This window comes from Chaetodon trifascialis, chromosome 4 (genome assembly GCF_039877785.1).
Source record: "Chaetodon trifascialis isolate fChaTrf1 chromosome 4, fChaTrf1.hap1, whole genome shotgun sequence".
Taxonomy (NCBI): Eukaryota; Metazoa; Chordata; class Actinopteri; order Chaetodontiformes; family Chaetodontidae; genus Chaetodon; species Chaetodon trifascialis.
The window spans coordinates 24760758-24832409 of NC_092059.1; the positions used below are offsets into that span (position 1 = coordinate 24760758).

At 42.2% G+C, this 71652-nt stretch overlaps 3 protein-coding genes across 4 annotated transcripts in view; 1 reads left to right on the plus strand and 2 right to left on the minus strand.

Annotated features, from left to right (window-relative positions):
* Nucleotides 1-6753: 6753 nt before the first annotated feature.
* Nucleotides 6754-54138, plus strand: exoc2 (exocyst complex component 2). Of its 2 annotated transcripts, none has more exons than XM_070961054.1 (28): nt 6754-6821; nt 17440-17597; nt 19482-19658; nt 21597-21723; nt 23580-23693; nt 25026-25150; nt 30869-30949; nt 32746-32891; nt 34043-34124; nt 34238-34340; nt 36076-36194; nt 41470-41583; nt 41977-42101; nt 42548-42616; nt 42744-42901; nt 43033-43154; nt 44270-44331; nt 44459-44539; nt 44824-44883; nt 46250-46311; nt 46401-46470; nt 48181-48297; nt 49837-49978; nt 51403-51458; nt 51602-51724; nt 51927-51988; nt 53438-53497; nt 53608-54138. In XM_070961054.1, exons 2-28 carry the CDS (start codon nt 17480-17482, stop codon nt 53699-53701), a joined length of 2769 nt encoding a protein of 922 aa, XP_070817155.1. In that variant the 5' UTR covers nt 6754-6821; nt 17440-17479; the 3' UTR covers nt 53702-54138. The 2 variants fall into 2 exon arrangements, with proteins under 2 accessions (XP_070817155.1, XP_070817156.1); XM_070961055.1 differs by having other exon boundaries at nt 46404-46470.
* Nucleotides 54139-60007: 5869 nt separating this feature from the next.
* irf4b (interferon regulatory factor 4b) lies at nt 60008-66842 on the minus strand. Its single transcript, XM_070960789.1, has 9 exons — nt 66748-66842; nt 66337-66536; nt 65486-65672; nt 65043-65119; nt 64633-64771; nt 64438-64539; nt 63394-63771; nt 61789-61901; nt 60008-60622 (listed from the first exon to the last, which is right to left on the minus strand). The coding sequence occupies exons 2-9, from the start codon at nt 66532-66534 to the stop codon at nt 60461-60463; spliced, it is 1356 nt and encodes a 451-aa protein (XP_070816890.1). The 5' UTR covers nt 66535-66536; nt 66748-66842; the 3' UTR covers nt 60008-60460.
* A 2701-nt stretch (nt 66843-69543) lies between these two features.
* The window catches only part of LOC139330513 (dual specificity protein phosphatase 22-B-like), a 7094-nt gene continuing 4985 nt past the window's right edge, over nt 69544-71652 (minus strand). The window contains exons 5-7 of the mRNA XM_070961454.1: nt 71210-71284; nt 70459-70630; nt 69544-69702 (exon numbers count right to left, since the gene is read on the minus strand). Coding sequence (XP_070817555.1) covers nt 69544-69702; nt 70459-70630; nt 71210-71284 — 406 coding nt within the window. The remainder of the gene's footprint in view (nt 69703-70458; nt 70631-71209; nt 71285-71652) is intronic.

A 71652-nucleotide genomic window follows, 5' to 3' on the forward strand; every position in this document is an offset into this window, starting at 1 on the left:
TTGTGCAGATTATTTCTGCAGTAAATGGAAATACAGGATAGAGTTCTTCTAAGTTAACTCTGGTCCATCATTTAAATTTCCATCATCTTTAACCTTTTGAACAAACCTTTCTGTGTTTGTCTTTTCATCTCTCATCCACTGTACATCTGCTGCTCTCCGCCTCAGAAAACAAGGCCAAGTTGAGAAATGACATTCTTGGGCGCCCCCTTCTGGGCTGTAGCCATAATTGTTCTTTTCCTGCTAGTACTTGCACGGAAAGAGGGAAAATCCTGAGGACGCTGCAAGGCTGCCAGCCAAGGCCTGAATCCTCACTGTCATTGATTTAACAAAGGAAATGAAGACATATTAAATCATTTGTGAGCCAATATGCTGCACATTAAGTCCAGTTAATATTCACTGAGGGCAATTGAGTTCCTCCTGAGTGTGTTAAATCCTTACGAGCTGATCCATGGGATAGAAAACCCATGTGTAGCATTAGAGGGCTCACTCAAGTTAAGACCCTCTCTTCCTTTCACACAGTGGAAAATAAGATAAAATGTTATTTTCACTTTGTGTCATGTGGTGTTTTTAATGCTTGATGTCTCCTTTAATCCCCTAATTTTTAAATAGGTCTCCTATTTTCCAATTATACTCTACTATATGGTTTACTTCAAGTTTCAAGTATAACATTTTCTTAAAATCCATCATGCATTCCTCTCTCCTGTCAGCATTTAATTTCCATTTAACTTGAAAATGTACATGTAAAATGTAATATTTGAAAACTTAAGCTTAATTTTTGTTTTACTGTATAGTAAAAATATGTCAAAATGTAAAATGGATTTTCTCATCAGGGAAATATGCTTATTTTCTTTCAGATAAGTCTTAATGCAAAACACAATAAAAAGATAAAAATAACAACAACAAAAAAAAAGTATGGAAGCATTTAACAAAGACAAGAAAGACACAGTCAGGTGCCTAAAACTAACAGGACATCTGCTGGTTCGCATGGACTTAAAAAGCCACTCATCTTTTCAAAAAACAAAAATGCATTCTGATAGAATAATCTATGATTTTAAATTCAATTTAGTGATGCAGCAACAGTGGCAATGTCTCAAGAAAGGATGTAGTCTTACTAATGAAAATATGACAGCATAAGCCCAATAATAAAAAAAAAATCTAAACATCTGACCACTGACAACAGAAAGCAGAGCCTGAACGTATAACATACGTGTATGATTTTATTATGTTCTCCTCTTGATTGCGATTGGCACAGGCCCATGCAGCGCACAAATAACCCCCGCTGTAACCAAGTCCACCTGCTTATAAACACAAACAGCTCTGAACACACTCCGACCTGTCACATCTCATCAAAGACAGAGCACACACTGCAGCATGCATCGATGGCTTCAGCTGGCCCCTGTGGATGAAAGCTGTTTCCTCTCAAATTCTTGTTACTCATTCAAGGGGCGATGAACATGTAAGAGTAAAACATGAGGCGGTGTTACACAGCAACTTTTTGGAAGACAGTGAGTGTCAGAGGAAGTCATTCTGGCTTACATCTTTAACACCCTTGTGGATTTTTTATTTCATTTCTTCTTTTGCTTTCTAGTCATTTTACTTTTTCCCAGAGAGAGTTTCTCCACAGGTCTCAGGGCCAATCCCGTCTGTGCCTCCTGAGACACAGGAGCCTGTTGTCTGGCCTGGGGGGCCGAAGGAGTGGTGTTATGAGAAGGCAAGGAACATGTTATGGTAACCTGGGTGGTAAAAGTCCAAACATATTTGGGAAAATGCCCCTTTATACCCTCTCACACCCACTCTTTTTCTTCAGATTCTTACACCTAACTGTGGGAATTTTCCAATCTTCCCTGTGTCTGAATACTAAAAGGATAACTTCACACAAATTACACAAAGAAAAGCACTCAATTTCTTCTTGTGGTAGGTGGCCATTTGAATAGTTTTTGTATAATTTGGTGGATGGTCAAAACATTGAAGGTTTGTCTTCTCAGAAAGAATGTCCCTGTCACTGGGTGGATCGTCCACAGCAGGGCCATAGCAACAATTTTAAAACAAGGGAGGTCATAACACTGAGTCCAAATTTCCCCAACTGCAACCCCACCCACCCATCCAATGACATTTTTGACTAGTCATCAAAAACATCAACAATAACTTCAGTAATATATGTTCACCACATTTTTCATATTTCTTAAACTGCTGAATTAAATTTCTCTAAATTTATTCTCTACACACGATGGCCGTTTCAGATCACTCAGGTATGCACAATGTCAGGAATAACACAATCTCCTTATTTTTACAACAGTACAACAGGTGGTGTAGAAGAAGCATTAGCATTCATTTGAAGTTGTGTTTGTGTTCACTTGATAAAGTCAATCTCCATCAATGTCTGAGGGAAATATCTGGCTCTTCAGCAGCTAAATGGCATCGTGGTGGGCAGGCAGTACAGTATATACAGTTTTTCTGGAGGTTTTTTTTGCTGAAAACAGATGCCTCCTGTGGCTGAAAATGGGGCTGATGAGAGCAGTGTGGGTGAACCAGAACAGTAAAGTTTCAGCCCCTAAAACCAAAACAATGCGCTGAAAGACACTAAAACGCGCTGCAGAGTTAAGAGGGATGGTTGATTAGTCTCCATGGGTTTGCTACCACAACTGACTCCTTTCACATGACAGTAAGTTAACTGAAATTGACGTGTGAAAATGTGAAAACACTGGAACAGCTTTAAAGATGAGGCAAAAGTTCACAAATACTGGATATGCAACGTCCTCTGAGGTTGTTAAAGCTCCCAAAGTCCCAAAGATAATACCATTGACATCTAGCTTGTGTCCTCATTGGTCCTTGCTGCAGTCCTGGTCCACAGACCACGCTATAAATAGTTTTCATTGGAACTACTTTCTGAAGAATTGCTTCCTGTGAAAGCTGCTGACAGTATGTTCTGTGGATTATCCAGTAACAAGGACATTGTTTCTGGGAAGACTTGTTGGGGTTTAATTTTGAACCACACTGGTGGCACAGCTCTATGAATGGCAATGTTGGGCTGATGGTTGGTTCACCACTTTGGTCTATACTATGTATGCATCTCAATATCTATGACTTTGCCGATCCCCTGACTTTTCCTCTTGCACCACAATCAGGTCACAGTTTGAGTTTGTCCATTGCTATTGTTTAGTACCAAATACCTGCAAAGCTGATGACATTCTCATTGGCCTCAGCAGTTGGGAATGTTTTTTTAGAGCAAATTACCAAATGTTAGTACGCTAACTCTCTAAACTAAGACAGCGAACATGGTAAGCATTACCTGCTAATCATCAGTATGTTAGCATTGTTATTGTATGTTAACATGCTGACATTAGCATTTAGCTCTTTCCACCCCTGTGCCTAAGTACAGTCTCACAGAGCTGCTATCGTAGCTGTAGACTCTTGTTTTTATTTAACCATATTTTTTTTTTATGTTACAGCATCTGCATGGCAACATACATCAAGAGGCAAGTTAGAAAATAGGTCACTGTAATTTTGGTGACCTAACCCTCAAGGGTCTTGGGGGAGATCATCTGAGGTGTATGTATGTATGATTATTTTTGGCCACCTTCTTGTAAAATCAGTCCTGTTCTTTCCCCTTTATCTCTTCATCCATTTAATGGTCGTGTTATCCAGCCACTATGTCAAGCAATGTGTCAGCACTCAGACTGAAAGGCTCTCTGTTCCCCTTAACTCTCCCTCCTCCATTGTGTTCATCTGGATGCTTTTCCAAGCTAAGCCTGGCACAGGCCTGGATTTCCGGATCCCAAAATGTGAGCCCAGTGAACTGGACTGCTCCGGGAAAGGGGAGCAGCAGGAGATGGAGCGCCACTCAGAAGCAAAACAAACCCAAATATCAAGGGTTTATTTGAGATCTCCCTGTCTTATATTAACAGCAGTGCTACAGGCTAGCGATTAGCCACACATGGGTCAGAGGTTGCTCACTTAATTTCCCTTGGAATCCATATTTTGTGTATTTTGTGAGATGCAAAACACAGTCTGGATTGGATTCGTGCCAACAAGTTAATGATATATTAGCACCCATTTAACGGTTACAAAGACCGACTAAAGAGCAGCTATGGGGCAGGTGTGCTTTAGTTTCTTCTAATGAGGAAACAGAGATTTTTTTTTTTTACTTTACTTCCAGTTTTCTTGATAAATTGCAGCTTTTTGATGACACAAGGAGCCACAAATGTAGATGTAATGCTATCTGAAGTCCTTCACAAAGAGCTGAGACCTGCCCAGGTTATTGTAATGCTAACATTGAGCATGTGATCTCACTGCAATGATCTTTGACATTGAGGGATTCATACTTGTTTGATGTCATACAGTTGAAATGCCCTGTGCAGGAAGGAAGTGCTCACCCACTGGTCGCCTGTTCCATCTTCAGGAGCTCTATGGGAGGGAGGGAGGATTTCAGTGCAATATTTACAGTGACCTTTTCCTCTCACTGGCCAGGGGCCCATGGGAAAAAACTGGAGAAGACAAACAATGAACAATAGGGTTCAGGGATGAGCAATGGTGCCAGCGCAGCATGTGCCATTACGGGATGTGGATTACAGAGGGTTGGGGGGTCACAGCAAGGATCAAGGAACCAACACTGTCCCTCTGGAGCATACCTGGGACACCTGCTCTGAAAGCCTGTGCTATTTAAAAACACAATATGTATGGCATGTTCCTCTCCCAAAGGAGAATGTTGTCAGCAGCAGGTAGGCCTCTAGCTGCTTAAAGTAAAAGACGTAGATGAGAAGATCGATACCATTCTCATATCTGTCTGTATGAAGTTCAAGCAGCAGCCAGTTAACTTAGCTGAGCATAAAGACTTTAAACAAGTCACAGCAACTCATCTAGCATCACTCCAAGTGCAACTTGTCTTTTTCACACTTTACAATCTCACTAAAATTCAGCAAATATATGAAAAGTGAATGTATTGATTATTGCTTTCCAGATGCTTATATTTGGATTCTGCAACTTTTGGACAGAGCAAATCCTTATGCTCAGCTATCTCATCATCTCCTGACTCCACAGATGTATTTAAAAAGCAGATATGAGAGTGGTAAATTTTAGAATATTTTTCCGTGCATAACATTAATATCTCAACACATGACACATATAACACACCAAAAAAACTTGTTCATTTGTTGATTCACTAGCTGGTATGTGTGATATGCTACTAATGTTCTTGTTCAGTGGCAGAGGCTGGTACCACTGAGACTAAGATCAAAATCTTGCAGGATCATTGCTGCAAGTTGGTGGTTATATAGACAAACAGCCCCTGTGTTGCATCAGCATCTGTGCAAACTCCCAAGTCACAGTTTGATCCCTCAATTATCAGATTACCCTCTCTAATTGGACAATATGGTTTCCCCCGGGATTGGGCCTTGCCTTATCACAGAAATTCTTTCTGCCCTGCACAATTTGGTGAGATAAATGTAATGGTATCAGTGTTCTAGTGTGTGCCTGGGTGGTCTCTGTTGCATTTCTAATGATGCTGCGCCTTTCCCAGAACAAGTGGAAATACCTCAGTGATGCACCGTGAAAAGAGAGATGAGGAAAGAAGCAAAGCTCCCATTGGGCCTCAGAATTCTCACACTAAGGACATCCAACACTTCAGAGGAGCATACAAGCTAATAATGTTGTTTTCTGTATTAGGTTTTGACATTCATTTTAGCAAAAACAAATGATTCATAAATCAAACTGCTCATTAGATGCTGTTATAACACATAAATATATCACATTGCTCCTTGAAAAGGACCTTAAAGACCGAGGTGCAGAACTAACAAACCATCAAAAGGACAGTATGATGTCAAAGGCATTTTTTTTTTTTTTTTTTTTAAATGGAGAAATTCAGTCAGATCATGGATTAGTTTGTTCAGGTAGTTAATAATGCTGTATACAGCAGGATGTCTGCAAGCTTGCAGTGATAGAGGAAGTATTCAGATCTTTACCAATACCACTAGGTAAAACCACACTGTCAAAAATAAAAGTCCAACATTTAAAATTGAGATTACAAATATGAGCAGAAGGATTATCATACAGTGTCCTGTTATAATATATATCATACTGTTGGATTATTATTACTGTTATTGATGCATTAACATATACACAGCTGTTTGAGGTCATGCTTATTTTAACTGCTTTATAAAGTGTTGGACAGTTTAATCTATAACAACACATGATATCTTAAAAGAGGATCATATTTTTTTGTATGTACAATCTTAAACTGCAATAACTCCAACTCATCACATAGATGTAGTGGAGTAAAAAGTACAATATTTACCACAGAAAGGTAGTTCAGTAGAAGTGTAAAGCAATATAAAAATGGAAATATTACTATAATATTACTAAACCTTTAGTTGAGTAAATGTATTTCAATACGTTACACTGCTGCTGGGCTGTACACAGGACACAGTAAAGGGTAGAATATGTCAGAAAAAAGGCAGTTTCTATATGTTACAATTTCTTCTTCTTGGATTTTATTTGAGGCCATAGAAATTCATGAGTCAAAGCCGAATATGCAAAAATTATGAAGTGATACTACTGTAATACTGTCAGTATTTTTCAGGAGTACAATGTGTCGAAATAAGATGACAATGTAGCATATTGGCGAATTACATCGATATCAGAACTTCAACCATGCAATTAATCAGTTACAATTAGCCACAAACCAAATCAGCAACTCTAATCACTTGTGGTTATTTAATTTTCATTTATTTTCATTTAATTTTATTTGATTTTATTCTGAAAGAAACAAAAGCGGAAGTAGTTACAGGATACAGGAAACGGTCGCTGCAGTCCTGCTGCTGTAATCTGTAAGTTACCATTTCTCTAATATATTTATTGTCATATGTTTATAGTCGAGTCAAGGTAGTGGCGTCAGGACAGGCGATAATGTAAGCAGTTTGTAAGATTACGACGAACACAAATGACACCTTCTGCTCACCCTTTCCGGCATAACGAAGGGCTTGCTAGCGAGCGCTAGTTAGCCTATGCTAACGTTAGATGTCAATTTTGTCAACAAAGCTGGCATCCTTCTCTGTTAAATCACTGATGGGTTGTTTGGTGTGCTGTGTGCGACGCAGGAACGATGGTTAGTCATTATAGAAACAGCTGCCATATAGCTAATGCCATCTTGCACTGTCGTTACGGAAACACGACTAGCTGAACGAAATTCAACCTCAAAACATCTGTCACTTTAAAGGTGAAGGTGCGCTGGTTTTTGCAGAAGAACATATTTCAAGACTTGGTGATGGCTGTCAGTGTCTTCGGTACGTTAATGCCACATCAGGCGGTACTCGTCTACATCTGTAGTCTCTGCTGTTAATAGCCTCATAACATTAGCATGCGTATATCCGTCTCCGTCTTTCCTCCTTTTCTCCGTCGTTTGCTTGTCTCTATATAGCGAGTCACAGGTTTCATTCATACTGTCAGTGTAGTATTAATAACAAAGAGTATAAAACTCGTCTGTGATGCTCATAGCACTGAAAAATTACAATCGACTTAGTAGCAATGTGTCTTGTTAAAAGCTATGTCCCGATTACTTACAGACCTTTAACTGTAATTTAAAGGAAGGTACTCCTGCAACTATTCCACATCTAAAGCAAAGCAAAGCCCCCACACTCTTCCTATCCTCTACCAAGCGCTGGATACATCTCTCCCATCAAGCAAAGGAACTACAGAGGTGTGATTGAGACAACTTGAAACAGAGTCTGCACTAGTTACTCATTGCCAGGTGGTATGATATTTCCCCCAGCCTCTATAAACACTGTGCAATCCATTCCAATGAAAATAGAGTAATTAACGCTCCTTTGACAGAAATAATGATGAAGGGCTTTATAAAAACAAAGAAAATGTATTGGACCTTGTTTATACTTGGGAAACATTTCCTGTGCTGTACACAGATGGGAATGAGCAAAAAATAATCCCACCAAATGATCTCATATGACTCAGGAAGGCATCCCTCCACCGACTGGAAAACACTCTGACGAATAAATATTAGACTACTGTAAGTTAGGTTTTCAAAACACGCACTGTTAAACAATATTCACTGCCTGTTGATAACGAAGCATTGGTTGATATTTAAGTTTCAGTCATTTCATTAAGCAAATTGATTACAAGCTATTTGTTCAGTTGCCATCACTTTGTTGCCTTGTTTTGCTGACTCTTCAGGAGCCATCTTGTCTTATCGATATAGATGGACATTAATATCACTATAGTTCTTGCGTTTAAAGCTGCCTTTAAGTCTGATTTCAGCTAATTGCCACATCTGGAAGGTTTCCAGCAGTTTTCTGTTGAGTCGTTGCTTCTCTTCTGTTATTGAAACATGCAATAAGGCTGCAACTAATGATCATTTTCGTTGATTGATCTGTGGATTATTTTCTGGATTGCTTGATAGATCCTTTTGTCAGAAAATTGTGAAAAATGTCCATATATTGAAGATATCCAGTTTTCTGTCATGTATGGCAAATAAGCAACAGATCTTTGAGAAGCTAGAACCAATTCATGTTTGGCATTTCTGCTTGAATCACTTAATTTAACTTTTCCTTCCATTGTGTCGTTAAAACCTGCAGATGAGATTGTAGCATAAACTGAAGCGAGGGCTTGCATTCATGCATACCAGAGGAGGAGGCTCACTTTAAAGAGCATCATCTTTGGGTATTTGGGTGGATGACAGACTGTCTTTCAGAGTGCATTGAAAACCTTGTGAAGCAACTGGAAATTAGGCCTGCTTTAACTTAGCACTTGGGAAAACACTTGCACAGGCTACGTTCTTCAGTGTTCTAGACCATGAGAACATCATTTATGAATGCTGCGTCCTCCTCTCCTCCTCCTCCTCCTCCTCGCTGCCTCGATTCTGTGTATCACAGTTCTCTTGGTTTTATATCCAACTCATTGTTCTGTACACAATCCATGACTGTGTACTTTATGATTTTGTTTCCTGGTTTCCATTAGACCTAAGGACTATTAGTATATTTTTATTTACAAAGCCATACTGGGTAAAGGCCCTTCATATCGTAGTGATCTCCTATCACTCACCAACAGCTGTTATGGCTTTCGCTCCTCTGGATGGCTGCTCTGCCAGGTGCCCAGAGTTTGCTCAGAGCTTGCATCTGCATCCTGGTCATGGAATAACACACTACAGCTGAAGGATCTTGTCTCCCTGGGAGAGTTCAGATAAAAAAAGTATGTAACGGAGTGCCATTTCCTAAAATGGATTTAGTTTTATGTATCTGTTGTCTTTTTTTTTTTTCATCTTTTTTTTGACTGTCCTTATCTGTTCTTAACAAATTTTATTTTAGAATTTTTCTATCTTTGTAATGGTCTGCTATCTTGGCCAGGTCTCCCTCGTAAAAGAGATTTTAATCTCAAAGGACTTCCTGCTTAAATAAGGATGAAATCAGCTTCAAGTCTGGTGTTTGGTCCTAAAAGTTCTTTTTTATAAAACCACATGCAGTTGCAGTATTCAGTTATAACCTGAGCTCCGCTTCTTTTGTATTAGCCCATGTTACTCAGAAATCAAGAAAGCGCTGTTTCAGCTGTGGTTTGTGTCCTTTGTGTCCTCCCTGATATAGACTCTTCTCTGAGCTCAGCCTCATTAAGTCACATCCATACTGTGTACTTTTGACGAATATTGTTCTAACATACTTTCTTTAAATAGGACTTTCAGGGGAAACAGTCACTCTAGCACCTCTCCATGTGTGCTTGTTAAACTGAATGATTATATAAGAGAGCAAATGAGAGTGACTGATTGACAGGTCGATTGCAGGCATGCGCCATGTCACCGGAGTAGGTTGTCATTGAGCTCCTCCATCATTTGTGCCGACGTCCACGCCAGCAAGTCGTCAGCCTTTCAGTGAGAGTCAGCCTGCAGAGCTCTGTGCATCGCTTTCTCTTCCCCAAAGTCAGCACTGCTTGGCTGGGGGATGGCGGGGGCAAGGCTACACTGATCCGTTTCCTGCCCCCCTCTCTGGGCTCTAATTGAAAAATTTGGGTGGCCCTGCTTGTTTGTTTTGGTGGAATGCGGTGGGTTGTGTTTTTTGAGGCTTTTCCTCAGTGCCGCTGCTCCATAGACTTCGGGGTGACTGGAGCGGCGGGGGTCAGGCCGAGCCTTGTTTGTGAAGCGGCACTTCTCTCTCACCCCTGTCTGCTCTCTGCAGGCCGTCCCACCTGGTAGCCTCCTCCCCGCTGACAGGCGTGCTGGACCGCTGCTTTTCACAGTGTGGATTCTGCGACCCAGTCAGACCTGGACAGACAGACAGAGGGGCTTTGGGCTGGGAAAACAGGTCACAGCACAGCTCAGTAGACAAGCTCAGTACTAATGGACTCATCTCAGTGCAGATTACTGCAAGATCAGACTTACTGAAACAAATAGCCGATCGTAGAGTGACACAATTTGACACAAAATGAATCTATAATCAATTCATCCTTTCAGCACCCTTTTCCTCACTTTTCCTCTGTGTCAGTTTCCTCTTCAGTTGTAAGGACTTGCTCCTTTTTCTGTGCTGTGTGATAGTAAACTGAATATAAAAGGTTCTCGACTGTTAGTCAAACCAAACAAACAAAAGCAAAGACATTACGTTACTCCCTGGAACAGGCATTTTCACTGTGAGTGTTCGATGAGTAAAATAATTGTTGGTTGCTGCCCAAGTTGATTATTCAGTGAGTTAATTTCCAGAACAATAAAGAACAACAATTTGGATAGTTGATTATGCCTTGTAGTTATAAGAGATGCCAAACATTTGCTGTTCCAGATTCTCAGATGTGAGGATTTGTTGCTTTCCTTGTAAATTAAATACTGTTAAGTTTTGAAGTGTTTGTCTGACAAAACATCCGGCAAAACGAACATTTTAACACATCACCTTTCTGATATTATTACTTTTTACAATTTTTTTGAGATTTTATGACTCTTATTAATCGAGTCAATTGTCAGAAAATTATTCTGTCATAATTTTCATATTCCATTAATCCTTCAGTGCAGAAAGATCTCTGGTTTCGGCCTCACAGATTTACATTTTTTTTTAGATTTCTATGATCATAAGTTGAACATTTGTGGGTTCTGGACTAGTGTTCTGACAAAACAAGCAGTTTGAAGACTTCAGCTTGTGTTCTTCCATTTGTCAGTATTTTCTGACACTTCATTTAGTGAACAATCAATTCACGATTCATTGAGATGATAATTGATTTGTAGTTACGTCCCTGTAAGCAAATAATTTTGAGAAAAAATAATCAGCAGATTTGTTGATAATTGAAATATTATTAATTAGTCGCAACCCAAAATGAAAGTGTTGATTTGTCTTGTCAGCAGCAGTGTTAGTTTAATTCATGATGGTGCTGTGAGGATGGTTCTCACGCTGCTGGTGTGTTTTTATGTAAAGCAGCTGGGGCAGCAGTGCTTCAGCCTGGTTCATGAAGGTTCAAATCTCTCCGTTTCGCCATGTCACTGGGCAAAGCCGTCTGTCTCCAGTCTCTTAATCCTCTGAAAACATCTTCCTGCATTTGCAAGCCTATACTTCATATTTCTGTTTATTGTTCCAGGGTTTTTATATGGGAAATTGGGGACTTCGCTTCGTTAGGCCTTACTCTGAAAAGCGCTTGAGACTGACAAACAAACAAACAGACAGGCCTAAAGATAACAAAGCCTGTGGGCAGACATCATGATGGTCGGATATTGAGCCAGAGGCACACATCTGATCGCTCTGTCCTCTTTCTCTGTCACGAAACACTCTGAAGGCAGGAGAAGCTGACTCATTGTGGAACAGCTCAGCGACTGGACAGTGGCCGCAGCGTGTTTCCAAACAGAGCCTGCACACTCCACGTTATTTATGATCCGTCTATTTGAAATACGACACAGCTTATAGGCAAAAATTGACCGTAATCTATCAGCTCCGCCGCCTTCTCCTCACCGTAGAGGCATGTGGTGGCCGGGGTGTGAGCGAACACTGTGGAGGATTGTTCAAAGCTGCGCCCAGCCTCTGTGATCAGACCACTCATCTCAGGCTGGGTGATGTTTGGCTCGCTCTGTCCATTCACAGGAGTCGGGGGGATCTTTGATGGAATCTGGTGTTTGTGTAATGTTGGGGAGCACGGAGTGAAATGGTGTTAGTGGGGGGCGGGGGGCGTCTGAGCCGCTGCTCTGATTGAAGATGGAGGGGGTGAGGGTGATGAACTGTCTAAATGGGTCCCTTTGTGCCCCCTAAACCCATTACTCTCTCTTGCGCACACACATCCACACACACACTTGCCAATCACTGCCATATGGGAGTCACCTTTGAGCTGAGAGCAGCATATGATCAGAGGTATGAACGCCTTATTCATGATCCGGTGGGCCGGGTAGATAAGATTCTCATGTCCGTGGTGCCGCAGAGCGTTTCTCATGTGCAGAAGTTATTGTAATAAAAAGCTCGCCAAATGTCAGAGTTTGGACGACTTGTGTGTGATCTAAGTGGAGGTAATTGATTTTGTTGCATTGTTTGGAAGACTTTAAATCCGGACCAGATTTTTGTCTTAGGTATACGTTCCTCCCTTTGTTTGATAGTTCAGATTGGAGAAAAAGAGGCTGTGACATACAGCAAAGCACTGCAGTTATAAGGCCTGAGTCTCAGAGAAGGTTAGGTGATAACTGATGCCAACAAATATCATTGTTTCTAATTAATTATTTGAATTCATCAGTTGATTGTTGTATAAAATGGCAGAAAGTAGTGATAAATAACCATTACAGTTTCTCAGAGCCCAAAGTTTTACTTTGTCTGACCAACAGTTTAAAACCAGAAATATTCAATTTATGATATACAACTGAGAAAAGTAGAAAATCCTCACATTGGAGGAGCTGAACCAGCAAATGTTTGGCATTTTTACCTTATAAATAACTTAGAAATTGTACATTTTCTGTGTATTTGATTATTCACCTAATTATTTCAGTTCTAGATAATTTGATGTTATTGTTGATCGACTTTTAATGGAATCAGATCTTTGAAATTCTGTCGTCCAAATAATGATTCTAAGTAAATGTGTAATTAAAGCTCTTGCAAAATTAGTTAATGTGACTTTTGTTGGAAGTGCATGGCAGCAATGACACACAGTTAGAGGCATTCAGTATGACTTCTTTTATTTCCTAAGTGACTTGTCCTGATTTTTTTTAATATTGTCGTACTAATTTCAACCGTTTAGATTAATCTTTATTTGCAGTTACGTTTTTTTTTATTATTATTACTTAGCTACAGCAACAATTGATCCATAACTTACAAACAATTAAAAATGATATAATCCTGTATGGAAAATGCAGACGTGTGTTTACTGTAGATGCTTCTGGCTACAGGCCGGTTAATCACAGTGTGCTTAAAACAAACACCTGTTGTGCATCATACAGGTCAGCAGTGAAAAGAAACACTTGATTTGATGCATCAGAGCCGCAAATCATCATTATCACAAGCTTGGTGAATTTCACGAGACAATATGAAATTTATTGTGATTTTTGAACTATTTTTTTCCGTCAGTCGTCTTTTCTCGTGTGTGCTGCCATCGAAACCCCAGCAGGAGAAAATCACTCGCATGTCTCAGCTGAGAGCCGAGAGTCTACATGACGCTGTCAAGTCACCAGCAAGTACAGGAGGACCGAGCGCAGTCCGTCTTTCTCATGAAGAAGAAATAGCCGCCTTGCCCTGACCGTTGAGCATTTTTGGGGTGTACTGCAGTGTTTGGAAACTGAATGGTTTCATGTGACAAAAAGATTTGTTTAGAGCTGTAATGAAAAGTCTTTGTGTTTGCATACTCCAGCACCAAGCCAAGGAGGGCTTGTCACTTATTAGCAGCGCTGCAAGAAGATCCCCGAGCCTCAGACTTCCACAGCTACCACACAGATTAGAGCCAACCCTGCAGTTTGTTAGTCAGCCTCCAAGGAAAACAAACCTGCCTTTTTAGCCATATTACCAGACAGAGAGGTCGGGGTTGGGGCTGGGGACTAACTGCATCATGGTTGGAAGAGAATCGAGCGAGAGAAAAGGGGCTAAATCTGGTTCTGTGTTGTCATTGATTAAATTTAGCCTTCACAGGCCGGCATGGCTCGACACATGTTGGACGAGGGTGCTGTGATCTTGTGGGGATCCTCTGATGCCCCCTTGAGGTCAATACTTTTCTCCGTCTCGTGAAAAATGCAGCCGACCTCATAAGTTTCCAGTTGGAGCTCTTCTTTTGTTTTCTTCTTCATGCTACTTTAAGGAAAAAATCATTCATGTAGGGCTCAGCCTGTATATAGTTCTACTTTCTGTTCGTAAGTTTACAGGGTATTTGTGATGCTGTGTGACATGAAACTTGTTCAAGAGTCCCGTTAGTTTCTGTGTGAGTCGGTGTTTGTGTGTGTGTGCACGCTGGTGTTATAGAGAGGGGTCTGGGCAGTGTTCCCGTGTCCATGCACAGCCCCCAGAGTAAAGTAAACACAGCGGCTCTTTTCTCATCCCAGCCGTCAGCAGGCTCTCCCCAGGCCCGCGCCAGAGACCACACACCCAGACCACACACACACACACGCACACACACACACACACACACACACACACACACACACACACACACACACACACACACACACACACACTCATATACACACATATACACACACTGCCCAGACCTCTCCGCAGATCCTTCCACATACACACAGACCACACAACACCAGCTCGGGCCCCTCGCACGCAACCTAGCTGAGCTGTCATTCTGCCCAGCGTGTATGTGTGTGAGTGTGTGTGTATGTGTGGGGGCAGGCTATCTGTGTGTTTGTGCACGTGTATTTCCAAGATGAGGGGGGGTGGGATAGGCTAGAAACACTCCTGGAAGCAGAATCAGAATTGTACAAAATAAAGATCCCAATCCTCTGCCCCTCGCCGCTCCCACTCTAAACATATGGGATTGATGAAGGATATACCGAGCTCTCGTTTTAGGCCTGTTAACCTCTTATCTTCGCCATGTCAGATACATAGCCCCTCCATTTCCTCTGACAAGCACGGGGGCCGCAGCAACAACACGAGGTAAATCCCGTCGGAGTTTTCTTGTTAACTCTGGGATGTCAAGGCGACGGAGGGGGCCCCTGTGACAGAAAGGTTTCCCAGAAAGGTTCCTGCTCTCAGAGGTTTCCAGGTCAATGCGTGCGCCGCCGTCCCGCTGCAACTTTTTGTGCTTCTGTGTTGTTGTTGTGCCAAGTGCCATACGTTCAGCAACATACATTCTCACAGTTTCCAGACTGTTCAAGGACACGAAGAAAAATCTGAGCTCTGAAACCTTACGATATTCACAAAGTGCCATGAGGCAAACCGTCGGCCGCTGGTCCGTGAGCTGGTGGTGCTTCAGTTCTAAGAGGGATATGTGGTTACTAACAAACCGCTGTTTGTCAATTAGTCTATCTTTTAGAAAATGCATTACTGATAATGTGGGTAATTGATTAATCCCGAGACATCCTTGATGTTGTATGACTGTAGCAATTTAAAAATTTGTAATGGCTATTGGATACTTTTTTAACATGTATTATAATGACGAGAACATTTTACTCCACAGTCGCCCTGTAACCACTTTACATACACACAACACCTGTATAATCTGTTGCAATCCAGCACGGCAGCTCTGCTGAAATTCTACCTTAACAAAGGTCATAATATTCACTTGTTGGTGGCATTGTCAAATGTGATAATTCAATCATGTGGCGATTGTTAGTGGTGTTATTGTACTGGAGGACATTACATTGAAAGATATTTCTGATTCTTTGTTCTTTCCATGTACATTCATAAGGTGAGCGAAATATTAAAATATATTGCAGTTAAGTACAACACCATCATTAGTCTGATGAGACGTTTACATATCAGAGGACTACATGGGGTCTCAACCCCAGGGTTAGCAAAAGACGGACTAATCCTTCAAGTAACTGATCAAACCAAAATGTCAAACACTGCTCGTCCCAGCGTCTCTAATGTGAGGATTATCTGCTTTTCTCTGGTTTGTATCATTTTAAACTTGAATATGTTTAGGTTTTACACTGCAGTGCACACCAAACTAGCATTGTGAAGATGTGCCTTTGCTCTCTGGAAAATTGTGTTTTACATTTTGCAATATTTTCTAACATTTTCTAGAGTATATAATTAATTTCTTATAGCTATATAATATATTTAATGACAATTAAAATAATCTAATGTCTAGCTCTGGTTTGTGGCTCTGGACTGGCTGCTGCAGGTCTTAAACCTCTCATTTAGTTTTTACAGGAAAGTCTCTCTAACAAGTAGACTAATCAATGTGCTCGTTCAGTTTGGATTTCCTTTGATACTGACACCCCCATTGGCTCTTGGACGTCTTCTTGCACCTCGGCTGCGCGCCTGCCCATAATTACTGACCATATAACTGTGCAAAGGGTGACCACCGTGAACTTGCTGCAGGTCCGGTCCGTGTGAACTCCTGCATTGTTTGTGGAGAACGTGTTTTGGCTGCGGAGCAAAAGGGCGGAAGCTTCGCTCAAGCTGCTTCATGGAGTCTAGATTGGTCAGCCTTTTTCAGACCTGGCAGTAATTTATTAGCAAACATCTGTGCTGCTGAAATACATCCTTTCATTTTTTTATTTGGAATGATTCCCTCTGTTCCTTTGCTCAGCCCCTACGTGAACTGATTTGCATGGGTGCTCCTTCGTTTGTACCATAATCTGTACTGTATTGTGTGGGCTTATGTGGAATGATTGGAGAGTCCAGGTTTATTTATCCTTCGCTGTGAGGTTTACATTCTTCCTTTCCTCCCTGCTCTCTGTCTGCTCCTTCATTCTTGGCTCCCTTCTCTATTTTTCCTATTATCTGAGAGATAACTGCTGCAATGCATACATTGTTTGGAGACCTGCAGGGTGGGAAATTAACACTATCTGCCAGCCAAACGCTGCTCGGATTTTGCCGTCCGCAGTCAGTTCTAAAGCCTTAAATATCTGTTTGTCCTGTCAGTAATATCGGCTGGTGAATTTAAAAAAATGTACAACAAGGAGCAGCTTTTACTCTGTGTTGACATTATTTTTTTATTCCCTCTTTAAGACCCGGTGGGTATTGTTCACCACAGATGCTACTCGTACTGGTGTTTTGTGAAAATTCTTCATTCATTCTTACAGCAGTGCTCAGCCTGTATGATATTATTTTCACTAGTTGAAAAACAGACAAAAAAGTCTGTTTTTGTTTTTTTTTTATTCTGTCTACAACCAGCAACTGTTTTTAATAAGTCACTGAAACAATTAGCTTAATTATTAAACCCTTCGTTGATTTTCTGTAGAGACAGATTTATTGACACTTGGATCATTTCAGCATGGATTGCTTCATTATTAGATGTTCATGTGTGTTAACCGAGCTGTCAGTGTATGGAGGTTGCAGAGTGTTAGTCATGGTGTCCTCTAATGTATGCCTCCCTCTGTCTCTCTTTTTCCACGTCCAGGTGCTGATCACCCCGCTGCTCCTGTCTGCCTCAGGCCACCATGTCTCGCGCCCGTCAGCCCCCGCTGGTCACGGGCATCTCGCCCAAGGAGGGTGCGGCTTGGACCAAAGTTACCATCCGCGGAGAAAACCTGGGCACGGGCCCAGCCGACCTCATTGGTAATACATTTCAAACCACATGACTAACCACATTCGCAGCTCTGTCTTGGTAAAATGTTGTCATTTCTATCTTTGTTTAATTTTTAAAAATAAATACCTGTTCGGCAATATTGATTCTGATGGGGAATGAAGACTTCCATATTCGTCCTTTACAATGCCGCCCTTGATATTTTTTCTTTTTTCTTTCTTAACTGAATATGCATGTAGGAGTGTAAATGAATAATAAGTATGAAGTATATTGATATTTTTTATATCAGCAAACAGATGCCAACACATTAGGGAATTAACATGTATATGTTTTACCCTAAATATTAATTCTCAGATGATGTTTTTTATTGTCTGTGGCGCTCACTCGAGACACTCACGTCGAGTAAATACAACTCTTTTGTTGTCATGTCATTTCTGGTCTAGTGTGTAGAGTGTTTTGGAACTTGAGATGTATTAACTGATTTTATGAACTTATCCATCAACAAACCACAGCGAGCCCTTTTTAAACAGGCTGGTGTCAGGTTTGTTTTTGTTTACATGATCCGTAAGTGAACAGGACGCCTGATTACTAATCAGCTGTTCCTGTCATGACAGTTTCATAAATTGAGTTAATAAAAAAACTCAAGCTAAAGCTTTTTGAAGAGGAAGAATGTTACATTTTGAGGACATATGAGCAGTGATTATTAATTTGACCAGGCTACTACATAAATGTATAAATAAGTGTTATAAGAAATGTTTTGATTCTATAAAATTACGAAAAATTGTGTTGGCACAAAACAAAAGAAAATTAATTTAAAAATCCAAAATGTGTTTGACCATTTCAATTTAGATGCATCCATTGTGAATTTCTTGTACATGTAAATGTTATGTTTGAAGTGCTCTACACAGAAAGAGCACTTTAAAAGACAAAGCAAATAGAATATTGATATATTTTGCTGTTATGTAATTCAATTTCATGTCGTTCTGCCAGCTCCCTCTGCAACACACTGAACTCACACATTTGGTGAATATTTAGATGACCCATTTGAGGAACTCAAGAGCTCATCAACACGCATTAATGTGAAAATAGAGCTGTTGGTGGTGTGTCTTTTTTATGGTTTTCAAGAGCCACACAGATGGGCGACCTCCATCTTGTTCTCGTTATGTGTTTGGACGTCACACTTTTTCTATACTGATATTTTCCCTCATGTTCGCCAATTCCTCCTCCACTCCAGAGTCCAGAGGACTCACACACTGCTCCATGCTTGGCATGCTGTGCTCTGGTCTGTGATACAGGTCTATTTCTGACCATGAATGTCCCTGGGGACCGGAATTAGACAATTAGATATGCACAAATGTGTGTGAGTGCTTATGTATTCAAACAAAGTGGCCAGTAGAGAACAGAGGCAGGAAATGGGGCTCTAATGGGCATATTATTCACGGTTTTATGGGCTATTTGTTGATCAGCCTTCACAAGCTTTTATGATGTTTGATTATACACACATGAGGCTTGCTGAATCCCCTCAGCTGGAAATGTCAGAGTAATCCCTGTGTCTGTCTTCTAGTGTCCAAATAGTTTTCAAGTGGGTTTAAAAAGAAGACGACAGATGTAGGCGCAAAGTGCACATTGTTCCAGTAATGGGCCACTTAGCACTGAAGTGACACACGTTAGCTCAAAGGAGCTAAGTGAGAGAGGAAGGAAGGTCACGGCCACCCACACCCATCATGACTCCAACTTGAACTTTGACCCAGGGTGACAGTTTGACTAAACTTGCTGATAGATGCCAATTCTGTGTGAGCGAGCTCCTCTTGTTATAGATTGTCTGTGTGTGTCGGTGCTACATTCTGTTTATTTGTGCTGTCACTGTGTGGCTGCGTCTCGCCCTTTTCACCTTTTCCGTCTGTCTTCTGTCTCAGGTCTGTCGATCTGTGGCCACAACTGCCTGCTGACAGCCGAGTGGATGTCAGCCAGCAAGATAGTGTGCCGCGTGGGTCCTGCCAAAGACGACAAGGGAGAGATCATTGTCACCACCAAGTCCGGAGGTCTCGGCACCTCCACAGTCTCGTTCAAGCTGCTCAGGCCAGAGAGGATTGGTAAGACATGACTCAAAAAAATCTGATTTGCTAGCCTGGGCAAGAGCAGATAGGTTGCAACCAGGGCTGCAGCTCATGATTATTTACATTCGTGGTCAAACTCTTTTATTTTTTAAATTAATTTCGTCAATGTTTAGTCTATAAAACGTCAGAAAATAGTGAAAAGTGCTCGTCACAAGTTCCCAGAGCTCAAGGTGACGTCGTCGTATTTTTTGTTTTTTCCAACAAACAATTCAAAACCAAAAGATACAGAGACAAGCAGCAAACCCTCACATTTAAGAGGCTGAAACCAGCATTATGGCTTGATAAACAATAAAGACAAACAAGTAATGGATGATCAAAATATCTGTTGGATAATAATCATTGTTTCAGGACTAGGTGCAGCCAAGTCAAGTAAAGTTTATGTAGCCCAAAATTACAAGTTTGTCCCAGAGGGCTTTACAATCTGTTTGACACCCTCTACGCTTGCAAACACAATGCAGATAAGGAACCTTTTTCACAAAACAAGCCTTATCAGGATGAAAAAAATGGGAGACTCCCTCAGAAATGAGCAACAGAGGGATGAATCCCTACGGTGGGCGAGAGAGCTCCATTGTCTACAGTTTGAAAAAAAAAAAAATAGACAAAACACAGGCACATGAAAAAAGAAATCTATGTTTCCAACATTATGAGAGATATTAGCTCTACACTGCATCGGCCTTTTACTAATGACGTGTCCCCAAGAAGCTTCTGTGTCTGTGTACGACTTGAAGCATTTCTTTATCCTGCATATGTGTCGTCAAAGTGATTTGTCAATTTACATGGGTTTTCTGAAGTACATGCACTTTACCAGGACCTACAAACATGGAATAGATGCTGTATGTACAGAGTAGAACAGACTGAATTTGTACAAGTTAAACTGCAATACAGAGAAATATACAGTACAACCCAGATTCCAGAAGAGTGGGACACTTTGTAAAACAGTATGTGATAATTTGCTGATGTTTTTTGACGTATACTCAATTGAACAAAAATAATACATTTAATGTTTTACCGAGGGCAATCCTTGATTATTTTCACTGTCGGCTAATCTGTCCATTTTTTCCCCCGATTAATTTATTTAAGTTGTTTGGTCTGTAAAATGTCAGAAAGTGGTGAAAAACATTGATTTCCCAAAGCTCAAGATGACGTCCTCACATGTCCAAAACCCAAAAATATTGAGTTTACTGACATAGAGGAGTGAATCAGCCAGAAAATATTCACATTTAAGGAGCTGGACTCAAAGAATTTTGACTTCGTTTTTTTGTAGTTAGTCAAACTGAAAATATTTAGTGATTAATTAGATACTTGACAATTCATCGATTAATCATTGCAGCTCTCGTTTTACCTCATCAGCTTCATTCATTTTTGCAAATATCTGTTATTCTGAATTTGATGCAGCAACATGTTTCAAAAAAGTTGGGACAGGAGCAACTAAAGGCTGGGAAAGATGTGGAATGCTCCAAAAACACCTGTTTGGAACATTCCGCAGGTAAACAGGTTCATTGGTAACAGGTGATAGTATCACGGTTGGGTATGAAAGGAGGATCCTGGAAAGACTCAGTCGATCACAAGCGAGGATGGAGAGAGGTTCACCTCTTTGTGAACGTATGATTGGATGAAGGATGTTACTGCATGGGCATCGGTAAACACAGTTTGCTCGCAAATGATTGCATTCTGTTTCTATTTACATTTTACGCAGCATACCAACTTTTTGGAATCGGGCTTGTAGTTAAAATGTAAAGTAAATAAAAAGTAAAGCATAATATGTGGTGCTGCATGAAAGTGACTGTTTGTTTGTGTGCAAAATGTGTTTGAGAGAGTGTATGTCTGTGCGTTTGTGTGTGAGTGCACATCTGGGACGTGTTGTTGAACTCAGTGACGTGTGTCTCGCTTCTCCTGTCCTGCCCTGTCCCGCAGGTATCCTGGACCAAACTGCTGTGTGGGTGGATGAGATGAACTACTACGACATGAGGACTGACCGCAACAAAGGCATCTCCCCCCTCTCCCTGCGACCCAGCAATCCACTGGGCATCGAGTTAGACAAGTACGGCCTGAGAACACACGAGAACGCACACACAGAAATCGCTCAGCACAATCACGCCGCCATAAACACACGCGCTCTAGCCATTGAGTCATGGTTTACATCCATAAACAGAAACAAACTCTCCCCATATGCAGGCGTTTGAAATATTATGCCAACACAGCAATGGCTGAACTGCCTCTAACCGCTGCTCACAGGGAGTGGAAACAGAATAATTGTGTATAAAGCAGAGAGGACGACGATAGAAAGGGATTTGGAAAGAACTAAAGCAGCGACCCACACACATGTTTGTATACCGCCTCGGAGCAGGCAGCATGGTGCTGCCTCCCACGCGCCTGGCAGGGAGTGCACAAGTTGTAATATATAGTTTGTGTTGTCAGGTTCTGGCATTTCTAGCTTAGTGTTTGTTTGGTTTGGGGGGCCGGGGGCAAGTGACCGCTTGTGGTCAGAGACGAGACCCCCATAAACAGGCTGTACCATTCACTCATCTCTCAGGGTCGCATGAAACATCAGCATAAAAAGTCGACATAATTCCCTTTGGCAGTAATATATGGGCACACTGTCATCTGTGCTCCTAATCACTCCTGGTGGTGTTGGTGTGATCATGGAGAGCTTTAGGACAAAACACTACTTTTAAGCCTTTAAACAGAAGAACTGTTTGGTAGTATAAGAGCATCACTCTTGTGTTTTTTGTACGGTGATGTCACTGGATGGCTTTTCAGCTGGAGCTGTTTGCCCCAGGTGTGTGTAACGTCATAACTGGCCGAGATATCATGTAAGTGTTGAATAAGTGAAGACTGGAAAGTCACTCGATCAGAACAGGTTGCACCACACAAACTAGTGGTGCAACCTGCTAGTCTGTGTAGTTTCCACATTGAGCTTAGTTACTTAATATTCCCACAAGCTTAACGGCAAGGTGTAACCATTCAGCAGCACACAAAACGAGCTTGTTACAAAACACAACGTATGACACGCTTAAAGTGGGTGGAGGTAACATGGACAGCACGTATGACCTGAACTGAAGTACAAAAACAAATGTGTGAATTGTCAGTGAGTGAGATACTAACCTTAATGTATGTACTGTTCATATCGATCATATTTCACAAAACAACACTGCCTGCTCACATGACTAAAAACAATGACAATCTACCTGTGTATATGTACATTCATGCATATATGTACTTCATCACTGAGGAAACTTGCTCTTTCACTTCTGTCTGTTTTGTTTGTTATAGTCTTATTTGACCATTACAGAAACTCTGCAGAGCTGATATTATGTCATATACATGAATGAGTGTGTTTGTTTTTTACTTAATACTAAGTACTTCAGTCCTCTGTGCATGCCCTTGTCCATGCACACGTCACCGCTGTGTTCTTGTAAATGGATTTTCTGTTTCACGGACCTTAGACCTTCATACTGTACCGTGCATGCGTCGTTTTTTCTGCATGTGTGTATAACTGCAGAGTGGGTGGTTGGGGGGGCTGGTTTGTGTAGGCCACGGGTCATTAGTAGAGATCAAGCTTCCCTAATGAGTGCTGGGTCCTCAAGGGGCACCCAGGCGTCACACACTGCACTTCCCACGCCAAGCTCTCCCAGCCTGTGTGCTTTGTAACAGCACACTGCCCCCTGCTGGAAAACCTGGCCCCAGCATCATATAAGAAATTAATTTCACAATGTACACAAATCTTTTGCCAGGGCCTCCTCACTCACAATTTATGGTTACTATATTTCTGCATTTGTTTTTCTTGATTTTCATGTCATTGCAGGCTGCACTACACAATCCTTAGTGTTTTTCTGTTGTTTACATATCATACATCTTTTACAGTCCAGCCTTTTCTCTGTATCTGTCTCCTCCCAGAGGAAAAATCCCACAGAAAGACATGGAGCTGACATTTCCAGGAATGAGTGGAGACTTCACCAGTGAGAACTTCTCTGCCACCTGGTACCTCATAGAAAACCATTCAGGCTCCAGGTTGGTCTGTTGTTATCACTAACCTTAAGTTACCATCCCTCAAAAGTACTAATAAGGAGCGGGGGAAATACAAAGCAGAAACATCATTTAAACATCTGTCTGTGACCCAGCTTCTCCAGAAATCAAAGTTTTAATTTACCACCGCCTTTTTTTGTTTGTTTTTTAGTCTTGGTCCTGTGTCAGTTGTCCTTTTCAGTTTGTGTAGTATTTAGTCAAGCGCATCCTGTTTTTTGTAGTCAAGTTTGAGTTGATGAAAAGAAAAGAAAACTGTAACTATTTCATTCTTTTTCTTTAGTCGGCACATTATATTGAACATTTCAGTCTCGCCAAAAACCATTCATTTTTGTCACTTTAGTCAAACTTATTTCTCGTAAGGTTTTATCTTATTATCGGATGGAAAACACAGTTTGAATGATTCAAAATGCAGCTTTGCAGAAAGTGTCTGTTGGTGTCAGTTTAAGGAATACATCCACATTCATTTTGATGCCAAATCAAAGTCATCTTGATGGTAATGTGTACAAGTAAAAACTTTGTTATGTCACCAAAAACATGCTGAAGTACATCATCAGCATCTAACTTCTTGTTTATGATTGCAAGTCATATCGCTTTTATCCAGTTAGCTCGTTAGTTTTAGACTGAAGCGCCTACTGCTGCTTTAAATAAACTTGCAATCTAGCTGAAACATCAGCGTTGCCCATGTTTCACCTTGGCAGCCCGCTACGCTGGATTTTATGACATTCATTTGGAGGTCCAGTTTTCTTGGCTGAATCTTCACATGGTCGTTTAGCCCCTGAGCCCAGTTGACTGTCATGTCAGGGCAGAGGAGAGTTATTTTGGACGCTCCTGGCTTCCTCTCCCCATGCTTAGCCTTCCAGTAACCCAGACCCCAGGATCCAGCATGACCAGGGGTCTCTGTTTGGACCTCGCCGGGTGACTGTTTCTTCCTGCGGAGGAAACCTCACTCAGGACACTGACACAGACACACAAACTCACATTGGCCAAAAATATGTGCACGATTGTGTTCCAGGTTTGTGTGCGCAGTAAAACAAGTGTCTGTTGACGAAATGGCAAAATATTGTTTGTGGATTGTTTTGCTGTGATAATTAGGTGACTGATTGATTAGAAAATTAAATGACAAAATGTATCACCAACAATTTTGGACTGTTGGAGCAATTTGAAGACGTCACCTTGGACTCTTTTCTAACTTTTGTGACCTGTTATGAACTAAACAGTCAATCAGTTAATTAGACAAATAGTCAAGTTGATGAGAATAATCCCACGTTGCAGGCCTAATCTGATGCGGCATGATCATCTTGTTTTTTCTTTCCTCAGTTTTGAGCAGTTGAAGATTGCAGCCAGTAATCTGAAGAAGCAGGCTACTAAGAAGAATGAGGGGAGCCTGGCCTACGTGAAGGGAGGTCTCAGCACGTTCTTTGAGGCCCAGGACGCTCTGGCAGGTGAGAGGGATTAACACATTTTTGTGTGCAGTGGAACTGCACCAAATGGTCCACAATTAATACACAAACTTCCAAATCATCACTCTTCATCTCTGCTCAAAAAAAGAGGTCTTGATTTTTGGAAAGTGGGCAAGTGTACGTGTCTCGGGACTGTTCCCCCACACGTGTGGTTTAGCAGCGGTTGATTAAAGAGGCTCATTTGGACGCTCTGTGAAAACCCTCCACTCTCTGCTACAGTAACACCAGCCAACCACAACACGGCTAATTCACCTTCATCAAAATGAGATCACCTCTCACCTGTCACACACAGTCTCACTTGAGTCTCCCTAGAGCCTGGAAGTGGACACACACACACACACACACACACACACACACACACACAGACTTGGCCACGCTGACTTTCAGATGCCAAAAAGATTTCAAGGTAGCAGAGACTGACTGCTGTCGCTCTGCCAGGTACCTCACATCAATTGTTTGCTTCATCATTCATACTTTTGTCTGTTTACGCTCTCCTCCCGCCATAGCCGCTCAGTTACTTCCCCTTACTATTTATACATACACTTTTCTGCCTCCATCATTATTATTATTGCTTTCCGTGTGTTTGTGCCCCGGTTGGGAGAGAGGCGATGTTTTCATTGTTAGTGGCTGAATCTAAATAAACGGAGCAGACCAACACAATGCAGGCCAGAGTATTAGGACTGATAGTGCTGATAACAGACCCAATATGACCAATGGGAACAATGCACAGTCATTCTCACGTTCAGACTGAGCGTGCCTACTGTGTGCCCACTGCCCCAAAGGGAAATGTACAGATGGAGGAAGTAGTACACCATAGATGCACTCAAGTGACCTGTGAACCAAGAGGGCATAATGATGCTTTATGAGCTGTGGAACAGGATGGGATTTACTGTATTGGCCTGGATGTAAAATGACTCTGATTAAGAGACGCCTCACTTGGAGAAAGTCTTTTAGAAGGTAAGGAACACCGTGAATTAAACAAGGTAGGCACATATAGCATGTTGAACACATTTTAAATGTATTTATGAATTTATTTAAGTAATAATAATAGCCAACAAGCATGAAATGATCGTCAAGCGGTCTTTAATTCTGCTCTGTCATTTGAAAGAGAGTCCACATTAACCAGTGATGAAAGGTTTGTAGTGATTTTCACTAGTTTTACTTTAATAACGCATCTTGTAGTTAGCAGTGTTTGCACGTTGTACATTTGCCAAACTCATCAGTTAGTTCTCATCTTTAAAGCATTTTCTCCTTAGAAGTGGAGCATGGATTACCTCATTAAAGCTACACTCATCGATACTTTTCATTTTTAAAACAGAGCTAAAAAGAGACCTAATATGTCGCCTGAGACACTAAACAGGACTCTGTCTGCTGGATGAACAGCTACAGATAAATAAGTGCAATAAATATAAATATAAAAAGGCAACTTATTTCCTTCTTAAGGTGATAGTGTGTCACTGTGCCCGGCAACCAAACAATCACTCAATCCTGTTTTAAAACATAAATCATTTGTCCAGATTGTCCAAATTCAATACTTTATGGTGAGCCACTTTGGAAGAGGTCCGAATGAGCTTGACATTTTCTGTGCTTTCCACTTGTTTTCACTTGTCCTGAGTTCATTTCCTTTATAACAACACATGACGTGTGAGAGCCAGTAGAAGCTCTGGTAGGTCACTTTTAGGGCTGACTAACTATCACAGAAACGCTCTAAACAGTCATCAACAAACCTGTTAGTTTGTCAACAAGACGAATAACATGCTCAACAGACTCACTTCGCAACATAAGAGCAGGGGCTCACCTTGTTCAAACAAGTCTCACTTTTCAAATGTCCTTTTCACAAAAAAAAACCACTGTCTCATATTTGGATTTGGACCAGCAACTTGACTCAAAAGTTCATTTTTAAACTTCCTGTCTTCTCGCCGTGACTCATTACAGCACTGCAACATCCTTTCTCTGCCAAAACTTGGCTTTCAGTCATAAAAAATGAAGTGGTAGACCAGAATGGATAGCTCAAGTGGAGATATTCTGTATACCAGCTATGGTCAGCCAAACCGACATACCAGCCGGCGTGCTGCTCGCAGCCAGCCAGCTCCAGGCAGCTCTGCAGTAGTTCACTGCCAGGCCTAGTTAGCACAGCTGTCTGAGCCGCTGTGAATCCTTTCTTTGTCCCTCAGCAGCGTTTGGCGGGTCTCTGTTGTTCTGAGTCGTTCCAAATGAACCTCACCTGAGATGTAGCTGTGAAACTGTAAAAGAAATGAGCTGTGAAAAAAAGAAATTAACAGGGGGCTTGTGTGTTCCTCGTTCTGAAGCTGCTGTAGTCCTTCCAGCCCTCTCAGTCACCATCAGGTCATTTTTGTCTCCTCTCCTGTTTATTTTCTGTTCTGCTTGCATGTGAGATTTTTATTGATGACTTTAATAGAAGTCTGGAGTTATTTTTTAATGCAAGCGCACTGCTGCCGGCAAGGTGGAAACAAGGAAGAGGAGCCAAATCTGGGGAAAGAAATGAGGCGGATCAAAAATATTTAGAAAAAACATCAGGACTCTGACTTCACATCTGTGGGGTTTCTCTCCCTCCCTCTCTTTTTCTTGTCCCCAATAATTGCCTCTTAATTGCTCTACAGTATAGCAAACCATGTCAGAAATAGCAAAATACAATCCCATGTCTCTTTCTAATGAACTATGAACTTCAGTAGACATTTGCATCTGCAGACCACAAATCTTGTTAATCACAGCGCTGTTTGGATTAGTTAACTAATGTCGGTTGTTGGCATGTGGAGAGACAAGACCGGGGACTCCAGCCAGCTTTTTATGCCAGCGCTGTATTCTTAGAGCTTCCAAAGGGCAGATCAGAAGTGCACCATCAAGTCGCATGGCCACATAAGATTTGCATGGAATGAGCTGCACCCAGATCAGCCTCCAGTCTTTAAGCACCTTATTAGTGCATGTATTTTTTTATAGACCAATCCACATCAGTTTCTCTGCAAATGCCATTATAAAATTCAGTGTTTCTGTTGTGTTAAAGCACAGTGAGGAGCCGACTTGGTTTTTAGCAGCACAGTAAGTCCTGGCCTCTTGTTACTTTAGTTAAAAATGATATGTGCTATACAGATTTACATTTGGAGGAAAGAGTCAGTTGGTATCAGATCGAGAATCTGTATCAGCAGGTAACCCAAGCTGAGGTATCTGAATAGTTATTGGGAGTTTAAAAGTTGAATGAGTGCTTCCTTTAATTACAGAGGCACAAAGTTCCAAATGTCAAGCACATATCTCATTGTATGACAGCTTACCAAACATTAAGATGTGCAAATCTAAGAGGAAAGAGAAGCAACTCTGTATGAAGGTGGTCGGAAACCATGGGACATAAATAAAGACAAAGTGTTACTGCTGTGTTAAAATGCATGTATTTTTAAGGTGGTTTGCACCAGTGGGAACTGAACCCTTGCATGGGCAGTGTGGGAGGCTTAGCACTGTACCTGAGGCTTTGACCCAGAGAAGTAATCCATCACTCACATGGAGTCTCAGGTTCAGACAGGATGCACCTGAAGTCACAGGTTCGATCCTTCAGAGATAAGCTCTTTTTACTTTTGTCAGGTGGCCTAGTCACTGGAGGTCTGGCCATTTAATCAAATGATGTAGTTTCAAGCACCTATACTGTCTGAAGTGTCGTGGCTTATTTCAAGTCCTTCTCACTCGTTTTGAGGTCACATAAAGTTTTATTATGACCTGATTTTTAAACTAGTTTCAGGAAATCTCATTGTCATTTTTTCCCCATTGGCAATATTTGACTTGTTTGCAGAAGGGATTTTTTTCCAGGGAGGGAATAAGTGGTCGTGTAAACACTCCATGTGAACCACCACAGACTGGTGAAAGAGATGGAAGGTTAGGGGCCTGGAGACTGTTTAGTTGTGGAGCCTCGGTGGTGCTCAGACAGAGCTGCTCCAGCTGATTGACTGACTGACACGCTGTCCAGGGTTGTTTCTATTAAAATGTTGAAATTTGTGGTTTTTCATTGTTGTGTGAAAAGGAAGTCTCCCAGTGATGCAGGAAACGGAACGGCTACCGTGTTCCAAAAATGCCAGATTCCCAGGGCCTATTCCCTGAGCCCCCAGCCCCGGCAGGAGTCAAAACATCTCCAGCTTTAGAATCCAGGGACACTGTATTTTTATTCTTATTCATTTTTTTTTTCTCCTCGATGGTTCCAGGAAGTGAAGCGGGAGCTGCAGCTCTTCCTCAGGTCCTGGCTGCGCGTGTTATCCGGACTCTGACCTGATGTTTAGGTTAGCTGTTGCGTCATCAGCCCTTCAGTGTGTGACAGATGCAGAGGACACACAGCTGGCAGCAGGGCAGGGGGGAGTGTGGAGACGTGAAGCAGACCTGCTTTGTGTGTGTGTGTGTGTGTGTGTGTGTGTGTGTGTGTGTGTGTGTGTGTGTGTGTGTGTGTGTGTGTGTCTTAGTCTCCTTGTGTGTTTAGCCCTATCAATCCTGTGCTCTCCCACGTCTACGTGCCTTTGTCTGAACCTGCAACTGGCCGAGTTTTCTGCTGCTCTGTGAACGACGAGAGGTCCGCGAAGGGGCCGGCGATGTCCGCACTGATGAGGCCGTGGCATGTTTGCAGTGTGCTTTAGGAGTACCTCAGTCTCTGCCTTGAGGCTTCCTTCTGTCAGAATGGACCCACATATTTATTTACAGAACGCTCCCCCTTCACTTTGCCTCCTGCTCCCTCTGCTGTGTCCAGGCTCTGCTAACAACCAGTATTTGCGGTGGAACAACTGTGAGAGAAGACAGGCAGGGAAGTGGAGAGAAGGCAAGCGAGAGGATCGTTATTCTTTTTTCGGTGTTTCTGTCTCTCAGCTTCATTCTTGAGATGTCTGCTCGTTGCATATTTGAATCGCTCCACAAGAATGTATGAGAATGTCTCCTAAGCCCTCTCCACCTCTCCTCCACTCTGTCAATAAACCCACACTGCAGCTCTCAGCACCCAGCTGCCCACTACTGCACACCATTTATTTATTCGCTGGGGTAGCCACACCGCTCGCTCTGCCTCTCTTTCTCTCTCTGTGTTTTCTCCCCTCATTCCCTTTTTTCAAACTCCCTCTCCTGCGCGAAGCTCTTCACGCTAAGTGATGGATACAAACCATCAGAGTTCCTCCCACTTCCCCTGAGCAACAGTCATTTTTGGCATCCAGACCTCCAGCTCTGCTCTGGGAGAGCTGTTGGTTTTCAGAGAGTTGAAACATTTTAATTCACATTACCTCAAGGTCAGAGGACTCTAAATGTCCCAAGACCACAACACTGTGCTGCGAGTGGCTTTGCCTAGGTGAGTTGATCCAGTACAGTCACCACACTGGAACAGGGTCAGGTCCTGTGTTGCGTGGGAACAGGCACAAAGGGGGAGGGGGGTTCAATAGCAGCATCTGTGGGCGGGGATCGCCGAGGTTATCTCCCATCTACCACTGGGGTAGGGCCTGTTTATTGTTTTACCTTCGGTTCCTGAAATTGAAAATGTTCCTGTCTCAGGGGATTGCACGTTGGTCAGTCCACAGTTTGGAGAACGGTTTTCCGCTTTTTTTTTCTTTTTCCATATTTCTCAACACTCATGCAAACAATTGTTATTTCTCTGACTGTTTTCAGTGGATTTCTCTGTATTTTGTCCATCACAGTGCTGCCCAGTGCAAATTAATACTGACTTTTGTGTTGCAGCCATCCACCAGAAGCTGGAGTCTGATGGTACAGAGAGAGTGGAGGGATCGATGACCCAACGACTAGAAAACATCCTCAACAGTAAGCATCTCTTCATAAAGTCCAGCTCCAACTGCAGGAGGTGTTTATTTATTGTACCTGTGACTGTACTGGTTCAGTGTTTGGGACATTTTTTCCCAAAACGCAGCCTCTCAGCACATAAAGGCCCCATTTCATGAGTCATTTCAGGCCAATGACAGTGACATGTGACTCTATCCCAGGCTGGTTCAAGAAATCAGGTTTACGTGTAGTCACAATGCTAAATACCACATTCTTAATGAATCTAATCTTTGCCTTTCAGCATGCAGCATAGAATGGACATTTTCAGCAGCTCTTCAGATAACTTTTCTCCTCCAAAAACATTTTAGAAAGATTCCAGCCCCCTCAAATTCCTGCACTCCTTTGGCTCTTTTATTTCAACTTCCTGTAACTGTACATTAATGTTTTCCAAAGATGTGTCCTGCAGGTCATTAATTCAGATGACTTCACAGATCCACTCACATCTGACCTTCAACTGGCAGAGCTCAGTTTCCAGTATGATACGAGGCTATGATCAAGGCTCACTGACTTTTTCAAAGCAATAAAGCTGCATCCCACAGTCTTCCTCAGCGAATGGAGCCATGTGTCATCACATGTGGAAAGTTTGGTATATGACAGAAAAAAACAAAAAACTGTTTTCTGTTTAAAGATGATCACATCTTGTGTTTCTTCCACTTTTCCCTCATTTGCTGACGGTTGAAGAAGCTAGTTAGTGGACCTTGATTTGAGATTTAGTCACACTTACTGATCACAAGATATCCTGCTCAAATCATACAATACATATTAAAAAAAACCTTTTTTTTTAAATACTTTTTAAATGTAATATTTAATCACTTTCTTTCTTTAATCTACATACACTGTATGTTTGACATTGACTTTATTTTATATTTTTTATTTAAGGTAATGAAGGAGCCATTCTTGGTTGTCTTCCTCTCCCTCGTCCTTCGAATTCTTATCTTTTACAGTATGTCCTTGTGCTGATTTGAGCATGTGCAAAGAAAAAGAGCAAAAAAGGTCAAAGTGATTATGAGAAGAGAGCGTCTGATGCTGCCCAACTTCACCATCCAGCAGTCATCCCACTCTGATACACCGTGCACAGAGCAAACACGCTGTGCATGTTCAGTCGCCTTTGCTGATCTTTCCCTTCTTGACGAGCCGCTCCTTCAGCTGATCCTGTGTTCCCACCCTCTCATCTCATACATGATAATGTGACTTTTCTAATGGAGGGTCAATAAGCAGCTCCTTTTCCCGGAGTCTAGAGTAAACAAACCTCCCAGCCAGACGTAGCTTTCATCCCCACAGCCCCGGACTTGTGGCCACCAGTGACCCCCCCAAAAAAAGCCCATGCGTCAAACACACAGCACCAATCCGCCAATCGCAAAATAGAAATGTTTCCTTCATGACAACTGAGATTTGCGAGTGAAAAATGTGAAATATTCCTCCGTTCAGTCCCATGCTGTTTTTCCTTCAGGGATTTTGTTTTGGGGGTGGGGTTTTGTTTTGATTAGAGGAACTTGTTTTTTTTCCTTCCCCTATTTGAGGGCACATCCGAGGCCACACACGAAGCCTGTTAGCTGTGCAAAGGTTCCACTCAGCTGCCCGACTCACAGATAGCTGTCACTTTCTCCTTAGCAGCTCGGCCTCTACTGTGTCAGATAGCACACAGAGCAGGAAGAAAACCAGAGACCGACATTAAAAGGGAAATGTGGTATCAACATTTATTTGTACAGTATCCCAGTTTCTCATTTTCTCCTGCCTCTTTCACTCACTCACTCTTTCTCTCTCCGTCTCTCTCGTAGGAGCGAGTGATACTGCAGATACTCTGTTCCAGGAGGTCTTGGGGCGGAAAGACAAAGCCGACTCCACACGCAATGCGCTCAACGTCCTGCAGCGCTTCAAGTTTCTCTTCAACCTGCCACTCAACATTGAACGCAACATCCACAAGGTGCTGTCAGCAAATCACCACAGAGACACCAGCACACACACGACCATTAAGTAGCTAATAGAAAATAAATGGAGCTTCAGTCTGCCTCCAAACCAGCACACTTTTAATTCTGTCATGTGAGTCGCGAGTTGTGTGTAGTGAGGCATTGGATCATTCATCCTGAAGGGACGCCTTCACCTCTCTGACTGATGGAGGTCGTGAAAGTCTGTTTTACAGTCTGCACTCTCAGAGCTTCCCTCAGCAGAGAGTGTGTCGGTGTGGTTATTTGTAAGGCCATTGTTTTCATCTCTTTGTTCATTCAGTTCATTTATCTGTCATAACAGGACATTGTCATCTCAAAGTATAGGAGCATAATCAGAGAACGGTGTTTGCACTGGTCAGGTGCACACAATCTGTGGGTTAATGTTCCTCACTTATTATAAAGCCCAGCAGGGCAATCATAAAATCTAATGGCTCCCGCGAGAGGCTTTCCATGCTATTCCAAGTCCACCAGCGTGGTGCCTCATCACCTCATTTCACTTTGCTTAACTTTATTGTTCCTCTGCAGGAAACTGTCCAAACAGCAACAGAAGACAAGCAGCACGTAAATACTGTTTAAACATAACCCAAGACAACCACTGCCATGAAAAAGGACTAATCCAAAAACAAGCTACAAACGCTTAACAATTTCAGAAACAAGCAGCAGTAAAACCAGAGTACAGAGGTGTCAATTAAAGCCTTTAGTAACTGTCCAGGTAACAGTTCAGTCTCTCCATGACGTCCCTGAGTCCCGTTTAACTCACATGATATTCCTCTCAGCCAGAGCAGTTTTCCCCTTTTTATCAAATATTGTTATTGTTTTCGTAACTGTAAGTGCAGGTTTGTGTCAGATGCGTTTGTTATGTGGACATGGCTCATCAGCTTTTTTTTTTCTTTAGCTGCTTTAAGAGCTCCCACAGGAGCATCAAGGGATTCTTCTGATGCTGCCCTTTTAATTTCTTCAAAGTTAAAGTTGGATTTCAGACAGTGTTTCCCAGTGTGTCCAGTTTGTTTGTGTTTGTTTTATGGCACAGACTGGATGGGTCATCCAGAGGGTGGAGCAAAGAGGCTCAAATACACAGAGTGTCACAATGGATCCGTTTAAAAGAGCTGAACTGACTTCTCTCTCTCAGGGTGATTACGATGTGGTGATCAATGACTACGAGAAAGCCAAATCTCTCTTTGGCAACACCGAGGTCCCTGTTTTCAAAAAAGGTATATTGTTCTTAGTTCAACTAATCATTGACATTAAGCAAAATATCACTCTCTTTCAACAACTGTCTCTATTTTGAATGTTGATCTTGTATAAAAATGTCTCTTTGCTCTAGTGTATGCTGAGGTGGAGACGAGGATTGACGCTCTGAGGAGTCTCTTATTGGAGAAACTGCTGCAAACCCCATCAACGCTGCACGACCAGAAGAGATACATCAGGTCTCTTTACACTTCTGTAACACGTGACGGTCATTTCAGTCTGTGTTTCTGTCTGTATTCCTGCCAGTCGTCATGTTGTGGGCTTTATACATTTCGCACTCGTTGTTTTCACTTAAAGATTCGTCATCTACATGTTGAGTGGTGTTTCTCAGAATATGCCTCACAATCCCGACACATTGCGAACCGTCTGTGTACATTAAATATACGGTCTTGATGTTATCTCTCATACTCCTTCTCCTTTTGGTTTCTTTGATGCTCGTCTGTGTCATCGTTTACCAGAACTTCATCCTCCATCCACTTTCTTCTGTCTGCCTCTCACATTTCTCTGAATGTTGACTAATCTTCTCAGCTTTCTGCTGTCCCGCTCTCTTCTTTCTGTCTCTGTTTTCCCCTCTTCCTTGCCTGTCTTTCCTCCTTTTTTCCCTCTATCCTTCTGTCCATTCATACTTGTGGTCTCTCCCGATTTATTATTGTTAAGACCGACCTGTCAGGATCACAGAGCCCAGTTCTCAACCACACGGCAACATCTTTCATCCTGCTGCATTAGGCACGGCTCTGAACGCCCACTCAGCTCCTGTTTACTCTTGCCGTGGATGGTGAGAGCTGTGTGCATGTGTTTTGCGCCTGTGAGTCTTGCTCAGACTTCTGAAAGATGCCACCTAATGAGAAACAAATGAGCAGTTGGTTCATAGGGGGACAGCAGAGGGAGCCAGGCCACAGCTCAGAGACTGAGTCATCCGTCATCCCACAGGTCGCTGAGTGATGCCCAGGCAGTAACCTGGAAAAGGACGGTTATCAGGAGAGAGACGGTAGATGGATAACAGGGTGAAGTGTTTGTGAGGTTCAGGCAAGATGATTGAGAAATCCTTTTCTGTTTCTGATTCTGGATTCATCCATGTTCTCTTCTTAGTGTTTTATACATATTAAAGTTTGTATGCTCTTTAACTTGGATGCATTCATAGATTTTCTCCTAATATTTTTCTCTTCTTTTTCTTTGTTTATCGTGCTGTTTCTGTAATTTATATTTGTGTTTACACATCAACTGAATGTTTTGAGATTGTAACACACATGTACCCCAAATTCCTGCCTTATACAGGTATTTAAGATGGATAACTTAAGCAGAGGTTTTGGTGAGGATGTCTGTGACCAATAGATGTACTGAGCAGGACATGTTACAACTGAAAAATAAGCTAAATTCTACTTGTTACGTCAAATTCAGTTTCTTCTTATTTATTGACTAAATGTATGTGCATACCAGTAGTATCTGTGATCAGCTAAAATCATCAGTACATTGATGGATCCTGTCTTTTTTGCTGCTCCCTCTTGGGCAGGCCAAATTCAGAAATTTTAAAATGTTCCACCTTGTGGTTTTAAAGGATTCATGCTGCTCTGCAATTAATCTTTGCTTTTTTTTAAAGCAGTATGAAACATGTACATTTGAGGCATATTTACACTGTAGATATAGTTTTTTTTCTTGATTTGACTTCAAGCATCCAGATGTTTTTCTACTTTGTGGTTTTACTTATTTTGGTTCAGTGTGTTTTTGTGTTTTCTGGTATCTAAAATGTAGACATATGGCTAATTGTGAACCAGTATACTCTATACAAATCTCTTCTGTACCTGCATGCCAGCACCTCACCAGATGAAGTGTGAGTTTTCCTTTTTTCCCTCTTGGAGTGTAAACTTTTCACACCTGTGTGTTGTTGTTTTTTTTTTTTTTTTTTTTTCCATGCAGGTACCTGTCTGACCTGCACGCTCCAGGCGACCCAGCATGGCTGTGCATCCACGCTCAGCACAAGTGGATCCTGCAGCTGATGCAAAACTGCAGAGAGGAGTTCATCAGCGGCCAGAGAGGTGACTAACTCACATAAGCACACGTATGTCTGAGCTGGCTTACTTTACACATGAAGTGAAAAGCCTCCATTTAGCATTTCCAATCAAACGGCGAGATGTCATGTGAGTCTGAAGGTAGCTGAGGGAAGAGAGAAAGCCAGCTGCCTCCCCGTCCTACCAGCTCTCTGCTTGCACTCTCCTCTCTGTCACCGCCCTCCCCTGCCTGAGGCCCGAGTGTTTATTTTTTCATGAATGTATGAATAAGATGAAAGCGAGGCAGCATTGGCTTTGGGTTTGGGTTTCAGGGCTTGACATGTTACTGCACACGCACACATACAAACTCTCTTTCTCATTCACACACAGCTTCACAGATGGATTGGAACAATTAACCCCAATTAAGCTGTTCCTCTGTTAAATCAGCCAGCAGAAAAATGTGAACGTGAAACCGTCCGCTCAGGAAGAACAGCGATCCGCCAACCATGCTCGCACACCCACACACACACACACACACACACACTCCTGTACCCACACTTGCACAAAGGCACCCATACAAATGCATTGCGAGTGGGTGGCTGCTTCACATAGTGCAGCTGGAACATAAATATGTCTAATGCTAAGGGTAACAGTGGTTTCCGGGGCTCAGGCTTGATGGATCTGGAGCTTGGTTTGCTCCCTGCCTCTCCACAGTTAAATATCATCTTGATTATCATGTCAGGGATGGCTCCTTTTCAGTCCGCACATGCATTCCACAGCAGAGCAACATGTGGCGGGGAGCGAATATGAAATTGCATGCAAATCAAATGCAACCCAACTATTCCGAAAATTGCTGGTTTGCAAAAATGTAGTGAAACACATACACAGAGATGCACATTTACAGTTAGTTATTTACTTCAATATAACAGTATAAGACATAAAATCCAACTTTGTGATTCAAGAGAAACATTAGATCCAAACAGTATTCTATATACAATGCTGACAATGTATAAATAAACAAAATAAACATATGTCAGTGTCTTCCAAAATGACCCATACGACTTTTCCAAACAAGACTCCCGATCTGCCACATCTGCGGTTAAGCTCTGTGTAAGTTTAGCTTTAGGTTAAGCTACTTGGTTCAGTCGAGGAAGATCACCTTCATATTTAAAAGAAACCAAACGACTGATTCCAGCAGGCGGGACATGAGCTGCGGTATCCACTGTCGAGCTCAGGTTTATAAGTCCCCCCCGACCCCCTTTGCTAAGACTTTTATGCGGTGGTGTCAATAGCGTCACACTGCCTCCACCTCTGCCACCGAGAGAGGACAGTCTTCATTCGCACAACCACATGAGATCACTTGTGAGGAAAATGTAAATGTAGGTCGTTTTAAAGGTACCCTGTGAAGTTTTCACATAAATAAACACAATTCTGTTTACATTTGGAGTTTCTCATCAAAACATTTGTAAAGCTGATTTTTTGCTGTGTACGGCAAAACGGTTTTCAAGCTTCCATAGAGCGTGCTCAGTAGACTTCTTCTCTGCTTGATATTTGTTACATAAATCTGCAAAAACAATTTTTTATTGGACCGAGATATCAACTTGTGATAACACAAAGAGTCACGCTGAGTGTTGTTGATGCTCCAAAATATGTATTCACGGCTGTTTTTTTAGCCAGTGGTCATCATGTGACCTTTAATTCACAGTGTAAGTGTGTGAGAACACCTTGCAGCCAGCATTGCTCCTGTGGGTGACAAACACAACAGGGTACCCTGAAGTGTTTCAACAAATGACCAATGCTGTCATTTTTCTGGTGAGGACAGTCTTATACAGTATACGTACACACACACGTACTGGTATTAAAGTATATCCGCATCCAGATGCATTATCTGGATAATAAATGATCTTTCCTTCGTGTTTAAGCCTGCTATTTTTAATGCATTCTCGTTCTCCTCATTGAGATCAGATCTCTGTCCTCCAGAGCAAAATCTGTACGTGAGTCATTTTATGGTGTGGCAAATCAGCCCCAGACTCCCTTCAAAAAATCAGTGTTGTGAGTTGTTGAGTAAGGGGAAACTTTCGAAACTTTCTCAAATGCTGTCTATGAAGATTTTTTCATCATTTGTCCCCTCTTGTAAATTTGGCACATGGAGTACATGAAGTTATTCCTTTCTTCGTATAAAAAAAACATTGTGTCAGGTTGTCCTGGTGTGTTACAGTACTGGTATGTCAGCTACACGGTGAAAAGATAAATGATATGCCTATGCAGACCAGCTGCACAGATGAGTGCAGCGCCCACTGTTGCACACACAATTATTTCTTACTCTTAGTCATTTTCCACCCATATTGCTTTCATTTTTCACACTGTTGAATAATGCATCATTTGGTGCTTTCATGGCACGTACAATCAGTAATTAGAGGCACGTTTCTGCTCACTGTCTAAATGTACCTATATTTTATTTTCTTATTCCTATCATGTTGTACGGATCCGACCACAATGCCAGCCAGACTGCCTCTAGATGTGGTCCGGCAGATCCCATCACGTTCTGATCACGATGCATTTACGCCTTGTATTAACATTAGTTTTTCCTCATCTGGATAGAGATTGCATGTTAATACCAGGTGTGAATGGGATCATAATGACAGGAGCACACACACTCATACACGCGTACAGTAAAGTGCACACGCCTTATTCTTATTATTTGCCACAGCTAGCTATCTCCTGTCCCCTCTGCTGTCACACTTTACAGAGAGCCCCTCTATCCCCACCTCTTCCCCTCTCTCACACACACACACACACACACACACACACACACACACACACCTGGTAGCTATTTACCATCCCCGGTCTTTGCTGTTCACCTCTCGCTCAAGTACGAAACCCGTGCCTCCTGAAACATCCCTCCACCCAGGCAGCCACCGTCCTAAAACCACATCCACTACATTCCCCCGACCCCAGCCCCCCCTCCCCCCACCCTCACCCCCATCTCAAATAGCCAGAATCCCCCTTACTGGTACCTCACAGCCTCCCCATCTGCAGGCGGCCTCCTCTTCCTTCTGGTATGACATTTAGCAGCTCGGTGTATTTCTAAGCCATCTTTTACACTATTGTCAGCATCACACGTGGCAGGGATTATTCCTGTCATGGATCAGTCATGTTTGCACTAACTGATGTCATTTTCTCTGTCTCTTTTGTTTCTCAGTCCAGAATATGAGGCCAAAGGCCGTTCTGGTGCAGTTATGATTCCATTAATTACCACATAAACTGCCTTAAACGTGAAATGGGCCCATCCGTCTCTGTTGCAACAAAAGCCTGAAGCCTGAGTTTTCTAGTGAGGAAGCATAGCAGTGCAAGTTGCTTCCGTATGTCCAAACACTCCCATCGTGCCCCGGTGCTGCAATCTGACTCTGCCCAATTCAATTATAAACAGCAGTAGTCTTACTTCCTGAACAGAGCTTCTTCTGCCAATATCAATACAATTAGCAGGAAATTTTGTTCTTAGGAAAATAGTTTTGTCAGTGAACAATTAGAGCGATTCCAGTGTTCTTAGGTTTGACTGGAAAACATGCGGTTGTGATTTAAACCCAGTCAGTACCACTCTCGGAGAAACGTGTTAATTATTATTGCGCCTCACATAGCATGTTTGCAAGTGTATCAGTGTGTGGCGTACTCGTAAGAGTGTGTGTATTTTGTTTTTTTTCGTTTCTCCTGCAAGAAATCCAGGAGCTTTCTGTTTATTCTCTGTTATCTGTTCATCTGTGTAATCTGACAAAGATGGTGAAACTTGGATTAAAAAATAAAGAATGAAGAAGTAAATAAAACCAAAATCTAATTTGAAAAATGCAGTTTGCGGAACAAAAAAACGGTTGTTTTACCATTTGCTGTTTTTTTTAGCAAAGTAACAGAAAGTACCACAGACCCGAAGTCTGTGAGGACGTAACGTGTGACATATGAGTGAAAATCTAAAAAAAAAAAATGTGTGAAAGGTGATGAGACTTTTTTATTCTTTTGTGTCGGAAATTAGCTAAATTTAAACAGGACTTAGCTCGGTGTGTTAGCGCATGTGTGTGTGTGTGCATGTGTATGGCTGTGGTCAGGGTCAGTGACCCCTCAGGGAACAGGAACTCATCCGACCTGAGAAGCATCAGACCTGATGAGGAAGTGAGCAGGTGACACACATTGTCTCAGTGTCTTCAACACACACACACACACACACACACACACACACACACACACACACACACACACACACAGCTTCCTATATTTAAACCTACAAACTTTTAGCAAGAAACAACACAGCAGTGTAACAAATAGTTTTAACCACATTAAAGCAGCCCTGCACGCACACACGCACTCACACCTCGACTGTCTCACGCACACACATGCTTCTTACATCTTGTGCATTCTGAGGACGCTGGGGGTTCAGCTGACACCTGGATCAACAGCAGCTCTCCTCCCTGTAAAAAGAGAGGAAAACATCACAGAGACAGACTGCACTGCTCTGTAAGACACTGTGTGTCTGTGTGTAAGTGTAACGTGAGACACCTCGGCGTGTTTACAGACTCGAATGACAAATGAAAATTTCCTTCCATTTTCTAGAGCGTAGGGTTGTGTTGTGTGAACGGCCAGCTCAACCATGTTTGCACCTTTGCTTGGGGATTTCTCAATGTGTGTCAGACACATGTTTTGGAAATGTGGCCATCCGTTTCTCTTCATTTAGACAAACTACATGTAGGCGTTCTGCAGCGTTGCACAAACTTGTCTTTTAAGTTTCATTTTCGTTGTAGTAACTTTGATCCCCTCTCAGCTCTGCAGTGTTTCACTTTCATTCTAGTTTTCAACCTTCACCTTATCTTAAAACTTATCTCATGGATTCACAGCACTAAAGTTATCTCACTAGTTGAGATAGGAGTGTGTGGTTGCAGCTCTCTCATTCGCCGCAGCTGCAAAGCTCCCTGTTGCCATCTAGTGGAGCTCTTGTTCTCACATGAGGATCAGACTAACTGAGCCCGGTGTGGTCGACGTAAACCCACTTCACCCCAGTTTTCACAAAGCCCACAGCTCTGTTTCCTCACCCTGGAAACAACGGGACATTCTCTCAGCTGTGGGCCACGGCAGAGACGGATCAGAAGACAAATAAAGAAAGGCCGAGAGGGGCGAGCGAGGATTGTTTGGTGTGAAAGCCTGCCGAGCTTATTGAGGAATGTGGAATTATGAAAATGGCTTATTTGATTATTTGATATCTGAAGTATGTGTTTCTTTTTCCTCTGAGTTCATTTCTCATCTCTTGGCCCCTTTCTCCTCCCTTCGTTATGTCTGTCAGTGGGTGCCGGAGCTCTCGACCCAGAGGGGGATACCCGTCCGTCAGCCCTCGGCAGACTCAGCCACACTGCGTCTCTGAAGAGAGGGGGCAGCCTGCGAACACCACGACCCAGCAGTGAGCGCCACAATCATCTTACATCTCACCCACACTTTCGGTGCTCGGGAGGGGCTTCCCTGTCTGAGCCTCACTCTGACTGTGCTTTTGTTTGTTTGTGTGTGTGACACTTTTTGCCATGTACAGTGCTTAGGGGAAATCACAGTGTGTAAGAGTCGTGCGTAAGGGAGCTGCAGCTTATCCCTTTACTTCGGGCAGTACGGTAAACATGCAAACAAAAAACAACGGCTGCCCGCTGTGCCTGGAAATGAGACATATTCATCTGTGATTCTTTGAATCACAGAAGCACTCTGATGTTTTAATGCAGCACAACTTGCTTGGTCATCATTTACATTGTACATTGGTATTGAGTGTGTGTAGAGTGTAGCACAGCATGTGTGTGTTTTGTTGCAGCCTGGCGCTTTGAAACTCCGCAGCAGGTGCAGTTTGTGGAGAAGCTGTCAGACGTGGTGATCGGTCAGCTGCCCAACTTCTGGAAGCTTTGGATCTCTTATGTTAATGGAAGTCTTTTTAGTGAGGTAAAGGCCTGAGAAGCTGTTACAGTCACCATTAACACAAATAGATAGAAATACTACAATCAGTACACTTCGGGGGTTCACTCTTACCACAACAACGCTTTTCTCCCCGCTTCCCTCTTGTGGGGTCTTGCCTTTCAGATAGTTTGATATTCTTCTCTGAGATTTCTCCCTCCACCCAAAAACAATGGAGGTGGTTGTAATTTCATTTGTGGTGCTCAGAGTACGGAAGAAAACAAATCCACTGTTACTCCGGATAATACATAGAACACACTGCAAAAATATTCCCTATGAAAACTGGTAACAGATAAAAACAGGGTTTTTTTAGGTGGACTGGCTCTTTATGGTTAAAAAGTATATTGTCTTGAGCCTGATGAGAATAAAATCTTTGTTTTAATTTGCAGATCGTGCTAAACGTTAGTGTTTCTTGTTCATTCTTTCTTCTGCAGACTGGAGAGAAATCTGGGCAGGTGGAAAAATCCAAGAAGAATGCCAGACAGAGACAGAATGACTTTAAAGTATGCTTCATTGGGACTGTTTACACAGAAATGTTATTCTGACAGTCTTACTCAGCTCCACAGTTGTTTTTATGATGAATGCCACCTAAACCCAAGTACTGGGGTGCACATGCTGTGTGTTTTATAGAAAATGATCGAGGAGATGACCCATCGGCTGGTGAAGCTCGTTCGAGGGGCTCTCCTCCCCGCCACCCTGCCACAGGCGGAGCAGAGTCTTTACGGAGGCTGGGAGAACAAGACCGAGCTCACCGGAGCCTGGCTGACACAAATCATCCACACCGTCAGGTTGTCGCACTGATTGTTTGGACATGTGTGTGTGTGTGTGTCATTGATTGTGTGCGGTTGTGACGTGGTCATATGGATTTTAATCTTCACGCCTCTCACTCTCTCTGTTGCCTCTGCTGTTTGTCGTGCAGGGCTTGTCATGAGGCTCTGTCTGCTCTAGAGATCCCAAATGATTTGCTGCAGGTGATCCAGGATCTGCTGCTGGATTTGAGAGTGCACTGCCTCATGGTGACTCTGCTGCACACGACAGAAGGTGAGGGTGAGCAGGATCAGTAATGGAGCGAAGAGGATGTAGATGAGGCGTTGGTTGAAAGTGACCATTGAAAATTAACAAGATTTTCAAAAGATAGGTTTCATAAAATTTCTGAAACTTCCTTCCTTTTTTCCCCCAGACACATGCCATGTTATGTTCTGAACTAAATACAAATGAGATGCTGATTGTGCCCCCAAGTAATCTTAGTTGTTATAAATATTTATACACTACATGAAAACTCTTTTTGGCATTTGGTATATTCAAATTTTAAATGTGTATTTCATCCAATTTTAAGTTTTATAACAAGTGTGTTTGCACTGGAAAACTAAAGAATAAATCTTAATTGAATCCTTACAAACACATGTAGCTTTCTCTTTAAGTTTAATTGGCTGTGTCATTCCTAAGTCACAGTTTTACTGGTGTCCGTTTGTGCACGTATTCTGTCATTTACTCATTTCATTTGCCAGTTACTGGCTGTAACTCCAGTTCTATGAGTACGTGTGTTGCCATCTACCTGCATGTTATTGCAGCCACAGTAAAGAACATTATTGTTAATATGCTAAAACATTTTTTATGGGAATGACAGTTTTGCAAAATCATGACGGAGCATGACACCAGAGAGGAAGCTGATGTACCACCCACCCCTCGTACATTGGTTTCTTCTGTACTAACCGCAAAAACAGTGTACTATAACAATTAGTATATAGCTCTCCTCTTGAGTATTTGATGGTCAGTGTCCTCAACTGTCACCTTTTACCTCATACAACTTCCAGGTAGTAATGGCGAAAGTGCTATGAGACTAAAACCAGACATGCTCAGTTTCACTTGCGGTTAGTCATGGTCATTTAGAGAAGAGTGACTGATTGTCTCTGAACTTTCCACCCTGCACACATCAAATTGTGATTTTGACAGTTTGATTTTATATCATGTTTTACTTCCCCTTCAGAAAGGCTTTAATTCTGTCTATATTCCGTTGTAATGACCCTGTATGAAAGTGACCACACTTCGCATGTAGAGAGGCTTTTCCTTTTGTCTGTGACTTCAAAGAGAGGTTGAGGTAGAGAGGTTTGAAGTAATTGCCCTCACGATTCATATTTGTGCTTTTTCATTCTCAGATGTCAAGAGACTTGCTGAGAAGGAGGACTGGGTTGTAGATAATGAGGGAATCACCAGCCTGGTAAGGATGTGCCTATGCATCAATCACGTCACGCCTAACGAGAGGTGATAGATACTGTAGCAAACTGTAAGTCACATGTCAGACTCGTTTTGTCATCTGCATGTTCTCTCCCTCGTGTTTTGTGCAGCCTTCACAGTTTGAACAGTGCATGATCCAGATGCTGCAGTCCCTCAAAGAGCCAATGGAGATCAAAGCAGGAGAAATCAACGTGAGAGAATCACCTGCAATCATCCTTGCAAATACATTAACTACAAGAAGTGTCCGTGTGATGATCCAAATCACAACTTGCCTTTCACAGCTTGTTTTGAGTGCTTGCTCATGCAGACCTATATTTAACAAAGAAACTGTACAGCGATTGTATGAGATTGTGCTTCACAAACACAACATATCATGGCAATAAAAGCACACAAGTAATACTGCAACCTCTGATTTTAATGAACTTGAGTAGGATAGTAGGACTTCTCTGATGTTGTCTCACTGTCTTTTCATCAGGTGCTGCAGTTGGAGCAGGTCCAGGACCAGGCCACAGAGCTCAGTGTGGGCATAATGAAGGTAGGCCTGCAGCCGGAATGACACATATGGTTACATTGTCTATGTTTTCAACAACACACAGAAAAGCATGGAAGGCAGCATTTAACTCACTGGATGTACAAATGATCATTTCACATCCCAAACCCATTTAACGTGCAGTTGGCCCACAGTTTAAGCCTTTAATCCTCTGGTTAAACAACTGGTTAAACTGTGATCTTGGGCTGTCCAAGATGACAGTTGACAGCTGTGAGAGAAACATAGTGAAATCTTTGGTCGTTAGTTAAAAGCAGTGATCCTAGATCACACGGTGAAGGTCCACCACCTGCAGGTTTAGCTGTCACGCTCAAGGCTTCAGGTGAGGATATGATCTACAGCTCAAGACATCTGGATAAACTTTGGGTAAAAAAAGCAACTCCACAAAAAGGAGGAGAACGTTAGAGCGTTGACAACCAAAGGCAAAAGTCTGATGGTGTCAGATATTTAGAACCAGAGTCCCAGTGTGCCTGAGTATGTCATGAAGTGATACATATCTGTCATGTTATATTGTTGTCTTTTAAGGCTGGACCTTGTTTGCTTAAATATGACAGCAGCTAAAGCTGTTAGTTTTCTATGCCTCTGCGCTGGCACACAGCTGTGGCCACACGCATGTTTTCAGGTCGTCCATCCATCTGTACCTATCTACGTCCCATTGTCACCAACACCATATTTCAGGAACATCACGAGGAATTTCTTTCAAATGTTCACTTAGGCTCAAAGATGAGCTGATTAGATTTTGGTAACAGCATTTCACACACGTCTCACAGGACAAAATGAAGTGATGGCACTTGGATTGACATCATAATGTTGTGCAAAAACACTTTTCTGGCATTACTCTGCATGTTTCTCTTCAGAAGCATCCATATTTGAAGCATTGTAGTCACCACAAGCTCATTGGTTGTGCTGATATTGAGCTTTAGGTGATTGTTGTTTTCAGTATAGTGAGAACTTCAGTATCACCAAAAAATACTTTATACCTTTTATTAAATTCCTTCAAAGTCTTCACCTTAGACATCGATGTAAAGTGCAACTTGATACAACCACGAGTTGGTAATTCTAGTTTCTATTGACAATGCAGTGCTAAACTGATATCTTTCACTCTGACGTAGACTGCCACCAAGATTTCCTTTGTGCATCTCTCATAGTGTGACACGCAGTGAACTTGTAAGACTCAGTTTATAGACACCATTGAGGTGACCAACCTGCACAACTATTGCACCTTCTGGTATATACACTGTCACTGAAGCACTGACTCACCTGTTAGCGTCCCTAACATCTAAATCTGGGTATGATCTTGGCAGTAGTCTGTTTTTCACATCATGCCTGAATTGTGTTCATGTGCTCAACACAGGTTTTTATCAACTGTTTGGAGCAGCTGAGCACTAAAACAGATGCAGACATTGATACGTCCCAGTGAGTATTCAGATTACTTATTTATATCTGTGATTAGAGTGTGCTCGACCCTGAAAACAAATCAAATCAAATCTGTCCTGTGTGTGCAGCAGCATTTCTGTGGACCTGTCCTCTCCGGATCGGTTTCCTGGCATTCAGGAGGGCTTCAGTCCAACATCTGTAAGCGTGATGGGGTTTTTTTTTATTATTTCCTTGAAACTGTTTGGGGTTAATAGACCTGAAGTCCCACATTCATCACCAGAGTGTGGGCTCTCTCCCTCACACAACCAGACAAACACGTGTCTCACTCATTCAAAACCACCAAATGTTATCTGGCTGTTTCCTGGTTGTGGACAAGAAGCAGATACGTCCTCATTTCCTGTAACTTGTTTGAGATGTTGGTGAAGGGGGTTAAGCGCAGGGGAGGAGGACGAGGTGGACGAGGAGGAAGAGCAGGGCGTAGAGTGCTTCTGGTAAAGGGAAATGGAGCAAGATGCAGATGGGGTTTCCCCAGCCCAAATATGTATAGCAGGGGTTACACAGGCAGACTCGACTGAGTGCAGCTGACCAGAGTTAGCGTCACCCATGATATAAACTCTTTGACATTTTGGCGAGTAACACATCACCATGAGGTCTGGCTGCCATCGCTACATCAGCGCTCTGAAGACGCTCACCTTGTGTGTAGGTCCGCAGTCTTGGTTAGACAGAGTGTGGAAAACAATTGCTGCCAATGATGACATCATTTGTGGTTGTCAGAATGTAGGCTAACCATTCTGTCATCACTCCTCTGTGTCTGCCTGCTGCTGTTTGTTCATTTGGATGAGTTATTGTGTTTGTGTTTATTTGTTAAGGAGGACCAATTTCACTTTTAGACCTTGAGAGCAAGGACATTTTGGAAGAAGAGGACATTTCAGCAATGTGCAGAGTTGGAAAGCAAAGACATCAGATTGTAGGAAAATGAGTCCAAGTTTGAAAAATGAGGATCATTTTTGAAGGTGGAACATTTTAGATTAGATTTAGAAATTTGTTTAGAGATTCTTTGCAAGATTAGACCATTGTGGAAAGTGGGGCATGTTCTCAAAGGACATTTTAGGACATGGGGGAATGTCTTTGGAATGTGGGGACGTTTTTGCAAAGTGAGAGTATTTTTGGCATTTGGTGATGTCATTTTCAAAAATGAGGATGTGGGAACAGTTTAGAAATGGGAGGACATTTTGCAAAGGGAGGACATTTCAGTTAGCTGAAGACATTTATAAAGAGGACATTTTTAGAAATTTAGCACAATTTCAGAAAATAAGGCCTTTTTTAGAAAGCGAGGACATTTTTAGAAATTGAAAACTTACTGCTTTAAGACAACGAGTTTGAAAAGAGAGCACTTTTAGAAAACTTTTTAGAAAGCGAGGCATTTTGGGACATTTTAAGAAAAAGAGAATGTTTGAAGACAGTGAGGACAACAATTTTAGACAGTGAGGACTTAAGAGAGTGAAGACGTTTTAGAAAAGGGAGGACAAGTTTGCAAATTGAAACCCCTTTAGGGAACGTGATGACAGTTTAGTTAAGTGAGGACATTTCTGTAAATTAAGGATATTTTCCTGAACAAGAAAATGAGGAATTTTTGGAAAGTGATGAGATTTCATAACACTTCGCTTAAGCGGGGACATTTGGAAAAATGAAAACGTATTTGAAAAGGGAGGACATTCAAGGTAAATGAGGACATTTTGTCCGGTCTTCACTTCTTCAACGGGCTGTTAAAGGGTTAAGACTTTAAGTCTTGTGGTTAGACTTATCTTGGCGTGTACTGGTGGTGGTTAAGGTCAGGGTCTAGAGATTGCATCCAGTCTATGAGAGTCCAACAAGTCTGAAAGTGTGAACATGTGTTTGTGTGCGCAGGAGCAGCGTCTGCTGATCATCCTCAGTAACTGCCACTACCTGGAGAAGCACACCTTCCTGAACCTGGCCGACCACTTCGAGAAACACGGCTTCACAGGGATCGAGAAGATCACGCGGGTCAGTGCGGCACTTAATGACAGCTGTGCTGTGAGGTCCTCACATAAAGGAAGGAGCGCTCAGCCTCATGCTGCTGATGAGAAGCGCTCTGTGCTGAATGATGAGAGGTGCTGAAGGTCCCTCGCTCTCTTCTGAGCACAGATATGACTATTTTCTTTAAAATGAAGTAAAGGTCATTGTCCTGGAAGCTCACTTCCAATTCTTCACCCCTCTCTCTTCTTCACACAGACACGCACACACGCTCACACAATTGCACACAATGACTAATGGCTGAATCACAAAGCAAAGAAGTCTTCGGTTGGTTTTCCTGTAAAAATGAGTGAATATAATTTTCTTTGAAAGATTGATTTTGACTTTAACTTATCTTGTGTTTTAATATTTAGAGAGAAAGATATGGGTGGCAGTTTGTCTCGATTTTAATCTTCAAATCTTCATGGCTGTTGAGAAATGAGAATTCCCCTGTGATACACAGCTGCCCCACTGTCACAGCTGCACCATTAACACTGCAAGGAGCTGTAAAATATTTCTGAAAATAAAGCCAAACGCTCCACACCTTTCCTCTGAAGCAGCACTAAATATTACAAACAGGATATACAGTTCAAAGTTAAAGCATCTCCCATCACACACCCACAAACTGTACAGGGTGATAAGAGGAACAAATTCTGCCAATATGTCCAGCAAGTAAATGTGTTAATTTAACAAATGAAAGCAGTCATCAAGGTTTTTGTTTCACGGCTTTGAGGATGTGCTGATGTGATTTGTGAGAGCGGGAAATAGTTCAGTGTCAGTGAACATCACTTTTGTATGTGGCTTTGCATACATTTGTCATATCATTAAGTTGATTTGTCAACCAGCAGAAAATGAACCACCAGCATTAGTTTCTAACGGACAAATTCTGAAACGTTTTCTGTCCAGTGTGACAATATGATGCTTTCTACTGTTTCATATGACCGGAAATGATTATCTGTGGGATTTTGGTTAAACTAAATGATGGGAATTTTACACAATATTCTGCCATTTAGCAGTGGCTCAAGATGCAGAGCGGGTCATCCATGAATCCTTTGAGCCTCTCATGTCCACATGATGGCCAGGCCAGGGCCTTGCAGGGCAGCTCAGGCACCATGAGGGTGTAAGAGTGTGTGCTGAATGGGTGAATGAGAGCAAATGGTGAAGCTCTTTGTCTGCTAAGTTAGAAAAGTGCTGTATAAGCACAGCCCACATCATGATCAATATCACGACTGGAAAGATGCTCTTATTTCTGTCCTGATGGTGGTTTCGCTCCCATCGCCCAGCCCTTTCATACACATGAACATCAGTGGATTTCAGAATCTCAGTATGTTGACACATTGCAGGATTTTGCCTGTGCTTGTCAGAAGCTCTCATCATGTAGACATGCAGCTTCAGAAGGACAACGATGCTAAACAACAATAAGCATTGTATATTTGCTGATTGGGAGTATTTCAGCCTGATCAGACTTAGCAGTAAAAAAGATATTGTGTCTTTCTGCTGTGCTAACATTATGCGTCTTTGACCTGCCAGGTGAGCGTGGACGCTGTGCGACAGCTGGACAGGAATCTCTTTGAGGCCTACATTGAGAGACGAGCTGACCCAATCGCGGGCTCTCTGGAGCCCGGCATCTACGCTGGATACTTTGACTGGAGAGACTGCCAGACACCAACAGGTACTGCGCAGCGCCGCTTTACTGGATGCACGCTCAGTCTGTGCGCCCCCTCGTGTGTCATGAGAAAGCCTGGGATGTATGGGTGGTGGGAAATCACCCGCAGACCCTGGTAATGTCAGAAATGAGCCCCTAACAGTCCTATGACATGAGAACTCAGCATATCTGGTGTGATCTGTGTTGTTGTGGTTCTCATGTGTCATGTGTAAAGTACAGCTCTTTGATGGCTTACTGTAAACACCACTGGTATCGTCCTATTGGCCCCCCTAAGAGTCTCATGGCCTTTGTGTTGAGCTGTGGGTGTGTGCAGCGATATGTGTCTGTGTGTGTGTGTACATGAGTTTGACTTTTTGCTCACCAGATGCACTCCAACCCAGGTGAAACTTAAATGCGTGTATGTGGTTTACCTTAGCACAGGATGTGAAGCAACATGTCACTGTGTGTGTGTGTGTGTGTGTGTGTGTGTGTGTGTGTGTGTGTGTGTGTGTGTGTGTGTGTGTGTGTGTGTGTGTGTGTGTGTGTGTGTGTGTGATTGCGAGTGCTCGCAGTGAATGTTCAGATGGGCAGCAGCTCATTAGACAGTTTGAAAAGGCAGCGTTGATCGAAAGTCGGGCCTTGCTCTGCTCTGTTCCTGCGAGTGTGTGTTTGGGCTGCATGTGAAAGAGGAACATTTTGGACACTAAACCACAGATCTAGGATATGATACTTTCACTTGTTGCACTCTTTGCGCTGATGTGTGGGTGCTGCAAGGCATTGAAAGCGAGTTTCAGTACTTTCAGTCTGTTGCTGCCTCTGTTTGTTTCACTGTTAGATTTTTTGAGCTTCCACGCGATGTATTACCTCTTTTTCTCCGTGCATGTAGCCACACTTCCAGCTCCATCTGTTTGCATTATTTTGATCTTTGGGTGCAGCATCAACCCCAAAAGTGACACTTTCTTCAATATCTTTCTTTTCAATATATCGAACATACAAAATCCTTTCACCAAAAGAAGCGAAAGGCCACGTTTGACCTCTGCTGTAAACCCTTAAAGCACAGTAAGAGTCCCTCCTCGAAGAGCAGAGCTCATTGGCAGCTTTTGATGCATGTCGAAACCCCTTCACCCACTGATTCCCGTACAAGCTGTGGCGGGGTGCCACTGTCCTATTTTGCATTGCATTAACGCAAGAGTGTTCTCTGGGCATCAATTGACACGTGTCAAATGACGCAGCACTTTGCGATCCAACTGGTGTGTGTTGTACTTCAGAGCTGCCTGTAGCACCACACACACACCGCGCTTTTCTGCCAACTACTGCTCCCGGCAACTGTTGTTTGTATCTGCATGGTGAAAGAGTTTTTGAAATAAAATCGGTTTCCATTTAGCTCTTGTAGCATCCCATCATGGCGTCTCCCTGGATGTTTGCTCATGTTGCACCTCCCTCTCCCTCAGGTGTGAGGAACTACCTGAAGGAAGCTCTGGTCAACATCATCACAGTTCATGCTGAGGTACAAACACACCACTGACACACCACGCTCCTTTTTATCCAATCCTGGATTTACCAGCTGTTTTCTGTGCTGTTGTTTGTTTGTTTGTTTGTTTGTTTGTTTTCTCTGGTCTCCTCTGTCTTTACCAACCTCATCTGTCTCAGGTCTTCACGGTCTCTAAGGACCTGGTTCCACGGGTTTTATCTAAAATTATTGAGTCAGTTGCAGACGAGATGTGTCGCCTTATGCAATGCGTGTCCTCCTTCAGCAAAAATGGAGCCTTGCAGGTACACGCATACACTGACACAAGCATGCAGTTACAAAGCAGTTTATCACTCATAGTCAGACCCTGACTCATAAGTCGACCCTCACATTCGTCGGGGATTTACCCATCGTTTCTGATAATGCCATCATTCACTTCAAGCTCCCAACTGCTGACAGTTGATGTTTTGTGTTGATGTTGTATTAATAACCCCTCATTGCCCTCAGGCTCGACTTGAAGTGTGCTCTCTGAGGGATGCCATAGCCACATACCTAAATGCTGAAAGCAAGTAAGTGCAGCACACACGCATTCACATAGTGGCACAGAGGGGAACTCACACGCTGCATGAGCCCAGTGATTTATGGCACAGAATGTCACAAACATAAATCTTCACAGTCACACATCCCTCACTACAATCCCTATTTATGTTACTTGGTGGGTTATGGAAAGGAAGTGAAAGTAATCTGGTTCTGCTGTGTGCAAGCTCTGCGTGTGTGTGTGTGTGTCTGTATGTACACACACTGCGTACATGTATGTGTTCATGTGGGGAGGTCAGTGTTCATGGCTGCAAACGCACACAGACTTAAAACTTTGTTTCCAAAAAGTTGGGCTAAAATAAAACAGCAGGTGGAACATCTCACAGTGAAGAGGTTAACCGGCAACAGGTGAGTAACATGAGCGAGTGTGAAGAAGAAGCTGAGTCTGTCTGCAGTAAAGATGGGGAGGGGTTCAGCACTCTGACTGACTGCGCTGCCAAATAACGCAACAATTTAAGAAGAATGTTTCTCAACATAAAGCTGCAAAGAATTTGGGGATTTGATTGTTTACAGCACGTAATGTCATTAAAAGATTCAGAGAATCTGAAGGAATCTGTACGCGAGGAACAAGGCGCAAAACCAGTACTGGCTGGACGAGACCTTCAGGCCTCAGACGGCTCTGCATTGAAAACAGACACGATGCTGTGGCACGAGCTCAGGATCACTTCAAGAAACCCTCGTCTGTGAACGCACTTCATCACATCAGCCACAAACACAGGCTGAAACTCTTCCATTCAAAGAGGAAACGTATACAAACCAGATCCAGAAACAGGCCGCCTCCTCTGGTCCTGAGCTCATTTAAGAAGAAAGCTGTCCTGAGGTCTGACGAGTCAGAATCTGAAATTCTTTTTGGAAATGATGGACGCCGCTTCCTCCTGGCTAAAGAGCAGAGGGACCGTCCGGCTTGTTATCGGCACACAGTTCAAAAGCCAGCATCCTGGCTAACCTGCACACCTGTGAGGCTCCATTAATGCTGAATGATATCTGCAGGTTTGGAGCAACATGTGCTGCCAAGCAGACGGCTTTTCAGGGAAGGCCTTGTTTATTTCAGCAATACAACAACAAACCACGTTCTGCTCATGTGCCAACAGCACGGCTGCACAGTGAAGGAGTCCAGGTGCTGAACTGGCTGCCTGCAGTCCAGACCTGTCATCCATTGAAAATGTTTGGTATTTTATGAAACATAAAATATGACAAAGGTGACCCTGAACTGTTGAGCAGCTGAAATACATACACATACATCTAGCAGGGATGAGAAAACATTCCACTCAGTTTCTAAACACTTACAGAGCGATGTTAAAGGAAGAGGTGATGCAACGAAGTGCCAAACATGACCCTGTCCCAAATTTGTTCAAATGTGCTGCTGCCATTAAATTCCACATTTTTTAAAATAAAGTTTTAACTGAGCTTCTTGTTTCTAGTGCAAGCTTCAAAATGGCTTTGGACGCCCTTCCTCAGCTACACAGCGGAGCTGATAAGAAGTGAGTCACATACTGTTAACCAATGAAAGTGACTGTGATCTTTCACTGTTTGCTTCATGATTTTAAGATTCATTTCACAGGATTGATGTTTTTTGCATCTCTTTTGTCAGGTTATTGGAAGAGCTGCTGAACAAGTTTAAAAGCAGCATGCAGCTCCAGCTCACCTGCTTCCAGCCGCCCTGCATCCAGCCTGTAAAGCGATAAACTCCCTGTCTACCACTGTGCTGCATGGTCTGTGTTTCTTAGTGTGCAATCAGCTAAGGAACTTGGACTCTGTTTTTAGTTATCACTTGATGTTTACTCATTACTTTTTCCAGTGTCACTTTCAATACCTGCTTCACTAGATTGGACACTAAATGCCTGCTTATCTAATCTGAAAGACACTAGATGGGTTGATTTCATTATTAGTGTGTAGGACAGTCCCAGTCTAATCACATACAGCCACTCGTGCAGCTAACAGACAGTGTTGCTAAGGTTGCTAATAGTGTGGGTCAGCAGTGGGATGATGGCTAAAACCAAGCTGGAGGCTCTGCTGTCTCCGCTCTGCAGGCTGAACTAATCTGACCGACGATTGTGTTGCTGTGGATGCTTTGTACTGCACCCAATTAAATAATCAATAAAAAACCCTGTAATGATAAAGTAAGGTGTTTTCATTTGGTTGTTCTGTTAAAACTGTTTCGACTCCACTTGCTGTTTCAGGTGCTTCAGACTGTATGACACAGTCTTCATCAGCACCTCAGGTTTGCTTCATTGTCAGGAAACATTTCCATTTTTCTGAGCTCTTTGAGGATTTGTTGTCTGTGTCATCTGAAACGTTGAGTTTGACAGTTCCTTTTTTGATTTGGCATGTTCTCAGCTATGATGATGACTGTCTGACACTTGCTGTACTGTGCAGACATTGCTGAAGTTTCTTCAGGTGGTTAATTGATTGACAGTAATCACCGAGCGAGGGAAGTGTGGCACGGGAAGTGTGGAATATCATAGATTTTTCCTCATTCTCAAGGTATAGTATGGACGATTCTACAATAAGAGGACTTAAAAATGCAATACAGTAAATTTCAAGTCATTTTTGGTCAATTTATTTCCAAGACTGGATATATTTATTCAGGAGTATCATCTTTAGTCCATCCATTAGTGCATGGACTCAACTTTTCTCATTGATACCGTGCATTTTATTGACAGTGCCAAAATTGTTCCGTTGGTACAATATGTGAGGATGATTGTAAACAGAATGTTCAAATGTACAAAGTAAATCAAATGTTTTGTCGGTTTTAGTTTGTTGCATTTTTAATGGGTCTTCTTCTTCTTCTTCTTCTTCTTTAATGGGTGTTCTTACCTTTTTAATTAGAACACACTCAGAGTGTATACCTACGTAAAGGCCACACATGCCTCAGCATCATGCAGCAGCGGCAGACAATCATGCTGATTGGCTGATGGCTGCTATGATTTTTAGAGCAGAAATGCTTTGAAATGGCAAATTTTGCTTTTACATGTTACTATGCAAGAGTCAAAATATAAAGCGCTTTAAAGAAGGCCGCATGGTGCTGCCAACGACACCAGAAACAAATCACTTACTCTTTGCCCCATGGCCTAAATTTCCACCAAATTCTTTGAGAATCATTTGATTGATAAGTCATTGATACCCTGCTAACTGACAAACACTTATGATGGGAAACCTTAGCGGAGGTTAATAACAGTGTTATCTCTTACTGAAGTGTCACCTTATTCCAGAGCAGTCTGTTGTCATTTGTTCTTATCAACACAAATTCTGTTGTATTAATGTGTTCTTTCTTGATTTCTTGATGCAACTACCGCCTCGCAATCAACCAGTCAGGTTGCACTTTACATCAATGTCTGTGCAGACTCATCCAACATACGAGGTGAAGGCTTTGAAGGAATTTAATAAAAGGTATGAAGTGTATTTTTGGCTGAAACGTGAGATAAATGATTTCCAGTGAGTAACATGCTGTCTTCACTGAGAGACTATTTCTACAGAGGAGGACAGAGGACTGACAGTGCTTCACCACATGGAGCTCAACAATCACCTGAAGATCAATATCAGCAGAACCAATGAGCTAGTGAAGACTGTAATGCAAACATGGACACTTCACACACATCTTCAACCCGACAGCACAGAAGGTCTTTACAATCAGCACAGTTTAAAGGACACCTAAGATTAGTGTCACCAATTCAATGTCTGCAAATGTGATATCAGGGTACAATCTCACCTTCTGTCCCTGAATTATTGTCAAAAATTATCACTGAATTCTTAAATTATGGCCAAAAATACGTGTTGCGAGATCACAGTGACTTCTGACCACCAAAACCTAATCAGTTCCTCCTTGTGTCCTAGAGGGCGTTCGTGCTAAATTTGAAGAAACCACCTCAAGGCGTTCCTGAGAGATGGCCTTTACTAGAATTCGACAGGCAGACAGACAACCTGAAAACGTACCACCTCCAAACATTGGGTGTCGCCAGCACAGAGGCATAAAACAGAATTATATTACTGAAGACTACAGGTGGTGTGGTATTGGAAAAAACATTTTGTTACAGTATATCTTGTATTATAGTACATTAACCTGCCTAAAAATCATCAAATTTGATGCTGAATTGGCATTTAGGTCAAAGAAGTGCAAAAAAAGGTACAACCTACGTCTTACAGACCTAAAGCACACATAGCAGATTAATACCTCTTTGTACATACAGGGAGCTCTGTCTCTCATACAGTCTCAAAAAAAAACTTTGAAGGCTCTATAAATGAAACACTCATTGCAGAGCTGTTGGATTAGAGATGAGATTGTTCTGGCTTTAATTATATTGTAGAAATATTTGCAAAATGATCACTTCTGAGTGTTTCCATCCAGTCTCTAAATTTGTCTGCAGATCATTTTTCACACACTCGAGCAAACCGTTTTGCATCAGTGCCTGTTTGCAGACAGTTGGTCTATGGTTTAGCCATTCATCTCTGGAGCTCCAGCTCACCAGTTCAGTCACGCTGTCTGGCATGTCAGCGTCTGGGAGGAGAGTGAGTACAGGGCGTATGCAGGGTGGGGACGGTGTAGGCCGTTATTCAGGGCAGCAAGCCGAAGAGGCTGTAGCTGCATCCCAGAGGAAGATGGTGACAACAGAAAGTGTGATTATGGTGGTGGGTGTAGGGACTTAGAAAGCGAGCGGTACGGTTGTGGCAGGTCTAGTCACTCAGGCAGTGGAGATAGACTCGCCCACAGCTCGTATGAGCAAGTCTGACAAGACGTGAGGGGTTATCTGAGGACAATGTGGACGTGCTGTTGTGTTGGAGAAGCCTTCAGTCTCAACTGTTGAATGTACACCTGTACGTTTCTGTTATCCAGTCACTACAACTTTCTGTTATTGTCTACATTCGTGCACCTCAAACCTTTGCTTTGTCTGTCTCTGTTTCCCATCTACATTTAGGGGAAAGCCGTGCACGGCAGGCAGGAGTTGTTTTGATTGTCTGTGTTCTAAACTTAGCTCTCTGTCCTCCCACGGATTCATTCACAAACTAAGTTCAAAGCCTAAAACCTTATCCGTTCTCCACCAGCTCTCTGTTTACAGTAACAGAGGTGAGAAAGGGGAGTTTTTTTTTCTTGTTATTTTTATTCGCCGGTACTCTGTTCCATTCAGGAGAGGAGATGACAAGACCTGCAAAACACTCTGAGACTTTGATCTGACTTCTGCCCACCATGAGTGAGTGAGTGAGTGGGTGGGTGGGTAATTAAAAGCATGGAGAAAGTTGACACATTCAACAAAGTGAGCAATATTTCTAACAGTTGTATTCATGCAGCAGGAGAAGTTAAGAAGATGAGCAAGAAACACAGAATTCACTCTGGAAACGTGTTGACAGCGGTGTCACAGATTAACACTGTAACCCTGTTCTAAGCATTAAGGAGGAGTCGTAGTGGTTCTTAAATGTCAATTTACTTCTTCTAAATGTTAAAAAGTGGTTGTGGAGTTAAATTTAAGTGTTCCAGTTTCAGCTAAGGAACAATGTTGTTAAAATATCTTAAGTATTGTGACATTAAAATAATGACTAGTATATTGTTGCCATATTTCAGGCTTAATGTTGATACACTGCTGAGATTATTTTGACAATCTTACTTATTAAAATGTGACAGCTATTGTGTATCTGACCTTCACTGCTTTGAGTAAACCTTAAGGGACATCTAAAGCAAGCAGGTTTCCCCCTTTTTCAAACGTACAAAAACATGTTTTCACTTGAGGTAGAAACGTGACGTTCAAGGACCCACCTGCTGCAGAAAAACTGTGAAGCCTTTGATATGGTTCTGTCAGAAATGTTACATGTTTCCTACACTAAGGTCATGAGTGGAGACTTTCTAAAGATCCGGACAGTTCCTGACACAGTCAGACAGTGTTTTTTCACACATGTGCAAGCATCTCAGTAACCAGTTGAAACTATACATATGTGTGCTTCAGTTAATTAAAAGTGTAACATATCTGCATCCATATCAGCTGAAATTTCCCATAGTGATTAATGGCAAGAATATCAATGTCTTAAATTCATTGTATTTAACGGAAAAGTGGGTAAACTCTATACTTTTCTTATTGTCAGCAGATCCCATGAAAAGACCCAAACCAACAATGAGTAATAAGTCGATTTCTAAATAGTGTCTGATGTTCAGACTGTCTGTGGCTCTCAGTTTCAAGCCCATTGGTTCCCACTGAAGACGTAAACCTTACAAACTGGCTCACAAATATATAGTTTCATCTTTTTAAAAGGCTCAATAAACAGCAGCTCAGTGCGGATTTTATCAAATATTACTCGAACAGCAGGGAGTGCGTTAGTTTGGCTCTATTTCCAGTGGCGGATTAATCCACATTTGGTTGTCTGAAGGGTTGAGCCAAAATAAACTACAGTGTTTGTGTTCATGGTGATGAAGGCACACCTAGTGATCAATTCAGTGTTGGTTTGGGTCTTTAAATGGGATATATTGAATGAAAACAAGAGATAAGAGAGTAGAGTATTTGAGTATTTGTTATAGTGCTGAAACAATTAGATCATTGATTGATTATTGACATGGAATTAATCTATAGCAACTTCAATAACAGCATGCAACAAGCATCCTCTAATTCCAGCCTTTACAAAGTGAGAATTTGCTCTTTTTCAGTGGTTCATATCATAATAATTGAGAAATCTTTGAGTTTTAGGAAAAAACTGGCATATTTTTTACTATTTTCTTACATCTTATGCATTGAACAATACATGTGTTCATCAAAACCATTAACCACACATTCATGGATAGTGAAAACGATGGTTAGTTGCAGCTCTGATGGGCTGTTTCAAAGTTTGTTAGGGGTCATATTGAACTCTGCCTGCTGAAAGACATCATTAGGAAGTGGCTTTCAAAGTAAAACGACTGAATTTTTTTTTACAAGCAACCTTATCAAGCAATGACATCTTCCTCGCTCTTCTTGTAAATAATTTTGCGGCAGTGACAAATGTATTCGTGGGTTTTTGTGACTGTTTTCCATGAAGTGGAAACAGACTCTAATCTGTGAGTAGAAGCCAGGAAGGCTGTCTCTCCAGCACAGCACGGAAAGCGTGGCCGACCTCTTCCTCTCTCTCCTCCCCTCGTGATGTCACCACATTGTTTGTGATAATGAAGTGTTTGATTAACCAGCCTCATCCTGCATCTGAACCACACTTCCTGTTCAGACACACACACACACAAACACACACACACACCACTGACATTATCCGAAGAGCTCACGCAGTTATGAACAGAGGCCGTCACTCTTTGCACTTTAGCCATTTATTGTTTTTTGGAACAGAAATGTGCTCATTCATGGCAAAATAAAGCTCCAACCATTCCCTCCGATCACTTCTCAGATGTGATATATGACACTTGAATTTAAAAATGTCACGTAACTGAAATATTTGCTAGAAAATTGAGTTGAACAAGCTTATCTAAAATCAGCTCCCTGAGAGTTTTCTCACAAACACAGCCGGGCACAAAATGCCATTCATTTAAGAGTCCATTCATTCATCAAACGGCGGTGATAGTGTCTCCCTGCAACAAAATCATTTAGAAAAGAGTTAAATGAGAAAATGCATTCCACTTTCACTTTCAAGTCACTGCCAAAGAAGTCACTTAGCTTAGCTTATCTTAGCAGTCTTTATGCTAAGCTAAGCTAACCAGTCTCATTCCAAAGGTAAAGAAAATGACCTCCCAGCACCTTTAAAGCTCTCGTATAACATGTTATGTCTCATTAGGCTTTTGTATGGAAGAAACAAAAGACAAAATGACAGTTTGCTCATTTCTGGCTTGTTATGTATTTGTTTACTTCCTTGGAGCAGTTGCCAGGCAAGCAGCAGAGTCTCCAGGAAATATCTGGCGGTGGCCAAGAAATAGTCTGTCTCATAACCATGCATGAAGGTTGAATAGTTGTTGTTACACTGCAGTATTTATCCAGCTTAAACCAGTGAATTATAACACATTAAACTGTGAGCTTTAGAGGCACCGGGAGGTGGATTTTGTTACCTCTGGACACAGCCCGGCCAGCTGTTTCCCCTTGTTTCCAGTCTTTGTGCTAAGCTAAGCTAACCGTCTGCTGACTCCTGCTTCATACTTGAGAGTGTCACCTCAGTCTCTGCAAGAATAAGCGCATTTCCCCAAAACCTACCACTATCCCCTTAACGCACTAAAATTCATAGCACAGTTTTCTACAGTACAATCACCTAAGCTGTCAGGTTTCTTTGCATAGTCAGTCCAGAAAATATTCATGATGCCCTTAAAATTTTGGTTCTCTGCACACTAAATGACAAACACACACAAAACAGAACCCTAAGGCAAACAATAACTGTCAGTAAATGTCCATCATTTTACATATAACACTGCTGGGGTTTGTCCTCTTGTTCCTGGCCTCCTGTTTGAAAGCTCAGTGCTGCATCTTGAAGTTTTCAACAGTCACTTGAACCCACTGAGATCACTCCTGCAGGCTGCTGCTGTGGTGATGTGTGATGGCCCTCTGGTAGTCCTCAGGGGTGTTTATGTGGTCCGTGACTCCCGGATGCTCGTAGCTGCGGTAGTAGTGGCTGCCCATCTGCTGGGCATAGAACAGGAGCTGCCTGGCAAAGAGGGGCTCCACCTGAAACACAGGACGGCCACACAGGTCAGAGAAAAGGCTTCATATTGGCAAAATGTGACAAGTAATATTTGAAAGCCTAAAAGTACATTTTTAATGGTAAACGTGTGAAAATGTAAAAATAACAGCTGAAAGTCTGTCAGAGCTGCGTTGTTCTTGTGTCTCATAACTTTAAATTCGGGTTCGACAAAAAGATCTTCACTCAAAGGTTTTTCTAGAGCTTTCAGCTGCACTCATGGTCTTCCTCCAGGATGTCTATTCAGTTGTCATGGAACACTATGGACCTGCAGAACGTGGGTGGTAACTAACCACTGACGGCTGTTTCACGGGTTGGAAAAACAAGAAGCCAATCTGATCTTTGCAGGTGGTGTCAGAAATGGGCATCAGAAACAGAAAAAAAAACAGGCATCAGCAATTTTCCACGTCGCCAAGCATGGTGCGGTTGACGGTTGGTTGCTGACCAAAAAATATTCATTTTACTATCAACTATGACAAAGAAAAGCTGCAAATTCTCCCAGTGGAGAGGCCGGAACAAGTTTGGTATTTGACTGCTGAGCGGCTCTTTAAGGTCTAATCTGCATATTTCTTCGATCGACATGAGAAATAACTTCTACTAGCAAAGCGCTGAGAGTGCGACATCAATCCCTGCTCATTATTTAGGGCAAATAGCAACCCCTCCCAAACAGAAGGCTGCTAACATGAGCACATTGCCAGACTGAGTAATGAAGTGAAACCTTCGGTCTGATTATCTACTGGCCAAGAAAGGCTGGAACACAAATGGTTGAACCTCCGCTTTTTGGGTTGTTTCTGTTTTTTTTCTGGGTTTCATATCTTCCCAGGTTGAAACGGAGTCAGAAATCCCATGATCTGAAGCTGAGATAGAAGATTTGATCACTGAGAAGGATCACACCTGCGGGCGGTGACTGAGGTCTGGAAGCAGGCGAGCGCTCATTCGGAAGCTAAATTTAAAGTTATGACACATGGCAAACATGATGGGAAGAAGTTCTTATTTGAAACTTTCAAGACTTAACTTTCAACCCAGCAAATACTACGTTTCATGGAGCTCAAGTGCAAAATGATACAAATGGAATTACGATGAGGAGATAAGAGACAGGGCTGATTATTAAACAGTGCTTTAATATGAGTGCTAGTATTGCACAAACAATCACCTGGACAGTGAGGGTCCGTCTTTGTCTCTGCGGGTCCAGACACTCGTCTCCAAAACTGAGCAGGACCTGGAAACGAGGCGGCGGCCGACCGTGGAGCCCGTAGCTCTGGATCTCTGATGGTCAGGAAGGAGATAAAATCAAATCACTGTTCACGTTGATATAAAAAAAATCCATCTACTGGTAAAATTCAAATGAATTCAGAAGAATTTCACTTGAGGTGGCGCGACCTTTGGGATGATTCGAATGGAAAGAAGTGGTCACAACATTTATGCAAATACAATTAGCTGTCTTACACAGCTGGAGCTGTTTCAGCATGTGGGTGGGGATAATGTGGCTACGAGGAAGTCATGTGACTGTTGCCTCATCATGAAACAATATTTTAAAAAGTTCATCAACCACAGTTATTAGGTGATACAGACATTTCTAATAAGTTTTGTTCTGAGCTGGTATTTATCCAAAGTGACTTTCAGTAAATGAGCTGTACAAACTTACTGGAAGTTCAGCCCCAGTTTATGCTTACTATGTATTATCATTACATTCAAATCAAAGAGCTAAGCCTCCCATTTTAAGAAAAATAAACACACAGTACACTTTGAAAAACCCAGGAGGTTGCTTAACAGCACTTTCCACTTTTTGAAGGTATTTCCAGAATCCTCAAAGACTCTTCATCAAAGAAGATGTGTCAGTTACAACCACCAGCTGCAGCTGCAACTTGGGAAATATCTTAAAAATCTTTAACTGTGCAACATGTGAGCTATTGTTTCATCCAGTTGTTTAGAAGAGTCTGAAACTACTTTCAGAACAGCATTAAGTGTTATTAGATGCTCAAATGATAAAACAAGGTGCACAAAGTGAGGCAAGCTTAGCTTGACCTGGAACAGGTTACATGTGTTCTTGTTTAACGCTGAGACTATTAGTTGATTTATCAGTTGTAGCACTGGCACATTTTTTGGGTCCTGACTGTGATGCGTCTGAATCGAAAAGCTGGCATCAAATGTGTGGTCATATTCACAGATTTATTAACTTATTATCTGATCACAAACAGTTCCAGATTAAAAACTTTAGACTGTTCTAGTTAGGAAAAGTTCATGTGTTTAAACAACGTTAGACACTCCAGAGGTTTAGCCTCTTAAATTATTCAAAGTATTGTTTTGCTATCAGTCCCGCAACCCAGCTATCGTATTGGTGCTAGTATTGAAAGATTTCAGACATTACCCAGCCCTGCATGAGTGACGGAAAACAAACTGATTGCAAACTTTTGTGCAAGTTTCAGTGCAACTCTTCTCCGGTCCGTCGTGCTTATCCACTGGAGAGGATGCTTGCAACATGCTTTAATCAAGACTGATCCACAAACATATATGATAATCAATTGTTGATCATTTCTAAAAGCAAAAAGTCTTCCAGCGTCTGAGAAATATGGATATTTGGTGTTTAATATCTTTGGGACTGGACTGTTGAATTGAAGACGTCACTTTGGGCTTTAGGACACTGTGATGGCATTCTCACGACTTTTTGACATGTCATAGACGTCACATCATAATCAATTCTCAGATGAAATGATTATTAAATCAATGGCTAGATGCAGCTCTGTTTGCTCAGGCTCACCTGTAAGGTAGTCCTGTGTGTGGAGGAGTTTACAGTTGACGTCTCTCTCCAGTTTGTTGGGCTTGTCTCCGTACTGGGACAGTCCTCCCTGCCAGTACACTCTGCTCTGACACAGCCTCCGAGCATAGAGTCCGTCTGGGCCCATCCACAGTAACACTCCCCTCTCCAGGGTGGACGGGGGACTCGGGGGACACTCCTCTGCCCTCCTCTGGACTGAGAGACTGTCCACAGGCAGGGGGACCACCTCGGGACTTCCAGGCTGCGGGTAGGGTTTGTCCTCTGGGAAGCACGGAGTGATGTGGCACCCCTCTGGACTGGAGACGGTCATCTCCCTCACCAGACTGTCTCGGAAATATACAGACACGTGCAGGCGGAAGTCTGATTGGAAGAGAAGAGGACACAGGTGGAGGTCAATAAACATGTGTTCTGATACATGAAGCTATTTTTCATTTTCTTGTCCTATCTATCGCTGCATCCTAATCCTGGCCTCCAGCCTTTGGTGCTGGGCAGGTAGTGCAGTGTATTGAAACGCTGGCCTTTAGGATTGATGCGAACGTTCATTCTGAATGAGACAATGAATATAAGAATCCAAAATATTCGCGATTTACTTTTTTTAAACTTTAATTACAGCGCCCTCTTCAGGCCAGTCAGTGCATTCCTTAAGATTGTTAAAACATTGTGCAGTTTTCCAAGTATCAGAGTAGCGTTTTCAGTCTTCCATGCAATTTTGCACTGTTAGCCTTTTTAAGATGTCTGTCTGGATGTAGGCAGCTCCATCTTCAGCTATGTCTTCGTATATGACCATAAACAACGCATAGTTTTGTACATACAGACTTACATATTGCATAGTATGATATTTCCAGGGTGTGCATGTAAAGAATACATTCACTGCTTGGTTTTGCTTAATGGTTTTATTCAAAAGCTTCCAGAGCTAAACACCGAGATTATCTCATGCTCAGTTGAGGAAGTCACCTCGGCCAACAGTACCTCCTTCTGATTCCATAGTATGCAGAGATAAAAAGTGAAATGAAAGTGTGTGTTTACCTGAGAGTGCCTCCGCTGATCTGATGCTGGCGTCCAGTGTAAATGGCGAGGGCTGGCTATCAGCAGGGCCGTACGAGTAAATTGAGGCTCTGAGCTGATATCCTGCAGACACAGAGGAGCAGACGAGCTCAACACGAGCACAGAAAAACAGTGACATACGCAATATACAAAGTGCCAAGGATAGTAATGTGGTACCATTCTCCATGGACGGGCCCTGCCATGGCAGGCTGCGGGGGGGACAGGGACACTGAGTGAAGGGCAGCTCAGGCAGGGAGGCCTGCTCCTGACAGTAATCTCTCCAGCCACATTCTGGTGTGGGCATGTACTGTGACATCTGCACACAGAGACACAAATAATCAGCTCAACTCAGCTCCAAACTTTGGGATGCTTGCATTGTGCTGGTGGAATTCAGATCCCCAGCAGAAACATATGATCATGGCCCTGGCACAAACAAGTGAGACTGAGATGCAAAGTCATCTGGTGTATCCAAGGTCATTCATGACTGCACAGGATGACTTCTCATCCACTGTTTCTGTTTCACATACAACCTCTCTCTCTCTCTCTCTTAAGCCCACCCCACTCATTTCCATGAGTATGAAAATCACCTGAGTCTGCAGGGCAGGGTAGGGGGGGTGCACTTGATAGCTCACAGGACTCAGAGGGCTGTCCTCCTGTCGGGGCCCTAAATGCAAGACAAAAAAGAACAAATACGAACAAGTGAGGTCTCAACACTACACAGAAAAAGTCCGCATCTGTTGACATCATGCACATTGGTGCATGATATTCAAACACCATTGCATCAGTCACTGGTGTTTTTTACTGCACTGAGAAGTCAGTGACCTTTATTAATCACCAAATGTCAGAGAATTTCCAAAAGCAGTTTACTGTAACAACCGATATCATGACTATATTAAAACATACATTTCAAAATAAAAATTCGCTCACTTTGGTTAATTTCCAGACAGTAACATCTGTGCTGCTGTGCCAAAAAATCAAGCGTTTCAAAAGTGTATTGTTTGAAATGTTCGGTATTTTTTGTGGGACTGACTTTTCTTGGCTCCCTCGGGGATGATGCGGTAGACTTTGTACGGGTCTGAGATGTCCAGCTGGCTTCTCTCCACCAGTTCCTCAAAGTCATTGCTCTTATTGAGGGCGCAGCGGAGGCGAGTCTTCCAGGTCGGGGGGTCCGGCTTGTCGATCCCCTCCCGAAACTTGCCTTTAAACAGCGCCCAGGCCTGCACACAGGTCACCGGCAAAACTTGAAAAACAGCCCTGATTAAAGCTGGAGAGGGTGAGCAGTGAGCTCTGGCATGTGTCGCAGAACCTGCAGTGTGCTCACAGGCAGCAAACGACCTCAAGAAACGGCACGTTCATTACGGACTTTATCATCTGTGGTGGAGTTTCTATGAAGAGCTGAAACAATTAGTCGATTAATTTAGTGTTCCAGCAGCGTGAAATTAATCACCAACATTTCTCAACGTCTCAAATGTGAAGATGTCCTGTTTTTCCTCGTCTTTTATTTGGTTTAGCTTCTTTAGAGGAAAAAACAGAATTTTCTAAAGTCATCTTTTGCTCGGGGAACTTGTTTTATTGTTATATTTCTAACTGCTTTCTGACATTTAATAGACAAAACATTCATCCACGATGTAATCAAATCGATGTAATGAATCGTTGCAGCCGTGCTTATATTGCACATTTCATAGACAAAGAGAACGCAAAGTGCTTCATTTCATACGCCTGCATCAACATCATTTCATGCCAAATACAGCAGAAGACATTAAAAGCACGAACTGACTTACTGCGCATAAGTTACAGGCCAACTTTATGAAAAGCACTTTTACTCTGACAGTCACATGTGGGAGTGCGGCTGGATGAGCAGCGGAGGATGCGGCTGTTTACCTTGAAAAGCGCGGCATCCTCATCCCGGTTGTAGTCCTGTTTCCCGGCGTGTTTCCACGGTATCCTGAAGACGGTCTTCTCGTCGTTCTCCCACACCAGACCGGGATACTTGCCGCAGTCCACCTGCTCGATGAGCCACTGGCGCAGCTTTCCGTTCCCGTTGCTCCCGGAGCCGCCGTAATCCAACTCTGCGTTCATCTCTGTCCAAACAGACGCATGCAACAACTCCACTGTTAGGTCCTGTAATGCAGTGCAATGTGCTGCTATGTGTTTTAAAAGTAGTGTAAGTTTAGCAGAGAAGGGTGAGACTACTTGAAGTTCAGTAAAACTCAAAGGTTAACCACCCTGATCTCCCACGCACACTAAATTGACCTTAAAGTGCGCCTTGGGAGCGCATGGAACTCATCTTACCTGTGAAACTCGAAACCCGTCAAGTTTTGAAATCAATCAGTCTCAGAAAGCCCTCATCATTACGACGGGCCCGCTTAAATCCTCCAGCCTATGGCGAGCAGCATGAGGGCGGAGACACAGCCGGGGATGCTGAGGAGGACGCACCTGCTGCCGTCCGCCTGCCTCTCCTGCGAAGCTTATCAGCGCACACACAGCGGCCGATCTCCAGTAAGACACCGGGGGAAACCCTGTCGGCGTCAGTCAGAAGTGTCACACACCCGCACACGTGGAAAATCATAGGACGGGGACGAAAACAATTCTTTGAAATGATAAAGCTTTACGAAAAGTAACTGTAGAGCGGTGCTGCAGTAGCTAGAAGTGATGTACAAAAACATCAGCGCGAGATTGTTCCCAGTGGAAGATTATAGTGAACAGCAGCTATAATACCGACAAGAAGAGCCTGCCAGATCAGATTATTCTACACCGTGGGCATATTTGTATATAATACCTAGAAACGAGTAAAATGGGTCATTGGGTGAGCACAATGTCTACAATTCATTCAGTTCTTATTTTAAAAAATACATGTAAAATACAAATTGATAATAATAATGATAAAAAACACTATAAACCTCTAAAACAGTCATTTCCAGCCTTAATGGCAGGGATGGAAGAAATGTCCAAATCCTGCATTCAAAACCTTACTTAAGTTAAAGTACAAAAAGCAAATTGTTAAAAAGTTTAATAAGTATTATTATTAACATTTTTTCAAGAAAAAGTTTTCATCATGCAGTATTGTCTTCTGTCAGTGTTGTGCTAAAGGAGATATAATACATTTTTTGATTATCATTGCTGATGCATTAACCTATAAGGAACAGTGCAGCTGGAATAGCATTTCTACTACTTGATGCACTGTTGGATAGTTAAATCTACAACAAGGCACCATAGTTTATAAAAATGAGTATGTCTTTAACATAAAATCTTAATCTGGAAAGAAATTAGTAAATATAGTAGTAGTAGTAGTAGTAGTAGTAGTAGTAGTGGGCTACAAAGTGCAACATTTCCCTCTTAAAAGTAATGAAATAGAAGAAATAGCACACTGCCGACACCCATGTAAAGTGAAGTAATTGCATCATTATCATCTAAGCTGTACTAATGTAGTTGGTGGAGGTGGAGCTCATTTTAACTGCTTCGTATTCTGTTGTAGTTCACTGAAGTTTAACTACAACAGTACATCATATTTCATAAACCCATCATGTGTTTTGTGCCTAAAATCAGATCAGATTATAGTTGTGGAGTAAGAAGCACAATATTAAACCTTTGAAACAAGGTGGAGTTAAAATAGAAAGTAGCATAAATTAGAAATACGTTATTTACATGCTTACTGGAAGTACAAAACTCAAGTAAATGTATTAGTTACTATTCTTCAGCGTTCTTCAAAGAAACAAGTCCACTTCTGGTCTCTGTGACCAGTTGCAGTGTTGGGATGTAGCTATAAGTACATTTACTTGAGCTTTGTATAAGAACAGTTTTGAGGTAGTTGTGCTTATACTACTACCTTTATTTGTACGGCCTTTTAGTGCAGAGATCCATCTTAAATGGCCTCAAAAAACAAGATGAAACCAACATTAAGCATGAGAATTTGATCAAACAAAAATGAATAAATGTTCAGCAAAAATAAACCTAACATCAAGAATAGTGACCAAAAAATATTAAAAGGAATTTGAATATTTTAAAAAAGGGTAAGAGATACTTCTGTGTATGCGCTACATTTATGTGACAGCTCAGCAACTCCAGTGATCAGCTTATAAAATAAAACAGATTGTTACAGGTGAAACTATCCAGCAGAATGTAAAGAAGATAAAATTCCACCTCAACAAACTACATTAAAGTATTTTTACATTCTATTATTGTGACTTTTAGTTAAGTAAAGGAACTAAATACTTCTTCCACCACTGAGCTGTGACCATCTCAACCAAAGACTGTGTTTATCCTTGTTTGAATACATTGTTAAAGGCCTGAAATGCCTAAAATTATCAAGTGACTCAAAAGAAAGTCATATTCACATTTTGTGCTGCAGAAATAGTTTTTTTCCACCTTAGTTTTGCTTTCCAGTCATTTTTAGGATCCCAGCCCCCGCTGCTCTAAATCGCTAAAAAAGAAAAAAAAAATCCTCACCTGACAAATTAAATCTTATGTCATTTAATGAAATAAAATGCAAATTCACAAAAGCACATAAGATGGAGCAGAAATGTACGTGCTAATCATTAACTCTGCTAGCTCGATGTTAAAACAAAGCATACGGACAGAAATAAACATTCATTAAGGAATCAAACAGTTAGAAATAAATGAACACTGTTTCAGATGCTGTGTTACTGGAAAATACAACGTTCAGCTTCCACACTGTCTATAGAAAGTAATACTCATATTTCAAGTAGAAGACACAGCATAACGTAACTGACGGGGAGTGCACACAGCTAAATGTGTGTTCACACTGTGGACTCTATGTACATATTTCCTTGGTGTCATGCTTGACTGGCCTTGCATGTTGTTTTGACAGTTAGAGGCAAGGACATGACATGACGAGGGGGACTGCGATAATGACATAAAAACCCCCTCCCATCACATGACTGCTTAGCCATTCTGCACACATGAGACGCAACCGCTCACATCAGTGTCCCTGCTGTCGCTTTGCCCTGCAGGACTGATGATGAAGGCAGAAGCTGGTCTGGTCTGAGTGGGTTTAAAGATCCGAGCAGAAGCCCACAGTCCTCGGCTGCTTGAGTTCAGGACACACTGAGCTTGTCCGAAGACCTTTTTTCAGGTGCTACTTGTGCCCAGCGCAGGAGTGATGCTGGTCCTTATGGCATCGCTGCTGCTGCTGCTGCTGCTCTTAGATTTCTGACTTAAAAGCGTCTCCACCACCTTGCCATCATTGAAAGAGTTCTTCCCATATCGCTCCTTCCACCAGGCCTGATACTGGGAGGGGGAGAGCAGAGGGAGTGTACAAGTGAGTCAGATGAATAAATGACAGCTGAGGCAGAATCAGAGAGATGCAGGGTGTTTCCAATAGAGAGGGGGGAAAAAGACAGAGGAGGGAAGTTAAAGTAGGACTTCATGCTTCAAGTGGTTGCCAGATCATCAAACAGGGCCTGAAAGCCCCTACTGACAAACTTTTCAGAAGTCCGATCCGTAACTTTCTGAAACTGACAATCAGATTAAGCACGCCTTCTACGCACAGCGATTGACCAGGTGAGCTGAAGTGGTTTGAACTTTTCTCTCCAACTTTTCTTTTCCTTCTAACGAATTCATCACACAACAGCCTTTGTTGTTTCCCTCGTGTGCAAACAGGCGTGACATTGTGGATGGCTTAGAGGTGATGCTGTTCAAAAGTGTGTACCCTTATGTGGACATTCAGAACAGGTGGGTTTAAGCATATCCTGGCTTTTTGTAATATAGGTGCCATTTCCAGTCAAAATGAGGTGTGTCTCATCCACTGGAGCAGGAGACATGCCGTGGTTAGATTTGGACCATTGTTGCTGTCTGTCTCATGCACTGACTTCTGTATCAAGTCCATTACATGTCTCCATCATGTCCTGTGAATCACTTGTGCATGGATATGCGATCTGAATCCCACATGGGATGGTGGACTCTGCCAGTAAGAATGAAAGTTAATATATAGACACGCAATTGCAGACAATGCATGGAATGGCTCCTGCTGAAACCTTGACTCACTTCAGTCAGTTCTGTGTTTTCGAACTCCTCCAGTTGCCGCAGGAAGCCCAGGTTCGGCCCCGCACACGGCCGAGCCGCCCTCACCGCCGCCAGAGAGTCCACCCAGCCGCGGCCCGTCACTGTCATGATGTAAGCCACCACCAGAGTCACACTGCGGGACACTCCTGCAACACTGAGAGCACAGGGCTTCACGGCATGATGCTAGCTGCAGTAGTCAGCACATATTCAGATTCTCTTGTTTAGTGTACAAAGAAGTGAAACCCCTTTTTTCCTAAAGCTGTGGTTAAATGCTTGATTTTGCATGTTTGATATGTGAAAAGATGAAAGCATTAATCTAAATTGTGTTCTGTTTAGTGACAGTGATGTGGTTGAAAATGAAAATTGGGTTAATAAAATGGTAGGACTTCCAGATCATCTTGAGCCAAATATTCATCATTCTAAACAAAAATCAGCTCAACCTGAATATTTATTCCTCCTCCTCTCAGTATTCTCATCTGTAAATGACACCAGTTTCAGACCATGTATTCTGATGTACATGACTTGTTTTCAGTTTTAAAAAATTGATGGAGAGTACTATGCAGTAAATAATCACGTGCAGTTAAAACAAAACATAGACAGCCTGCATTATTTTCAAAAATAAGAATGAAAATACATTTTTAATCACTCAAATTGAAGTACTGATTTCAAGGTTAAGTACATTAATACATAAATAAGGAACAAATCAACCAGCAGTAATTTTATTTTCACTCACCAGTGGACAAGGCAGCCCTCTCCTTTGAGCCGGGACTCATGGATAAACATGATGCTGTCTCTGAAGTACTGAGTCCTGGTGAGATTAAGCACATTGAATTAAAATGACTAATCTTAAAATAACAATATAAGACTTAAACCACTGCATTTGAAATATTTGTTTATTTTTAAAAAAATATAATAGCATTTCTTAAACCTCTATGAATAGGGTTAGGGTTAGGAATATTTTTTCAGTCCCACTTGATTCCACTTTAGTACTAATTATATATTCTTCAGTGTTTATTCCATCAATTAATTCATGGCTGAACCTGCCCTCCAACCAGATAACATTTTAAATTCTCTGATTTTAATACTGTGTATGTGATTTTATGTATTTATTTATTTTTTCAGAAATAAATGTTCTGATTGGGAATACTTTTACATAAAATATTTTCATAAAACTCC

What these genes read in the sequence shown, in the direction of transcription:
- irf4b (XM_070960789.1), bottom strand. Translation starts at nt 66,534, where the DNA reads ATGAACGCAGAGTTGGATTACGGCGGCTCCGGGAGCAACGGGAACGGA. An exon ending in GGGCCCGTCCATGGAGAATG is followed by an intron (nt 64,540 to 64,632) that starts GTACCACATTAC and finishes CTGTGTCTGCAG; the next exon opens with GATATCAGCTCAGAGCCTCA. An exon ending in CACACAGGACTACCTTACAG is followed by an intron (nt 61,902 to 63,393) that starts GTGAGCCTGAGC and finishes CCTGACCATCAG; the next exon opens with AGATCCAGAGCTACGGGCTC.
- exoc2 (XM_070961054.1), top strand. Translation starts at nt 17,480, where the DNA reads ATGTCTCGCGCCCGTCAGCCCCCGCTGGTCACGGGCATCTCGCCCAAG. An exon ending in GGTCCCTGTTTTCAAAAAAG is followed by an intron (nt 34,125 to 34,237) that starts GTATATTGTTCT and finishes TCTTTGCTCTAG; the next exon opens with TGTATGCTGAGGTGGAGACG. An exon ending in AGAGACAGAATGACTTTAAA is followed by an intron (nt 42,617 to 42,743) that starts GTATGCTTCATT and finishes TGTGTTTTATAG; the next exon opens with AAAATGATCGAGGAGATGAC.